Below are 72,089 nucleotides of genomic sequence, written 5' to 3'. Positions count from 1 at the left end.
CGGATGCAGAGAACTGAGTACCCAGGTGGAGATTTTCCTTTCTTATTACAGTGAAGTATTTTGTCATGCTTCTTTACAAAAAGTTTAATACAGTTCTGCCTCCATTATGTGCTTTTGGACATTATTTTGAGAGAGATTATATCACAACTAAGAGCATGTTGCGACAGGACATGGGGGAATGGTTTCACATAGAAAGGTGCAGGTTTGGATTGAATATTGAGAAGAAATTCTTTCCTCTGAATTCTTTCCTCACCACTTCTGGGTGGTGAGGCACAGGAACAAGATGCTCAGAGAAGTTCTGGATGCCCCATCCCTGGAAGCATTCAAGGCCAGGCTGAATAAGGCTTTGAGATACCTGTTCTAGTGGAAGTTGTCCCTGTCCCCACTTACCAAGGGGGTTAGAACTAGATGATCTTTTAAGTCCCTTCCAACTGCAACCATTCTGTTATTCTGTGCTTGTCTTTAAATGTCCACAGCATTTCAAAATACTCTGTAAAACAAAATCCTACCCCCTGATGACTTTAGAGCATCATACGTTACCTCCAGTGCTAAAGGTATGAAGTCATAATCACTGTTGGCATCAACAAAAGAAAACTGACAAAAAACACTGAAAAGCATTTGAAGCAAACACAAACAGGAGAAATCTAGGGAATTGGGAAGATGGCAATGGACATGTGAATATGAGAAGGCAAAAAATCCCATCATATAAAGGATAATTTTCCAATGTGTATAGAAAGAAATCCTGGGGGGAAAAAATGTAGGTAAGATATATCTATTGGTAAAATCCTGTGGATTCTCATGGCAGAGTCACAGCTTGGCTTCCAGTGTACAGCATGACAAAACTCTTGTTGTCATAATAGTAGCTGAAGATGGTGATCTTAGCATTTTGGGCAGACAGAAAGCCGGAGAAGTTACATGTGTGGAAACCAGAAAAGGAAAAATGGTTAAAACTACAGACTTAGCAGAGATAAAGTCTACATTTCAGAAGCACGAATGGCAAACAGCACAGTTTCAGAAACAGGACTCAAAGGGAAACACAGTTTTTATTATAATTTCTTCATGTGACAAAAGAATCTCCTACTTTAATGAAAGGATTTCTAAATCTGCTGAGACCCCAGCAAGTCCTGCTTATATCAATGAGAGTACCTGCACACTACAGACTTTTGAGAATCAGGACACCTTTAATTTGTTCCATCAACACTCAGAGAATAACCATTGACATCTCTTCTGGAAAATCTTGGTCACAAATTTTACCTTAGAATCTGATTAAAAGAAACCAAAAACTTACAGAGAGAAAGAATGGGAGTAATGTAGCACTATTCAGTACGATTCTTATAGATGCTTGTCCTGGGCTTCATTTTTTTTTCCTTGTTTTGTCTCAAAACCAAAGTGAATATTTGAAATATTTTTTAAAGGGAAAAGATTTTTACAACCCAGTAAGGTGGTCAGAGATAAGAAAAATATTCTCTGAGTTCCAAACCCACCAATCTTGTGAGGTTTGAAAAAATGTTAGCATTTTAAAAAATCAGCAATTACAATAAAATATTAACTGGATAGTTAATTTATATTATAAAAATAAACATTATTATAACTATTTAGAGTTGTCTTGTGCCTGAAATATGTTAAATGATTTGGTAATCTGTATTCAGATCATAATATAAAACACACGTATATACTTATGCTTTGTTATTAGAAATCTCACCAAGGAGACCATGAATAGAAAGAAACTATTTCCTATTACTTCTGAAAGATTATCTCCTGATAAAATTTGGCTTGTCTCAATCTCTTACTATACTTACTCTGAGCATTAAAAACTGTCTCTCTTTGCATGAGCTAGAGTTCACTTAATAATTTTTCTTCAGTTTCTTCTACCTTAAAAAGTAAGGTAAACTTACAAGTTTATGGTATGATAAACTGTGGTAAACTATGTTAAACTATGGTAAACTTACAAGTTTACCATAGAATATGGTATGTTTTTTTGTATGGTATGCTATGGTTTTTGTAGTTTGGATCTTGGATTTAAGTGGCTTGAGAAATACCTGGTTATTTTAACAAATTAGCATCTTGATCACAGCTGCATACAGCAGTGAGATTCTCTTGGTGTCGTGTTGGTGTCTTATCCCCATCTCTTACATGAAGAAATAAGAAAAGAAAGGAGGAGAAATTTAATTGATAACATTGTCAGCATCCCACCTTTTTTGCTTAAAAAGGGCTAGTTTTGCTTGACCCTCCATTCACACAGGGAATATTTCTGTTTCTGTGTATTTTTCATTCCTTTCACCAGGTTTAGCTTCACGATATAAATATGTAACATGAAAGCAATGCAACCTGTCAGGGAATATTCTAGTGTTTAATGACAGTTTTCAGAATGTAAGGCTTGAAGACTTCAGATAGCATGCATACCTTGGCCAGTGAAATATATCCGTACTTCCACTGTATCTATTTGAATATTTCAGTATTTTAAACTATTCCCATCCACCCAAGGCTAACCAGAGCCTGAAATCTCAGAGTAAGTCCTGATTACAAATCTTGTCCTGGAGTCACAAAGGAATAAAATCAGAAAAAGAGCTTGTGTAAGAAGTCTTTCCCAAACATCAGCCTTATTCTATTGAGGAGACAATGTTGTCAAACCCAAAAACTGTCCTACTTTTCAAAATGCTTTGGAAAAACAGCACACAAAAAAATACTTACTAAATAAAACATTCCTACATGGTGTAAAATTAAAGCATGTGAACAAAGTCTTTTCTTCGGTGTACAAGATCATAAGGAAAATCAAAGTTTCTTATTGGCTTCTCACATCAGATCAGTCTCTTTAGACAATAAGGGCTCAGAAAGATTAATTGTGCCTACTGTCAAAGTTCTGCCACAAATACAAGGGATTTGTGCTAACTTTAAGACTGAGTGTGGACTGAATTTTTCTGCATCCTTCAACTTCAATTTAATGAAAGATGACAAAATGTTTTAAGTCACTTTCTGAGGAATGGCAGAGAGAAGTAGAAACACACAGCATGATTTTGATGCTGAGTAGTAATCTCTTGAATCGGACCTATGGAGCTTTGTTATGCACTTAGTCTCCATATACTCTAAATGGGGAATGAGATGCTGGAACAAGTTGCCCAGAGAATAATGGATGTTCCATCCCTGGAAGTCTTGAAGGCCAGATTGGATGGGACTTTGACCAACGCAGTCTACTGGAATGTGCCTATCCCGATGGCAGAAGGTTGGAGCTTGGTGGTCTTTAAGGTCCTTTGCAGCCTAAAAGAGTCTATGATATTTTGAAAATTTTTAAAGTATATTTTTCTACTAAATAGCATATCTTCTGAGACTTTTTTTTTTCCCCCCAAGGAGAAACATGCACACTTCTTTACTCTGACATGTATTAAGATTAAATGGTTGAGTTGCTGTACGTTTTAAATCCTAAATCTTCACCTCTATCAGCGTCAGTAGTACCAAATGGAAAAAAAAATGCAGGAAAGAAATGAAGGAGGGTTATTTCATTTGATCATTTTAACAAGGGAAAGAGTCATTATACAACCACTGCAACACCATGCAAATTAAAGTAGTTTCCATGCCCTCAGGGCCACCTTTATGTGGCCCTGGACACATTTGTGGTTTGGTATGGTGATCCACTTCACCTCATCTCTGCCCACTCTGAAAAGTACAGCATGAGAATCTTTGAATTAGGGGAAGGAATGGGCGTGAAGTAAACTGGTTTGGAGTCCACCTGTCTTTGCTCCAAACACATGACAGTATTTATTAGAGATAATTATTGCATTCTTCTGAGACATGAAGAAGTACTTCTATGCACTTTTAACATTGGAAGAAATCTGGACAAGTGCAGTCAGTTAATTTTGGTATTTTTTTAACTACAATGAAAATTTGAAGAATTGTTTCTATAATTAAGAGCATGAATATGGAAGAGATCCTCATTTCATCAAGGATTGTTTGTTGAAATAAAAGGTGAACAAGTTAAGAAAATTATTGCAAATCATCAGGTCAAATAATTTTGTCTTTAGAAGGTACCCACTATTATCTTTACTTCATTACAGTCTACTTTACTAATAGACTACCAATAAAAAATTTCACTGAATGCATAATCTGGCCTGTCAAATCTGAAAGAATTTGTGTCCAAAAATAACTCAGGACTACATATATCAGGAACTAGATACATTATGCAAAACCTAAAACAGATATAGAAATTATGCTTTAGCTTGTAATTTAGCTGCAGAATTAGAGCTAACATGGCAATTGCAATATTCCAAAATTACTAAGAGATACCACACATCTCCTAAACTAAAATATATGTGCATCATTTTGTCTTAAGGACACAAATGACTGGTATAAATACCTGACTTCATTGCTTACCAATTTTATATTTCTTGTGTATAAAAGCTAGACTCATAAGGATATCACAGTAAAACCACTAGATCAGTAAACATAGGGTTAATTGGATATTATTTTACTGGAAACTAATATAATTCTATAGCATAAATAATATTTAAATATTAGATCTTTAGAAGTTTATTAATTTTATTAAATTCTTCAAAATATGCAATACTTTGAAAAACTCTCAAATAATCAGAATATCTAAAAATATTTACAATTATAGCTCTCAATCAAATACCTTTCTATAAAAAGGAAGGAAGGAGATCAGATAGATATAAAGCAATAAATCAAATAATGTTCACGTGGATCTTGGTTTGGATATTATCTGTACAAGCACCTCTATCAAGGGCTGGAATATTTTCTATCTAATGTGGAAGGATTCAAATTACTTTTTTTTTTTTTCTTTTTAAGAAAAAGACAGCAGAAAATATTTTTTTCCCTTTAACAATAACACTGGCAGAGACACTTATGAAGGGCTGGAGAGATGTAGATAAAGGGAATGCTGCAAATTTGTACACACTGATGGTGCACAAATTGCAACCAGAAACCAAATACAAAGCAAATGAATTTTTTAAGTAAATCAGTGGACTATGGAAAGCAGTCTGATAGCTTTCTATAATTATAGGTTAATTGGCAAATAATTTGAAATAATGTCTTAAACATTACTTTCAAACAACAAAAAGAAAAACATTTTCAGAAAATGTTGCATTGAATGTATAGAAAATAACTCAGTAGGAGGTATGAATTTAAAACCAGGCTGTTTTCAGAAGCTGTAAATAATCATTTTAATAATGTAACATATCACATTGTTTATTTCACAAGGGTTTTTTGCAACTTCCTAACAGAATAAATTGCTACTGCAAAAAAAAGGCTTAGGCTTATCATACCCTCACTTGGTACTAAATGATCACAAAATTCCATCCAAGAACATATCTGAATTTTGGGCTCCAGAAATTTATTTCTTAGAAAAACTATAATTATTTCAATACAGGAACTTCTTTGCATTTTTTAATCATGCACAAAGCACAAGTGATCTTTTCATATCTCACGAAGTTCGTGACACATTTTGGATAGTGAAGATGGTGACAGACTGCAGGAGAAACAATACTTGCAATCTGTTTCTTTTCTTCCCTTCTTTCCTTTCTTGCAGTCAGGGATTTCAGAATAAATTATTATTCTGAACAGTTCTTCTGAACAGACTTTATTAGCAGCTTATTAAAATTAACAGAACAGTAGCAGAAAACAGGAACGATTTCACTGAAATTTGTAGCCATTGCAAAAGGGATTGGAACATCTTCTGGAGGAAGTAAGGAAGAAACAAAATCAGAACAGTAGTTAAGGAAGAAACACTAATAAATCCCATGTTATATCATTCCCAGTTTGATAAAATCAAATATGAATAACATTAATTTGTTTTCAATACCATACTGGCTAAATAGGATTATAAATTATTAACTGAGCTGCAGATTTTTTTATTGCGGTATAGAGCCTTCAGTGGAAGACTGGCATATGACTGTCACTGTTGAAGATGATAACGAGTATATTTAGATGACTATTGAACAGTTTATAACACAGCCCTATAGGAGGGACAAGGGCCACTAGATTCTAAATATCTTTGTATCTAAGATGCTGTGCTGAAAATTAGGAGAAAAGTTTGAGAAACCACTGCAAGGGACAAAATTATGTCAAGAGGCTGTGTTCCCCACCGGGAAGCCGCAGATCTGGGGATTGACCTCCCCTCCACCCCGTCCTGTGTGACCCACAGCCTCTCTGTTGCCCAGCGAGCTGGTGGCACACAGGCTGACAGAGCTGGAAGCAGCTCCAGATTCAGTTCATCCCTACTTCCTCTGCTTCCTTACTGCTGCCTAGCTTTCATGCTGGTGATTTACTTCCGTACAGACATCTGTTTCAGGCATCTACATAATCCTGAGTACAGCTGCTCCCACTGACCCACATCAGCCCCTGCACACTCTTCAAGGTCACTCTTAAATCACAACCCCCTACTTTCACGACTGTGAACAAGTTTTGCCAGCCTCTGCACACCCTAATGAATTAGAGGATTTTGGGGTGTAAAACAATTACGGAGGTCAGTGCTGTCATCACCAGCCTACAAATAGAAAAATTAAGGTGTGGGAATGCAGCGAAACTCTCCAGTGGCACTCAAGAGACCAGAGCATAAATGACAATATATATCTAGAAAATGCAAAGAACCCTGCTTCGGTATTCTGACTATCCAAAACTATAGTTTAGTCATGAAGAGGTCTGATACACCACTTTAACTTTAGAATGCTAATTAGGTGTTTTATCTTTCATTAATTAAAAAAGAGGTGTGCTATTAAAAGAAAAAAAAAAAAAAAAAGAAAAAAAAAGAAAAAGATCCTCTGAATTCCTAAGCCTGTGAATTTTGATTTCATATAAATTTCTTCACTGTTCTTTAAGAATGAATAATAATTAAACAATTCTCTCTTTTTTTTTCTGTTTTAAGTACAGTTTCATTTTATAATCAACTGAGATAACACTAGTGAAAGATAAAAGCTTCCATATAACCATTAGTTAATAGAAGTGGAGCATGCTGAAAATCACTACAGTGAAACGGAACATATGGAAAAATAATTTCTTTAACCACTGATTCCCTGATTGTCAATTTCTTGTCCATACATTGTCACAGTACATGTTCTTATATTATGTAAAATTCATCCCTCCTTGTCATTTTAAAGTTATGTTATAAGAAATGCTAATGGCAACACAATGTCACATGTCTTATTTTCCTCAGAGAAAACTCAATTTTGTGCCTCCTTTCTTATCAGTTTTATCTTGGCAAAGACATCACAGAAAGAAACCTACCTTTGAATTCAAGGTATCATCGCATGTAGCAAAAACCAAGTTGTGAACCAATCTCTTTAACAGAATGGAGAATGGAGATATTAGCTGGTGCACTTTCTGAGAGCAGCACACTAAAAAAATACCTGTTGCTGGCTTTTGAGATTTCATGAGATTAAGGTGTGCTTTATCAGCAATGGGTGCAAAATCAGTGTTAATTCAAAACCATTAACAATTTCTGTTCAAAAGTAGAGCCTTGAAACAGAAATACAAGGGAATATTGCATGCATGATATTGAGAAATTATGAAAATTAATTTTCAGTCAAGCGAAAAACAAAGTGTCTTGCTTTTACTACCATAATTCACCATTAAACCAGTCTATGAAAGTAAATGAGATATAAATAATTTGGATTTGGGACAGACAACAGGTATAATTCCAGTAAACTGATGTTTTACAATTGACTAGTTGTTTCTGACCTCTGAGGAGCATGGCCCTTCATGCCATACTTGTTTCGTCCTTTGTTCTCAAACCATTCATTATTATGTTTTTTAGCCGTAATTACATTTCCTTTGAACCTGTGGTATCACCTTCTCTAGAGAATATACTGGAAATTATTGGTATTTGGGGAAAATTACTGATGCTGAAAAAAGTCTTGAAGAAGCTGGCACTGTTTGGGTTTCACCAAGTGTCCGGGCACGGGTACTCTCCTAAACAACTTCTTTCTGTATTCCTTACACGTGGCTGGTTTTAAATATCAAAAACCAGTCACGCCTTTCTTTACTGATATTCAGTCTTATCCTAAACCAGGCCACATTCACTAACTAGATGGGTGTAAAAGGCTTTACATAAAGTAGATTTTATTCAGCATATCTTTGTTTCTTGCTTCTGATGTCCCTGAAGATCCAATAACTACAAAGCAACTGTGAATAACAGGAATGTAGGAACAGATGTTATTTGGGCACTCTCACATCATAAAGACTTCCAAGAATCCCTGATGCCCAATTATCTAAACACTTATTCTTAAGTCTCCATTCAGCTCATGATGAATTTAGTCTATTTTAGCTGAATGCAGAAGGAAAGTATTTAGTGTGAAAGTGATGTCAATCAAAATGGACACATAAATTGACTGGGTAATACTATCTCACAAAGCATATATTACATAATCAAATAGGTAATTTAAATGAGATCAGTTTATCCTGTAATAATTACATAAGTACCATGTGTAAAGAGGGCAATTATTAACTCATTATTTTCAAATTATTTTGGATTATTTCAAACGCTAGAGCATTATCATATGTACTATATTATTATAACAAAAATCCATAGCCACATGGTACTTTTAAAAGATAATACTGGAATAAAAATAAAACCACAGTGACCCAGAATACATGCACTCCATTTTGATACACAAGATATTCAGTTTATCAGCATTAGGTCCTGTGAAGGACTTCAATAGGCTTGGTTTGCACTGTGTCAGAAGTGGCACATCCACCTTCATGGACCCCAACAGAAAATTTTAGGTTCTTCCTTTTCTCATGTCAACTACTTACAGACAACAACTTCTTCAACTGCTCATGGATGGGCAGATTATTCCAAGAGACAGGCTTGCACTGAAGGGAACATCACATAGTTAGACTTATATAGTATATATCTATTTTATACATATTGTATGTATATATATATAGAAGATAACAGATTAATTTGTTCCATGCTTTTCTTTGTAATTTCAGCTTCCCCTACATGATTCCCAAAGATGTAAAGAAAACAAAAAAATCTCTAAATGTAATTGAAACATTTGAGATTCTTATTCTGAAATTAGAGGCAATGAACTGTGTTGTGTCCTTATTTTTTTAGAAAGAAAGCACAGAAAATTCTCTGTTAAGTGATCATAATTAAGCAGAACTCAATTATCACTCAGGACACTGGCTGTTTTTAAAAAGTAGTACTAAAAATCATGGTCACAATGTCTGTGCAAAGGATTGAGAAGGCCTAAGGAAGTTTAAATCACTGTAAACTTGCAGAACTGCTTCTTTAGGTAATTAAAAGCAACCTCTAATTTTTGATTTTAAAAAAAATTAAATATGGTGTTATGAATTAACCATCATTTCCCCTTCTGCTACTTGATGTTGCACAAATTAAAAATGGAGTAGCTATGGAATGAATTGTTAAATTATTATTTTGAGGCTAATTTCATCTGGATTTTTAATTTCCTGTGTTGTTTGGTTGTAACTGACAGATTGTATCAATAGGTCTTGTCTTGACTATAACTTATTAAAAAGCAACATTAAATACTTACCTTTGCCTTCTTCATTAGCATCCTCTTTCTTTAATCAGGATCATTAGAAGCCAAACTCTCTTGGAGGAACCAGAACCATTCTAATGCTGAGATTTGTCTTCTGTCTTAGCTTCTTAATATGCTGCTCTCACAAAGGGTACACTTCTAAGAGGAATTTATACACACAAAATCCTAATGCTATGGGGACTTTCCTTTGTAATATACATGAATCCAGTATAATGCAATATGGATTATTTTCTATACATTTGTATCTGCCAGGCATGTGAAGTCCAAATAAAGACAAAGATGAGGGGGATAAAATCAAACATGAATAAATGATTTTGCATGAATGGAAAAAAAAGAAATTTTTAAACACGGAGCATGTACATTCAAATCACCTTGAAGCAAATCTAATATATGCAACAAGCACTGTTGAGACAGGGGACACACTAAAAAGGTAACATTTTTGTTTGAAGCAACTTTGAAGAATCTGGTCAAGAGTAGCTGTTCACTTGTTTGCACATGAAAACATTCATTTCCAGGCAGTTTGTTTCACCTTGTTCACAAGTTTTTGCTATCTTGTGCATTAACAGACAATGAAAACTTTTTTCTTTTTTATATAAGGTTTGGATTTTATAGGACACTTGGCTCCAAAGTATGTCATAAATATTATTTTAATGATGAAGGCCAGTAGGACAGCCTTAGTAAGATTAAACTTGTCCTCATTAGTGACATCTTTGACCTTTCACTTCAGAGTGGGCAACCCTGCAGCAAAACAGAGAACTAAATCGTGGTTTTAGAAACACGTGCTGAGGAACCTTTGTAGCAATGCAAAACAAAGCAATAAGCTGTTCAATACACACTACTGAGCATAACTTTTTGCAAACCTCTGTAGGAAGTGGTCCAGTTAATCAGACTGGACTTTGGGAAGCAAGTCACTGAGTGATCCAGAATGCTAATGTCCGTGTAACAGCAAAATCTTGAAGCACCTGAGGCAAGCAGTCAGCTCCTTCCTATGGGCTAATATATTTATTTAGTTACCCAGCAGGGCCTGGCTCACAAGGCTGCATGTGCCCCACTCAGACTTGACAAACAGGATTCAGGGAGCTGCTTTGTCATTCAGAGGCAGACAGAGAATTTGTGCTTTCTTCATGAAGGTCATGGTAAACCCTTGAAAGATTATCTTGATAGACTTTGTGTAGCAAAGACTCCAGACACAAGACACAGAGTCCATTTTCCAGACAGAGAATGTCTAGATTTGGGATCTAGCTCTTCTTTCACTCAGATAGGCTTGAGTGATCCCCTCAGGACCTAGCTGTAATCATCACCTTACAGGATGTCACGGGGAGTGAAAGACAGAGGACTTTGCTTCTCATAAAACTGAATCCTTATGCAGAAAAAATAAGGCACAGGATCAGATTATTTTCAGATGTGTTCTTCCACCTTTACAAAACAAATATCTCTATGTTAAATTCTGTAGCTTTTTTACCTGTGATACTATAAAACATAATGAAAGATTTGTGTTACTACTGCATCAGATACATTCATAATAGGTTTCTGCTCAGAGAAGAGTGAAGATTTATACAAGTGCTAACTCTAAAAGCAGAAATTCAAACCGCATAAAAGATTATGAGACTAGCTTTAACTAGCTATGTTTTTTGCAGTGTATTCTTTTCCGTGAGTAGTTTATGATTACATACATTTATAAGAATGTAAATGAGGTCAGAATTACCAAAATATTCACTTTTTCTGAATATTCCACTTGTATAGCAAGTATTAGAATTCAAACACAATGTGTACACATATGACACTATCAGGACTTAGTATATACAATCACTACAACTTAAGTACTAATTATGATTACAAACATGAAAAATAAGAAGATAAATTATACAAGGACTTTCTGCATCCAGCTTCCAGAGAAGCGCATCAATTTAAAGTTCTACATTTAAATTGCAAAAAATGTTTATTGCAAAAATGCTTCATGCTCCAGTCCTTACATTCTTTGTAGAAAAACTTGAGTATGAGAATAAAACTTTGCTAAATTGACAGGCAGATGTAAGGCATATTTCAGGAAGAATGAAATTCAGCAAGTGAATTCTGAAACTGGTGGATGTTAGAAGACTAAATTAGTTTGCAGACAAAGGAAAGAGACAGAGAAAGATAGAGAAAGATGTAAACACTTCATAATAGGCCAGGCCCAGCCACTCCGTTAACAGCACTGTGCTCATCTTGCCTCAGCTGAGAGCCTCTGCACAGGCAGCAGCACTACAGAGAACAGGAGCTTAAGGACAGAAGTATGCTTTCTGAAAAGCTAAAAAACCCAGTTAGCTGGGCATTTTGTATCCAAACCCATCTGGCTATATGTAAAGCACTGCTCAGTACTATATGATCCATTTTTCTCATCCTTACTACCGAAGGTCTAAGCACATTCATGGAAACAATTCCATACAGCTCATTTGTGATATGCTACCAAAAGAAAATGGTATGGTTTTTTAGGACAAACAAATGACATTTTTATCTCACTGAAACAATTGTTTAATGTTCAGACAGGCAGGAAAGGAAAAAAGGAAAGTGTGCAATAGTGAATGCTGCCCTTTTGCCATGCAGGTTAAGGTACAAATGCAGTAGGACCTTCAAAGCATGCATTCCTTGACAGTCAGTCGATAAGTACTTTCTCAACTTGTTGTCTGTCATTTGTGCAATGTGTTTCCTTATTCATGCTTTAGTCAATCTGGAGGCTCCTGGGTTTTATCCAAATCCTTATTTCTTATAAACATATGGGCAACTAGGTGATGACATTGATGGCAGACAGTGAGAAGAACAGTCAGATGTCCAGAAATTCTGCATCTAGGCCAAAAAATTTCCTTTTTTTATGGTCTTGCATTGATATTGAACAATAGGATTGAATAGCATAGTATACTATGTACTTTTTTCTCATGACATGAAGGATTTTAAAAGGCCTTTTAGGAGATTCTGCCCATCACAACTCTCTGACAGCTGTGATGAGAGTGAACAAAGCCAGTTTAAAGTGGTTTTGACAACCCTTTCTGTGTCATGAAGCTGGGCTTGTGGCCAAATGTAGTGGATTATCTACAAAATAACTGAGTAAATTAGTAAATTCCCTTGTCTAATTCTGGGAATATTTATAAATTTCTGCAACCACTGGACAAAGAGAAGCCTAGAACCCTTTTATCAGCTGATACCATGCATGGTTTATTGCCATCCTTTTCTCAATAATATTGCCTGGGAGAAGGGGAGCAAAATTGACTCATTAATGTTATGGCTAGAGTTCAGAAATTTATACTTAGGATATTTATTGTATGTCTCACAGTGTTTGGGACATCAGTTTCACTGAGATTATCCTCCATAGTGGTGGAGAAGTTCATTATTTGCTTGTTGCTTTCCTTGCTAAAATACATGATGCAAGAAAAAAAATTTCAGGAAAATCTCAAAACAAACCTAGTATGATCTGCCTCAAGCAGAGACATTTTTTATTTCCATATTAATGAAGACAAGCTTAAAACCATGGAATATTTGTTGTTGCTATAGGACACGAAACAACACAATGCGAACACGCTGCTGTTCTTGATGTAGAAAAAGGAAGTTTATTTTTTTGCTCTAACATTTATAGATTTCAAAGGTGACAGTGGATTGGAGGGTGAAAGTGCCACCTCTCCAATGACACTGGACAAACCAACAGTCTATTAAATTTTTCATCCTCTATAAAAGAATGCAAAACAATAAGTTGTTTACAGAAAGTGTGTGAGAAAGTTTGCTACAAGAATGCAAACATCAGAAGGCCTAGAAAATCTTAAAAAATCAGAGTGACAATATGTTATTTTAAAATTAGTTCATAATTTTGTATGCAAATTCTAGCTTTAAATAAGTTTCATATTCTGAACCTTGTAAGATTTCATTTAAAACATCATTAATTAAATGTTGAAAAGGAAGAAAGAATTTAAAATTTAAATAATAAATAATGATTTGATTTAATTGAGTGTTTTCTTTGACAAAAGACCACAGTGTAAAATGTGATTCCTGGTGTGACCTCTGCTTATTACTTCTTTCAGGAACAATCTAACCTGGCTATAGTACATCTGTGATGGATATTTTTTTTTTTTTCATTTTGCCTTCTCCTCTTCTGTTTTGTAAAATAAACAGAAAGAAAGAAAGAAAGAAAGAAAGAAAGAAAGAAAGAGAAGGAAAGAGAAGGAAAGAAAGGGAAGGAAAGAGAAGGAAAGAAAATAAATAAACACCAGAGCTTTAATCCTTCCCTGATTGGCAGACTGGAAAGCTCTGAATTATTTAACAAAAGACATAACTTCTAAGAGCATAGAAGTGACACACAGAGACAAAACCTTCAAACAGGTGAGAAAGAACAAAATGAAAAGTGAAAACCAGAGTCAGCTATATGCCCTTCGTCCCAAACAGCACTTGATTTCCTCACTCTTGTGTTCCTTCTGTCACAAAGCTTCACCACTTTGTGGCAATTGTTACAAATGCTAAAGTTTGTTTTTCTCTTCCATAATTTCCAGTGTTAAGAGTGAGAGTGTTTGAAGAAGGTCGACTAGTATCAAATGTGAAATAAATTGATACTGAACCAATTCTTGCAGACTCAAAATTAAGCAACTGAAAGGAATGAAATCATGCCAGACAACATCCTTTTGGAATGCAATACCCCATGACTGGCTAAGAAAGAGAGGACTAATAATAATAATCATCATCATCATAATCTCTAAATCTTTGAAAATTTTTTGTCATCCTGCTTTTCCATTCATAATTGGATTTCTACTGAACTTTTCCTTCACCCCAAAGTAGAAACACCAGGAAACTGCTCACTTTTCCATTGAAGAGTTCTTAAAAAATTAAAAATTTATGGAGGTAGTGTTTTGCTGGTTTGGATCCTGAACCAAGTTTTCTCAGAAAAATACTAATGAAAATATATTTTTTTGTCCTTTTTGCTATGACTTACTGTAGCAAAGCTCATATCAGCCAGAAAAATTTGAACAGGAGCACCATTGACATCCTTCTTCCCCAGCAGAACAAGACAAGTGAGAGGTTTTCAGAGCTCGCTGACTGGAGTTCATAAATGCATCTGGTCAGCTATACAGTCAAAACATTTTTCAAGAAGAGAGTTTTGTTACAAATTTCACTTTGCATTGGATTTGCTATAGCAAAATCCCAAACTAATCACAGAAGTTCCGAACCCCTTCTTTTAGAAGTTTTATCTCAGTGTAGCAGAAAAATTTACTTACAAGACTGTGAGTATTTAAACCATGCTCCTCTTTAACCATGCTCCTGTGAATGTCATGTGCTCCTCTACATAAACACAATCAGAGTCGCTGCTGGTGCTGAGACCTCAGTCTCATACTTCACACCTGTCATTAACCATGGTGTTTGTACTCCCAAGAGGGACAAACAGCCAAGAAGAGCAGAGCATAGCACAGACTGTGCAGAGCTGTGATCTGACAGCCCCCAGAGTTGCCTGCTTTGGGTCTTTACGTCCATGGGGCACAGGATGCCATTGGCATGATCAGCTGCAGTTGCAGAAACACATAAGGGCACACAGCCAGTGCACTCTGTGACTAAATGCCTGCTTCACAGACAGAATCAGACAGGTCTGAAAGCTCATGGGAATAATTAAAAAAAGAAGCTTCAGTAACACAGACATTAAAATCAAATTTACACATGACCTAATCCACAGGTTTACTGAATTTATTGGTGGAACTGAAGTCATTACCCTAATATTTGGAGCCAAATTTGAACTGCCTGCTATTGCATCCACAGTCTAAACTATTTCATTTGTAGAGGGGATAACTTATGCACACACGATGAGGAAACAAGTCAGCTTTTCCCTTCCGCATCTGGACCTACCTCTTTGCTTGAGCATGTGCTTATGCATGACAGCAACCACCACAGGCAAGGCTGAGCCTCAAGATAATGGTGACCTGATGGCTGAGTCGTGATGCAGACACACATGTACATGCTCCTGAACAGAGTGAGGATAGGACTATTCTGCTTTTCTGAGGCTTCTCCCTGAGCCGTCCCCCATGAGTACACACCGTGGATTCTGGCCAAGAGCACAGGCATACAAATCTGAATGGCCCAACATACCCATAACTAACAGCTGTGAGGCAAAGAAAAGCTCTGAAGGACTATGATGTAGATCAAAACAACATTTAGGTGTATTTTATTACCAAAATACGTACAGGTAGAAGTATAGGTAGCCTGAAATTCACACCACAAATTCTTCTTTTCTTTATTGTTCCCTTCATCATTTGTTAAAATGAAGGAGCTGCTCCTCCAAAATATATCTTAAGTCATATCCTGAGTACTGTTTGGTATTATTGCCTGACTAATTCAAATTACATGGTGACCCTGGACATTGTAGATCTTTAATAAAAATTAAGTGGTACTATTAGCCTTAGGTATAATTGTTTATTATTTCTCAAATATTAACCAATTATTTAGGAGTCTTAAAGGGCAGACAGATAGTTCTACCACACAAACACCTTGGGAGGTAATTACTTTTTCATCTTATCAGTTTCTTTCACCTAAATATGGCATTTCTTTTTCCAGTTTAAGCTTAATGAAAAAGCACGACCAACAGAGATGGTGGTCAAAGAACTGCACAAGTTTCCAGGAAGGGGAACATTTATCAAAACATACTGTACGGTTAATGATAGTATGCATGGGTAAAGAAGCCTGTAATATACAAAAACAATAAAGCTGGATTAGTGTATCGAAGGTTGTTTGGACAAGATTCAGTTCCATTTCCAAGAGGCTTCAATTTCCTTTCACATAAACTCTGTGAAATACTTTATGTGACATGTTTATGAATAGCTGATTTTATGAATGTTATAATTGCAGACCCTTATGAAGCCTGAGAATAGAATTGCCCCTTCAGCAAGCAAAAAAGCAAACAGATGAACATGACAATTAATAGTTACAGTCGAAGAAAGAAAATCCACACATCTCAATTACGTTACATCAAATTACAGCACTATGTGGTGTATACCATATTATTTATTAGTGTTATTGCAGTTATTAGGATTTTTGCAATTCCTAATGACTAGCAAAAAAAAAAAAATCCACTTAAGTCCAAGTGTATGCAATAGGTATGAAACTTTAGATTTTCTCTCTGATTTATTAGGTTTACTTTATCAGCACATTACATAGTCTCAGTTCAGAAATCAACCATCAGATTTACAGTTCACATGCTGTAATTTCTGCTTTTTTTTTTTCCTTAGGAAGAACTCATAATATTCCCTAGAAAAATATTATTTTGCTTCCCCTTAAAAGTGACATGGACTTTTATTGAGCAGTCATTGCAAAAAACAGAGCCCAACAAATTTTTTAAGTCAAAATATAAATCAGAATCATTATCTCATAGGAAAATAAAACAAGAAAGTTATGTCATCTCTTTTTACATCCTAGATACAAGTAAATTTAAGATTAAAAGAGTTTATTGCTTTATATATATAAATGTAGCTAAACCACAATTATTAATTTTACAATTATTAAATTAATTGTATTGATTTTTATTTAACTATTAATTGTAGTTATTTAATTCAATTTCAAATTTTTACTCACAGAAACAAAGAGAAGGTTGGTTGTAAGGGCCTCCACAGGCCATCTAATCCAGTCTTCTGGCTGAATCAGAAGGGGCTTCAAGATTAATTGTTCAGGACCTTATTTCAGCTTGTGACTGTTGTGTTCTGGCCTTCCACTGTACATGGCTCTAACCTGAGCAGGGAATGTTCTTGATATTTTCTAACTGCTGCCTGTACCTACTTGTTTCATGCCTCCTGTATATATCACAGATTCAACACTATTTCAGATGTACCTTCTGAATATTTTGTGGAGTTTTTCTCCTCTGGACCTCGTATTGTAAACATAAATTCATTCAAAATAAAAAAAAAAAAATACAAAACCTATTTCTGTGTTCATCTGAAGTTCTTCAAAGATTTTCCTGGGCACAGTAAATAATTTTTAACTCTAGAAGTTGTAGATCTTCAACAGCCTCTTGGACGGCTTTATCCTATATATCTCTCCATTTAGCTCTTCAATAACAAGGAAGAAATTCAGATTTTTGCTTTCTTCAGCTAATTAGTATATAAGCCAGATTTTTTTCAAAAAGAAAAGAAATATAATTCAAACAAGAAAACTGCTGAAAATATATATAAATAAGACAGTAAATTTTTTATGATAGAATTTAATTTCTGTCTCAGTTGCTTATTCACATTTTATGTAGCATTCATTTCTGAGAGAAACATACCTTCTTATCACTTTTTATATCTTTTGTTTAACAGTTAAAAATAGCTGCAATTCACATTCCTCATTCCACCAAAACCTCCTTAGAAAATGCCTAGGAAGAAAGAAATGCATCCATTGAGATAGACAGATATTTATATTTATGGTCCAAGTGGAATTACTATATTTTGTTCACACATGCATTTTTAAATTGTCACTGATCTTTTTGCCACAAATTGTCACAAATATCTAGACGAATTTTACATGCAGAAAAATCACTTTTGCTGCCATTTTATCAAGCAGTTGCATCCTTTTAGTGAAGACTGGGATACAAAATATTTTGTTTATATTTCGCTGAAAGACTCCCCTTCAAGTAAAAGGGTTGCAACTCTAGGTAGTAATAAAAAAAACTACCTAACTTCCTGAGATTGTATTGTGGGGAGAGAATTACTGGTACTGATCACAGAACAATCATTGCAGTGGATTTTTTGGTAACTTTACTGTGTAACCTGTAACATGCCTACTAATTCATCAGCTCTATATTTACTTCTGTCTTTTCAACACTCTCAGTGTATTAATAGTTTCTTATTAAAACAGAAACAAAACATGGCAGAGTGTTTCCCTTTCTCCTCACCTGCATTTTGCAGTAAAAGGTCCAGGGTGAACACTACTGACTATCAGCATTTAAAGGAAAACCTATCAGATTCATCCACTGCAAAACCCTTGAGAAAGGTTTTTTCTGTTCCTGCTGTTCAGGTGAACTGATCATAGTAAGTCAATGGGTTGGAAGACAAAAAAAAACTTCTTTACTTTGTATAAAAAAAATTTCCTTAAAATCCTTAGCCAAAAGCTCACAACTTTCAATAATACTTTATATTAAAATGTGCTATATGTAAAATAAAATCAAAAATATTGCAAGATATTCTTTCTGTCAGGATGGTTTTATTCACCATTCATAAAAAAAAAAAAAAAAAAAAAAGCCAAAAACCTCTTAAATACTTAGTCATGCAGCCTCCACATCCCACCATCATACATAGATAAAAACTACTAAAAACCAATGTAGGATAACATGAAGCTTTAAAAAGCAGATCACTGAAGTCTTGAGGTGTCAGCATTAAAGTTGATGGTAAAATATTAGTTCAGGGCTCTTGTGATGTCTTAAAACAATGTACAGTTAATTCATCACATGCCATTCTCCACAGAAGTTTAGCACTTCATTCAGCATGGAGAATGATTGACACTGAGGTCCTGAAATAGTGTCTAATACTGGGCTGTCTCCAGTGTGTGCCTCTTACAGCTTTTACTTTAGCTCACATTATTAGCTCAAATCCCAATCTAAACACCGATTCTTTACTTGTTCCATGGGTGTTTTTCCATGTTAGTGCAACAAAAGAATTTATTTTCAAAATAACGTGAAGTAGAGAGGTGCAGCTATCTTCACTCTACAAAGTGCTGAACCATACAGACACTGAAGTCAGAAGTTTCCAATATTTTAAGTATCCTGAAATGTCTTATCCAACTGATTTCCAAAAACATACCAGAGGTAGTCTCTAAAATGAAGTTTCAATTGATTTTGCTCATCATTACAGCTTCTCCCAGTACCACAGCATGGGTTGAGCACAGGCACACAAAAAAAAATGAGGTACATACAATTAGAGATCCCTTGTGAAAAATCTGGTGTGAGGAGCTTGCTAATCATGACAGGGCAGTAAAGAATTTGGTTCTCCAGGGTGAAACAATTGCAAGACAGTACGTCTCATCATCAGCTGTAATTAGAAGATATATCCACTCATACCTTCTCGTTCCCTACTAACCTAGGAATGAAGGAGACAACAGCTTTATTAATGACAACATTGGTTCATCCCTGGTTTGTGTCACAAATAAAGACCTTCATTGGAAAAACAGCAAACAGTCACAGAATGAAAGAATGCACCTAAACCTGCCACACTAACACTGCGCTGATTTCAACATGAACAGTCTGGGGTGCTGCCTCCAAAACTACAAATGCTGGGAATACACTGCCAGCTGCCAGCTAATCTTAGTGGTACTTAAGTTTTTGTTATCTTCTCTTTCATAATTTTTAACTTCAGAGCTGCACAGGCACTAAGGCATGCCAAGTCTTTACAGCATGGACAGCTCAGCAACCAGCTTGTGCCGAGGCTCTTGTCTAGTATCTAGAAGCCATGCATCTGTCTGCTTTTCTTCTCCAGGGTTTGGATGTGCTCTCAAAACACATTTAATATGCTCCAGAATTATTGCTTCTCACAAAAAGCAACACTACAGTCAGAAGGAGCTCTGGCTGGTTTTAAAAAATATTGACCCCTTTTTTCTTTAGAAATAATGTATAGTCACCTGCCTTCATGAGTTGGCTCCGAGCTGTACTATCTAAATACATAAAAATACCCCATTTTGCTCATAACAATGTAGATAAATGGCAAGAATTAGGATGCACCCCTGTTCCAATCCATTCCTGCTTCTTAGCTTCAGGCAACAAGATGCTAATTGGGCTGTTCAGCATGCAAACATTTTGAATTTCATTCCAAAGTACATGATGTTCATATAGGGTGATTAATTGGCTCCTTAATGTCAAAGTATCTCCAAAAATAAGTTAACCCAAAGCCACTGCTGTTGTATGACAACCTGTACATATCCAGTTTCCTCTGTGCACTTAATGGACATTGATGCCTTTATGCTAGATACCAATGCAGAGTTCAGGTGCTAAAATATGAACTTATTTTTTAGTTGCCCAACTGCTCTGTTAATTCTTTGTTGTAAGGAATATGGATAAGGACTGAATAAAGATTGCTCCAGCAATCTAACCTCAGTTAGGTGCTTCACAGCCATAATAACATTTTTCAGAGTAGTTTTGACTTCAGTTTTTCAAAATATGTCGTGGTATTGTCCTTCTCCCTTGTTATTCCATGACATCATTTTGAGGCTTGTATTTCATCCCCATATTGCTGATGAGCTGGTCTAGACTGTGTATGGAACACTGCCAAGGGTGCCCACAGATATGCATGGAGACTCTTTTTCCTTCTCCTTGAAAAATAATGAGATGCTTTTCACAGATTTTTGCCAATAGCAGGGAACAGAAAAATTTCATCTTAAAAGAAATTTAAAAGCATGGCCAAATATGAGTACATTTTAGTGGGATCAGCAAAGAATATGTCTACACAAATATGTTCTCTTGCCAAATTTCAAGTCTTTCCTCCAAGGAAAATGGACTCCATATGAAGAAATGACCACAGAGAAGGTCATCATATTCATTTTTTTTTACATTAGAAAAAAACCCACAAACAAACAAACAAACAAACCAATAAAAGAAAACAACGGAAAAAATTAGCTTCACTTTCAGGAGTCACTGAATTCCCATTGCCATATCCACCCTTGCTCCACCTTCATCTCTCACCTCCCATTTGTCCTGCTCTAATGCCAAAACATCAGACAGATTTGAGCACTTTGAATGTAAAAGTGTCAGATTTTATAACAGCACAGGTGTTAAAGCTGTGCTGTTATAAAATCTGGAAACCAAGATCTTACTTAAAGTGCCAAAAAATGTTTATAATTATAAAAAATCCCACTACAGAACAGTAAGATGTCCTGTCATTTAACCTTGACATTAAAAGGAATACAAAATTTCCTAATGATCTGTTCTTGATTCAATCTGCAACAAATAACTGGAGTTCAGATAAGGCTGAATATGCAAAACCTGTGAAGTTACCAATTAACACAACATGCAATGTGTAGCATTTTTCCTATACAGTAGCTCAAGCCTGGCTTTTAATGGTTATGATAATTTTCAGTGATCATAGATTATTTATCTTTGCATTTGAATTTATGCATATATAAAATTTATAAATCTGATAACATATAAAATTTTAAAATCAGATTACTTTATTATACTATTAACACAGAGAATTAAAAAATAGTATAAGATGGATTCCAGTCTTTTCCATTAAGTCCTTTGCAATTCAATACATTTTGTCACATTTTTCAAAACTGAAACAACGTTCTCTCTGGACACCCATGTGCATAATAAGACGGGAATTTTCTCCATAAAAGATATTATTTGGGAGTGTCATTATAACTAATATCTAGTTTACTACTTTGACCTGAGAATTTCCTTTTTGCACCATGGAGAAATACTGCATATATGAGGCCAAACACTTTTTTGATTGCTCTTTCATCTTGACAGATGCAGTGCAGAGACACATAAGCGACACCTACTGAGAACAGTAATGGACTTCTTTCCTGAATTTTAAAACTCAACAGAGCATTTGGAATCTGGAGTCAGATAAAAACCATGAAAAATTCACAAATCCAGACATCTCACTCAGTAAGGTAATAATAATAAAGAAATCACTTTCCAAGTATCTTTCAAATCATTTACCTGCATTTCTCACTCTAAAGAATTAAGAAACATGTTTTAATAATTCTAACTGACTGGGAAAGGGGCCTTCTTATTACTATAGGCTGTGCTTGTTAGACCAATTTCTTGAAACTCCTTTGGGCTGGTGTGTAACCATGAAATATATTGAAACTCACCAATATATAAACACAAAGGCAATGATTTGTAGCTGTCCTGTCTTTGTGTACATGCAGTGATAAACCAATGCCAATGGTTTTGCAATGCAGGTTTTTGTCTGTTTGGATAGCTGTAATGAAAGAAAATTCACCCTCAAGTAATTGACTTGGTAGCAAAGTTCCCAGTGAAAAGCATTCTGCTTTGTTCTGGAGAAAGATTGCCTGGATGAGTTCTAGCATCTGATGAGCTGGAGGCAGACAGTGAGAGGGACCCCCTCATTCACAGACATTCTCTCAGTCCCAAGCTTGAGAGGCTTTGTTTTGGCACAAGAGAATGAGAGGTTCACAGGCTGAGCTGGGTAGTGTGAGATAAATATGTGACATGAGATGAGATAAGGGGAGAACGATGTCTGGCATCAGAGATGGTGGAAAATCTGTTTAAAGATGTCTCCGTAGACAAGCTTGGAGGTCCCTGTACTTATATTTTAGCGTAGCTCTTTTGCAGCTACCTCAGGATGAGTGACAGGAGGGAAAGCAGTTTTTGTGGAGGTGGGAGCAGGTCAAGAGCTCATCCTGGAGGCAGTCATGATCAATGGACACACCGATATGCAGGGGCACATGATAAATCCAGATCTACAACCAGGAGAAGACTTTTAGATTGCACATTAATATTTTCCCCTATTTCCCCACTACTGAATCTGCTATTCAGATTTCTGAGCTAACCTGCCAAGGACACCAAACCTACTGCATTAAGTAAGGGAGTCAGAAAAGCACCATGGTATGATTAGGAGCACAATTACGGAGGGTACTATAACAGAAGGTCAGGAGAATGGGAGCCAAAGCCCTGGAGGTCTCCCAGAAAAATTCTTTACAACCATCACAAAGATGACAGAGCAGAATCATACACCTGGAATACATTGTCTTGGTCTTGAGGGTATCTTCTCAACAGTTCCTCAGTGTCTTGGTACACTCCAATCAGGAATAAAAACGAGGTCCTGGTCATTTAATTTGAACTCATTTAACTTCATTTCATTAAGCTGTGCCCACCTGTAATTAATTTTTAGCATGACAGATGTCATGATCTTTTTCATATGTTAAATTTGACCAAGAAAGAACTTTTAGGTTGGTGCAGAGCCTATCATTCATAATCTAATTTATATCTTGTGCATAAGTAGGATTGAATCAATAAAGCCTGGGTTAGGCAAAACTGTCAGGACTTTTTTGGTGCAACCATCTACTGAAATACTGGATGAAATTTTCCTTCTTCTGTAGGTAACAATGATAGCACCTTTGTGTGTTTAACATCCCTGAAAATTACAGTTATTATTCTATCAATTTTCAAGGTTTCTTTTATAACTAGGAAATTTTCCTGTGTCATTGATCTAAATTCAAGTGAGTAAAGTAGCCTGGGGCTAGTATGGGCAGACACGGAAGGGAAAAAGAATTGAAGCCATGCTTTTGTGATGGTCACAGTTGAAATTTAGTCAGCTGAACTTCTGAAAGATGGCAGACACACTGGCTGAAACTCCAGATGATATATTAGGCTGAACTTCCAAATGATATATTAAACTGAACAACCTCAAATTTTCCCATTGTTAAATTTAGTGATTTTACTAAAACCAAAAGACAAACAAAACAAAAAAGCATATAAATAATGCATGCTCAGAGCACTAGTGGCTCATGTAGCATTAGGAGAATTATATATAATAAATAAATCATAAGATAAATTTTTCCTTTTTCTATTGGCAAATTGTCTTTTGAACAGCTCATAGTTTTCTTAGATTTATTTGAAATTAATCAATTAATGATTTACTTAATGAATTGTCTTTATCTAATTGTAAGAAAATTATTTGGAAATCTGCAATAATAAGGAATTATAGGGCGATGACTGCACATTTCACTTCATTTATTTTTGCTTTAGGTCAGCTGTGCAAAATTTCAGCTTCACTTTCCAAATATTCATGTATGTGAATTTTAAAATCCTTTTACATTGATACTCTTCAATATTTTCCTGTAAGCTTTATATACCAGTGAACATTTCTACAATGAATTTTTCTACTTAAAAGAAATCAAACAAAATACTAGAAAGAAAAGGACTAAGTATTGAAAGAGTATTTTCCAGGAAATAGTTTTGAGCTGGACTTTTAGTAACAGTGAATTTTTTAATAAGCTTTTCTTATTCCTGATACCCACACAACCATGCACTCACTAAATGGCATTAACATTTGGCAAGGCAGCAAATGTGCAGGTTATGCTGTGACTCCTGATGGGAAGAGGAATATTACAGAGCTAAGGGATCGACGGAATGAGACTTCAATTCATTAGTTCTTCAGCAATCATTTCAGATGCTTAGTACCAGAACTCCCTGATTGACATTCAACATTCATTGAAAGACAAGTTGAAGTCAGAAAAGGTAAAAGAAAAGGCAACCAAAATGGCTGCAGGAATAAAGCAGTTGCCTTGAGAGGAAAAATAAAATAAGCCTTTTGAAGAGAAGGCTAATGGAAAATAAAAATGAGGTTTATATAATCATGATGATGATGGCATAAGATCAATTAGAATTGTTATGTAGAAAATTTCTAAAATCTGGTGTTTCAGAGCTCAGAATCTCACAAAAGATCATATATAACATATGGAAAAAAATCTATTTTTTTATTGAATAGGTAATGTACTTTCAAAATGTGTCACCACAGGAGACTGTGCAAAGAGATTTTATCAGTGCTTCAAAATAGATCAGAGTATATGCAGGGATATGTACTTTATCCCATATCCATATGTACCATGTATTCAACAGCTGTGAACCCCAGGAGAGGAAAAAGGCAGGTGGCCAAATTCACATGTTCTGACTAAACACCATCCCCCACTGTCAGGGTTAGAGGCAGGGTGGGGTGTAGGAAACTGGCCTCGCTCAGTAGGATATTTATCACAGTCTTGTAGAATCTGAAACTTTTCTACTATATGCACTTTCTGTTTGTTTACTTCTGCTCAAAATAAACATTGGTTTCCTATGAACTATCAATCATTTTCTTGTGATTAGGTAGCATGAGGCAGAGGTTATAAAAATTTCAACACCTTCACAGAGCAGAGCAAAGCTTTATATCTGTATATGGTCCTTAAAGATCCTTTAGGGATTTACTGGGGCATATTCATTCCACATCCCCTCCCCATATGAACTCTATGGAGTTTCAGAGTCTCACAAGACCAGATCTCTAGATGTTAAGTTTTTTGCTTACGAAAGATGAAGTATTAGTTTTGTTCCATGAGAAATTTCTATCTTAAGGGGTTATCTCATTTTGTGCTTTGTTTGCTGGACATTGGAAGTACACATGAACAAGTCTTAACCAGTGCTGGTGCACTGATGTAGCTCTGCCTGCAGTAGCAATGAATATGATATTGAAATGTACCTTAAAAGCATGGTCAGCTCACCTGGAAGTCCTTTAGAAAAAAAAAACAAAACAAAACAAAACAAAACAAAACAAAAAAAAAAAAAGTGGTCAAAAACAATAGTATAAATAATTTTTTAAGACCAAAAAGGTTACAGCAAGCTCACTGTTACATGGGTGTTTAAAGAAAAAAGTCCTTCCAGACTCCATGGCTGACAGAAAGAAAAGAGACAGTTTTTCTTTCATGCCCAATACTTTCTTCCTCATGACATAAACAGGAAAAAAAAGAGAATAACGGACAATTTTCTGCTACCCATTTCTCTTGTGACAGCAGAGGAATATAAAAGGGACTCTTAAAGTGCCATCCATTCATAAATTTCTTCATTTATAAAAGCAACACAGATTTCACAAAACCACATACTTCTGAACTGAACAGATAAAACATTTTCCACTTTACATAACAGTGAGGAACTGATTATACAGTTTTGTTTATTTGTCTGTAAAAAATACCAATGACTAAGTATTCAGCCTGCAAGAAAAACAAAGTTCCCTTCCCTCCTTAGCTGCGTATGCTATCATCATGTCTTTGTTGGCGAAGCCCTGAATGCAAACCTGCAGCAGCAACACTTCAACACAATTCATGCAGTCACATAAATTCAGTTTCTTGTCAGAGAGATGTTTTCAGTTTAAGGCATGCATTTGGGCTATGAAGCAACTTAGATGATCTCTCCATGTTTATATTTCTTCAGAGTGACATAACAAACTTTCAATACAGAGGTCAAGCATCAAAGGCAGTTACAGGTTGTTGGCATTCATTTGTCTTCTGGGTACAAAAGAGAACACTTATTCACTTTGAACATTGAAGAGCTGAAAGAAGACTTTAAATCACCGTGTGTTAGAGGCTAGTTCAAAGAGCATGGAGTATAACACCATACTACTGGTCTATAAATGGAGGGAAGCACATAGGGACAGAAAAAAGCTTTAATAAAAACCCATGAAAAACGCACAGTGTGTGCAGAGCTGCTGTTACAAGTGTGAGAAAAGAAATTTAACAGGATCAGAACTTATACTGAAATTTTAAGAAAACATATAAAATAGAGATTAAGCTGTGACTTTATGTAAAATATTAGCTGATTTACCCCAAATCTTACTATAATCATGCTAACAGCATGAAGAAGAATTAAGTAATTCTTTGTAATGCTGCTTTCTCTCTGGGCACTCTCCTTACTTGTCACCATTAAGAAGGCTCCAGGCAGAACTAGAGAAGTGGTTATGTGGGAAAGTAGGACTGAAATCTAAATGCCTTCTAGAATCTGGGTGATTTTAGAGTTCAGTGAATATAGAAGAGGCTTTTCAGCACGACTGAACTGAAATTTGGAATTAGAATTCTAAATTCTGATTTAGGTCTTCTCTAACTAGATGCTGAAAGTTTATTTTGGGTCTACAATAAAAGATTTTCAGATGCTTCCTTATTTTCTGAAGTGTTTCTCTGTTCTTCATAATCTGGCATACAAAGTAGTTCTAGAACTAGAAGTTATGGGGTTTTTTTGGAGGTAAACAAAGCGCTTGAATATTTATTTCAATGAAATTTAGATAAATATGTTGTTCTGGCGTTAAAGTCTAGTACTATCTCTATATTCATGACTAGTTGTGCCTGTACATAGCTATTTTTTGAGGCCATAATCAAGTTCTTCTTTCAGAAATAATGCAATTTTCTCCAGAAATATTAAAGTCTGAGCTTTGCCAAGGATATCTTACTGTTAAAAATTTATTCACTGACTCAGAATAAGCCCCATGTAAATTCTTGTGTAGTTCCTGCATTTTCATTATACCTGTTTTGAGAACTAAAGTGTTACTTTGAAGCAATGCATCATGAATATGTGAATAAACCCTTTGGTCATGGCTGAATTCACCTTTGAAGAATATGAAAACTGTTACTATACCAAATAGAATAATAGAATATATAGGGTTGGAAGGGACCTCTAAGAGTTGAACTCTCAGTCTCAGGTCACTCAGCAGAACTCTGCAGTGAGCAGGGACATCTTCAACAAGATGCAAAACTCATTTTTCCTAGTATATTCATACTTATATATTTATTGTTAAAATATATATACATTCTTAACATATCGCTAACAACAGGTATAAATTCAGAGCATCTTTATGTGGGATTTCCACATAGTACAACAGGCATCTTTTGTGTCTGGAAGACAAAAATTGTAATGCATGAATGTCCCCTGTTCTTCCTCCTCGTTCCCTTAGCTTTTATATCTGAGCTGATGCCATGTGGTATGGAATATCCATTTGGTAAATTTGGACTATCTAGCCCAGCTGCATTCCCTCCCAGGATCAGCCATCAGATGGAGGGAGAAGGTTGGAGAGGGCTGTTGCTGTGCCGTCCCTGCTCAGCAGGACCCAAAGCACAGGTGAGTTACCAACACCTTCCCAGCCAGAGCTGAGCTTGCACCAGCCAGCCAGCACAGAGCAGAGCCTGGTGAAAGCTGCTGTGGGGAAATGACCCCCAGCTCAGCCAGAGCCAATACACCAATGGACCAAAAGAGAAAACAAAAGTTGTCTAAGCCAGAAAGTTATCAGCAGCTCAAAGTTGAAGGTCTGAAATCGTAAAACAGAAGTGTTGCATAGTTCAGCTCTACAGCTTTTGAATGTTGGTACCCAGCTCCTGGACTGGAATTTACAAGGCCAAATACTTGGTTGAAACTACTAAACATACAAATTAGTTAGTCAAACTCAGGTTAATGGATTTGAATTCATAGTAAACAGCATGTTGAGCACAAATGTATTTAAACTATCTAATAAGAAACAACAAAAAAAAAACCAAAAAACAATAGAAGGATTTGTCTAAAACACAACCTTCACCATGGAAGCCTGTATCAATGATTTGTCACCCAGCCAACTTTTACATAGCAGGTTACTGTGTCAAGCTCTTGCCTATGAAATGGAAAACTTCCTCCACCACTGAGAGGTTTTTACATATTTATCTACATTATGCACATATACAAGTATAACATGACTAATCTCATGTCATAGATATTTTTTTTTCTATTTAGAGAAATGTTCTTCAGTTTTTAATGCAAAATTAATAAAGGAAGAAGAAATGTGAGACAAAACAAGAATGACTTGGCTAAGTAGGCAATAATTTGGTTTTAAAAACAAATTTTGAAGTTTGAAACTTATAACAAAGTCAATTACCTGTATTAAGAAATGTTAAGTGCTGAAATGCACTTGTACATTGGTTGCTTTGTTCTGTAGTCATATGTGGTAGGACAGTCTCTTCACAAGGGTGCCATCTGCATTCTGCCCAAAACAACTGGAGCACTTTTCTGTGTTAAAACAGAGAGTTCAGCAGCCAACATAGCAGAAACCACAATATACACACTAAAGAAAAGCCACAAGCAGGAATACATATGTTACATATTTGTAACAAAACACCTATGGCAGAAAACTTGCTTGCACAAAGAGAATATGTAAAATGTTTGGGTGAATGGAATTGATCACTGTTTGCCAGGGTGCCAAGGGAAGAATATTTGTGATACATCTCAAGTCCTATAGAGCTAGATCATAACAAATGAAGAAGATTTTAATCTTGTGCTTCAAGGAATAAAAAAGTTAGACCACTTGTCCCAAGATGCATCTCATAGGAAAAACCGTTCCCTCCGATGTTAGAGGATGCAAATCATTTAATAGGTTCACAGATCTGGAAATTGTTGCATGAGGACAGAAACAAAGGGAATAACTATATAACTAGTCACTGTAGGTGAAAAAAACCCAAAATAGATCTCATAGTTAAACATAGGCTATTAAAGAAAATATTAAAGAATAATTAAAGAAGAATTAAAGAAAATAAATTTATGTATTGTTCTAAAGCAGGAAGAGAAAGAAAAACCATTTCTGGGGAGAAATGGTTGACATCACTTTTCTAAGTTTGAGCAACCAGGGAAGTTCAAGTGGAGTGCTTAAAAAATGGGACATCTGTTCACCATTGCTGTGAAAACCACCATTTCTTTAAATTGATTTATATACAACATCAATGACATTTCACAGGAAAATACAACATTTGCTGCTCTAGAACTTATGTTAAGGTCTAAGGAAATGATGTCTTGATTTGAGAAAAGTGGTAGAAGGCTGTGACTGCTTGTTTAAGACAGATTTGCAAAGAGTAAAAGCAGTCAAGAAGTGTGAGTAATAGAAGTAACATTTCAGAAAAAGAAGTGAATAAACTGTATATGCAGTTAGCAGCATAATCTGAGCCAACCCCCAAATCTGTCCTCCAGCAATTATGAAAGGGTCATGCAGACTCATTGGAATGATGAAATACATAGAAAAATATATGTTTAACCTCTTTGAACCAGCAGCCAGAAAAATACAGTACAATGATGCTGGATAGCTTAAAATTCTTAATGAAGTGTTAAAGGACCTGGAGGGATAATGAAATACCCTAACACGGGGTAACATAATAGTAAATGAAAATCCAAACAGCACATATTTAAGGAGAATAGAGACACAGTGCAAGCAAGTTTTCACTATCTTACAATATGGTACTGGATCAAAAGAAGAAACCCACAGAACCCCTGGACTAGCATAGGACACCTGTAGTCCTAATATTTTATTTCTTTGTTTAACACACAGGTTATACATATTCAAAACATTACAGAACCTTAATATGGCGCATAAACTGCTGTTATTTTTTACTTGATTACTAAGAGAAGATGTGAAATACTGGACTTAAAAGAGATTTTAGCAAGAAGTTGGAGCTATTATCTCATGCTGAGACTCCTGCTACATAGCATTGATTGGTTAGAAAAAAAAGACTTGCCAGCCTGTTTTGCTAAGAATGATTTCTGAACAAACACAGTTTTCCCATATGAGGGGATAGCTTAAAAATAAGAATATATCTTACTACATACAGTTTTCTACAAATGAAGTAGGGACACCAAACTCAGTAGTTGTTGGCTTATTTAAAGTTCACTTCTTAACATGGTGTCTCCACTCAGTATGGCAGGACAGCGTTAAGAGCTCAGCAATAAAATTCAAAAATTTGCCATTTATACAGGAAAAAAAAAATAATGGTAGGCTGAATCATTCCCAAAATGAAACTCATAATAATTCTGAGCAAATGACTGCTTTTAACAGTTATTTACTCTATTTTATAGCACAATGTTAACCTAAGCCATAAAACATAATGACTTGGACTGCAGAAGTGGCAGCACTTTTTAATTTTCATTCCAAAAATACTAATACATACTGTTTGTAACTTTTGCTTTAGTGCTTTGTATTTAATGTGCAGGAATTTGTAAATTGCTATAAAAATTGGAATTAATTTCTAAAGCAAAATAAAAGCAAATTATTTCCTTCTGAAGCCCTCAACCATCTCCTGGACCCATAAAATAGTTTCTTTTATTGAACTGCTCATGAAAAATGTAATGTTTTTCCAAAGTAACATTCTCTGCAGTGATGTGCCAAGTGATCTGATCATAATGAGGGAGCTGTGTAACCATGGAGTTTGTTTTCATCTACTTCATAATTGCATTGCTTATAGTTCATGTTCTTAGCCTGCAGCTACCACAAAAACTTTTTCAGCATGTCTGACTGCCAAATCAGTTTTTCTGTCCTTGCTCTCTACAGCAGCCGTGGCTGGTTGTTGCCTTTCTGATGGGTATCTAAGTGGTCTCAGGCATAACACCTTGTGCCTAATTGAAGCTAAAGTACTGTACAAGGTGAAAATCAATGTGTGGAGAGGAGAGAGAGTGATAGAAGCTGTCAAATGCCATTTCTGACAAGCACTTTTGGCTGTAAAGGAAACACAGGCCTGTCATAAGATGGAAAATTGTGGTCCCAAGTCTTTGTTTACTAGGTGTTCTCATTCTCAACCCCCTAAGAAAATTAACTAATTGAGCCACTCTATTTTTTTTTAAATTAACAGAATCACACAAAAAAATTGAGAGTGACAGAAGCCTTTACTCAGAGAACTGCTGAGAAAGAAAGCAAGAACTAAATTTCTCAGAGATTTTTGGAATACAGTGAAGAAAACAAGAAGCAGGGAAAGATGACTTTCTAGATTCACTTCTAACAAACAGGACAACTGGATTAAAATCGGGGGATGAAAGGCACCTCTGATGGACTGCCAACAATATGACAACATTCATTAGTAAAGACGAAAGAGAGTGAAAACAGAATAATAAGACCAAAAAAAAGTGTGAAAAACAGACTCCAATAAACTCAGAGCTTTGTAAGTAAGTGTACTTTTGAGGAAAATAAACTTGATGAGGTAAAAAGCTGGGTTCTGAAAATGTAGCTGTTGCTTTAAAAACTGTATAAAGGGCACAAGTGTAAATTACAGTGGCAGATGAAAGACAGAAAGTGAAATTAGTCATAATGAGTTTTTCAATCAGTTAAAATTTAAGAATTAAGAATAGAGATGTAGAAATCAGGTAATTTATGATGGATATTAAAAGAATAGTTGGAGCATGAGGAAAAGAATAGAAGAGCCAAAGCTCAAAGCAATCACTTCTGGCAAGAGATGTGAACAGAAAGAATACGAGCAAAAGGGCTGGACACCTCCCAAGGGACCAGTAAGCTATCAACACATGATATCAAGAAACTGAAAGTAAATCTAATGTCTTTTTTGCTCGAGTCTTCACTAAAAGGTCAAGTTCAGTCAAATAGGCAATACAGTAAATGCTCATGACAAAGGAATGAGTCAAGCTGTAGAAAGATAAAAACAAGCCTGAGATTGCTAAAAATATTTATACAATTGCAAGTCAGCTGCACATGCCCATTTCCCCTCCAAGGCACGTAAAAAAGTAATTTCACTAATGTCAGAGGCATAAGAAGTCCTTCTGGAAAATTTGTGACAATAAGTGAAATTCCAGAAGACTAATATAGCAAAAATAACATCCACTTTTAAAAGTGCAGGAGAAAAATAAGAATTTCAAGCAGTCGGCTTAACTTCACTGATACAAATTAATTACAAAATTTGTAGAAAGAGGGAAGATAACATGGACACAAAAACCAACATAGTAGTCAAACATGTCTAATTTTCTTCCATAAGATGAGGAGCCTTTGTGTGTGGAAATACAATGTTTTCGTGTCAATAAAATGCAAACACTTTTAAGACAACAAACCAGAGGACAGAGTGTGCTGAAAAGTTTTGGGCAATTTTACTTACACTCGTGAATCAGTTGTTAGAAATTGTCAATTTCCAACAGTCAAGCAGCATTCTGGGAGAAGTAAATAGGTGCCCTTTCCCAGAAGATGGAAGGCCTCAGCCAGCATGGGCTCTTGTTTCCAGTGAGGGGCATTGACCACACAAGGTTCATAAGCAGAAGGCAAGGAAGAACAGCAGCAGGTCTGAGAGAGGGTACTTACAAAGAGCATTTGAAACATAGGGGTAATCTGCTTTGGAGAAGATATACAGAGTGGAGGCATCTGATGTGCAAATGTGATACAAAAGGGGAAATAAGTTGTTCTCCACACTGAGTGTGGGTAAGGAAGAAATTAAGGATTTAAAGTGGGAGATGAAATTAAGCTTCAGACTAGGAATATAACTTCCTAGTGGGAAGACTAGACAAGAGCAGGAATGGATTTTAGAGACATTAGAAATCTTGGGTTTTAAAAGTAGGTGGGGCAGACATTCTCAACACCAACATGAGATGAAGGAAATGGACTGGATTATCTCATTTTCCTTGTATATCTACCTGCCTGACTGCTGAGGGAAGGGCAAGAGAGAAAGACAAAACCAGTTCAAGGTGGAAGAACTTACTGAGAGGACTGGATAAAATTCACCAATGTGCAAAAAGTGAATACCAGGTCTGTGTAACATGAAGGTTTCCCCAAAGTCCCCCAGATTAAGTGGTGCTTAAGTGCTCTCCTGGAATTACATGTAATCACTGATCTTCTGAACAGGAACCTTCCTGTCTCTTCCAAAACAAAGTGAACCCAAACCTCTGAGTTGCTCTTGTTATTTCAATTTAATCTTGTTTACTGTATTATTGCCAGGAACTAACCAAAACCAAAGCCCCACTGTGTTAAATATTATATTAGAACAGAAGAATGAATAGTTCTTTCACCAGACGGCTCACAGTTCAAAGGTAGATGCAATTTATTTTCTTTCCTTTCTTTATCTTTGAGATCTCTAAAGAAATATAAATATGTGGTTTTTGATATAGTTATATTGTATTTGAAATATCAAGGAAAATTACTTTTTCTCACCCTAATTTTCAGGGCTTACAGTTTTCCACAATAAGCATTCTAAAAGTTGAACTGTTTGAGGGTTATTTCAAACAGGTTAGGATTTGAGTGTTTTGAGTTTTGGGGGTATTATTCTTTTAAGTGTTTCTTTATGCAAAATGTCTCTGTAGTTGGAAAAATGTTCTACTAATTTGCAGTTACCAGCATTTGCGAATAGAACTAAGTACAACTGTATCACACGAGAAATTGTTTGTCATTTCTGAATTACATAACCTGTATCTTGTCTTTCCAGTCTGAATCTGATTTTGTAAGCCAACACAGCTTTAATCCAGTCCAAATGTCATTCATGGCTGTTGTCAAACATTCCATATCTTTAATGTGAGCTAAAGAAAACAACAACTCACATGAAGAACATATTGTACGAAGTGACTTTATGGGTTTTGATTCTCTTAAACTTAATTGTTTTATGTCAATGTTTTTCAAAACTATCCACATACTTTCAAATTATTGGAGCGGTTTTGCTATGTGGTTAGCACTTTATATCCTTTTAATATAGTTTTGTTGGAGCATGGAGGGAATGAAAGCAGCATCACAGCATTAGAGAAATGAGGCTCATAGTAAAATGTATTTGCAGTGTGACCGAAACAAATATGCAAATGCAATGTGCCTTTTTCTAGAGAACACATCACAAAACCATATTATGTACATGACTTTTGTCTCATAATATATGAGAAAATGTCTTTAAAAATTTTTAAAGTAGCTATTGCTAAATATGGATTTGTGTTATAAATGCCATTGTACTAATCCAAGGGGCTTTTTCCCTGTGTAGATTGTCTGTTTGAATAACTATGAAGTTATACGATTTCTTCAAAGAAATAATAATTAATGACATCTAAAGTTGGTATTGATCTAACCTCCAAACTATAAAGTTTGTTTTAAAATAATCTTAGCATTTTTCCATTACAGACAGTGATTATCTTAGGCGAATACCAATCAGAAAATTTCTTACGTTTTTGTATTTCACTTACAAATTTGTTCTTTTAACAGTGTGTTGAAGCTGCATTTACTGTATGTATTGATGTCTGAACTTTATGTTGTTTTTCTCCTGTCTTTTTCTCCATCTCCTTTATAATAAGCAAATTTAATTTCTGAAAAATTCTAAATGGCTATTTTCTTTTTGTCAAGCTTTGTTTCTGACTCTTTCTCTAGGTCTTTACACTTTCCTTCAGATCTTTTTTTTTTCTTATAAAAGGGTTAAATTATCAATACATTTATTCTGGGTAAAGTTATTTGGCTTTATGCATCTACATACTCAGCTTTACTAGAACAGTTAATGAAACTAATCCACTGTGCTTATTTTCACCTTCTTTGTTGAGTAAGAATGGACTGAAACATTTGTGTAAACTTTGGCTGTGCACTTTCATTATTTGTTGAAGCAGACTATGTGTGCAAATTTAACCAAATGGGTAAAAGCAGACTATGTGTACAAATTTAACCAAATGGGTAACTGTTTAAAATCTAAGAAATTAGTTTTCCATAGTAACATCTATGCAACTAAATCCATAGCAGTAAATAAAAAAAACCTCACAGTGATATCCAGTGATCCAGTGATATCTGGATTTATGCAGAGCTTGAGTTAAACTGAGTAATACATCAGAGCCATAGAAGCTTCTCCTTCTTGTGTTTAAAGTTATTACTAATAACATGTACCTAAAAATATTAAATGCAGTTTTCATGAATGTTATGTATTTGATGGAATATGAAAATAGGAAGTATCATTAAAAGTATAACCTGAAGAAAAGCTTAGCAATTTTTTTAAAAATGTTCCAAGTGGAATGTCAAATTATAATATTTTATTTTTTTACTTCCACATTCAACACTGCAAAACCAGAAAATATTTTTTAAATTTTCATTGCATTTGATTGATAGCTTAATTTGAAGAACTGTAATTTAGTGGGTTCATTACCTTACAATGAACCTATTAATCCATGTAATTCATTTACAAGGCTGAAAATCTGACCAAAGCTTGTTGTAATAAAAATGAGGTAGCAGTTTTTCCTCATTTGACTTAATAATTTTTAAGATCTCTAAAAATTTTAAAATATATGTATTTTGTATTATATAGTAGAATATCTAATTTTATAGTTTGCAAAAGTTGTAGATTTAAATATACATTTTATTCATTTACAATATTTAAGTTTTCTTTTTAAATTTGGAAAACATATGTGTACAACTTTTCCTTTTGGCTTAGATATTCCTCAAAAATACTACAGTGTAGTGGCATGGTCCCAAATCTGTTTGCACATTATAGCAATTAAAAATGATACAATATTATTGCTTTCTTTATGCAAATGAGAAGTGAAATAGACTTGAGATGATTTAGATACACCCATAAATCAGACAGGCTAAACAAAGTAAGCTTTGCTTTGCACTGATGTGACAGCCAGATGTGGATCTGCTTTTTATTTCATAGCTGTAATCTGTACTGGATTTAAGTTATTTCCTGAAAAATAAGGCATGCACTCAAAGCTGAAACATCACTAGTTGCTTCAGGTTAGTGCTTGTTTTTAGCAGAGGTCATTTTTTTGTTTGGACTCTTTTTCCTCTTGGGAAGAGATGAAACAGGAATTTCTGTTTCAGGTATTCTTTTTAAGAGCTCTTAAGAAAGGCCAGCAAATTTCATGGTATCCAGATAGTGGAATCAGTCCTTAGTTTTCTGCTTGTTTAAAAGATTCATTCAAATTATTAAATAGTTTTTGGCAAGGAGTGCAAAATGTTTTCACTGTAACAGGTTTGTTTCTATACTACATTAAGTTATCGCTCTTTCAAGCCAAAATTAATATATATCCCAGGATGATCATGGTTTAGTGCAGAGACAGGGTATTATTGGCAGGGTTCCTTGGCAGAACAGGAAGCTTTCATGTTTTTTTGTTCTATGCAGTTGCAAATGCCTTCTCTAGAATTAAGATACAAAGGTGTTTCCTTGGCATGCACATCCTTCCAATTAAAGGTAATGGGTGAAATGTTGTCCTCAGTTATGTGGTCATGATCTCCAAAAACTTTGTGCCAATTTTATTGGAAGTGATGAACAAAAAAATCTAAAATCTCCGCTGTGATTGCTGGTATGAGATTCAGGAAAAGTGCTATAATGACTCTGTGCTTTGTTCAGTCATTCCTGTTACCTTGAAAATGAATACTCCACATCTAATGCTTTGCTCTAAATCTAACCTGTGCCAGCTCCAAATTAGTCAAAATCACCTAGGTGCTTTATAGTAGGAACCCAAGATACTGATGCTTTCACAGAAAAAAAAAACAGTAGTCAAACACCCTCCTTTTGCAAATGGATGAAGCTGAAGGATGACCTTAAAATATACAGTGTGTCAACTTTGTTTATGCTTTCCAATTCATCTGCTTTCTGTGGGCTTCCCTCTTTTCAGACACTGATTTTTCTGGATTGTCTGACAGCTCCTAGGCAGTCATGAGCTCTGAACCTCACAGCTCTGCCTTGCTGTAAAGCTGAGTGTTCTGATGCAATGCATAAAGAGCTGTATCAAACGGGGTTATGCTCACCAGGAGTTAGGCATTCTGAAGATACTCTTTCTCTTCTGAGACCAGCACAGCTATGCCTCTGGAGTTAACTGGAAAATATTTGTTCTCGTCCTGCACAGCTATATCTGTGGAGTTAACTGGAAAACAATTGTTCTAGTCCTTTCTCCCGTATGTTCTAAACAAAAGGTCTGCTTGGTACGTTTTTAGACTTTCAAGGTTTCCTTTGAGTGTAGCTAATACAAGTTACATAGGCTGGTAAATTTTGATTCTTTTTAGGGGTTTATGACTCCCACCAATTTATATGGAAGTAATTTGGTAAGTAGGAATAGGATCAGCTCCCTTTGTCCCTTTATAAAGACATATTCTTGAAAGAACATATAGTAATGCTGTCAGCTAGACCAAGGATATAAAGATCTGGTTTGATGCCACTCCATTAGAAAGTAACATGCGCATGAAATATGATCCAGTTGTCTTGGAGTTTTCTGTGCTCAGATTATCTGACTGCAGTTTTAGACATGGCCATGAGTTAAAATGTCATACCTATAATTCAGCTTCTTCAGTTGCAGTTTTAAGGACCAAGGTTCTTCCAGAGAAGACCTCATTTCTCTTTTTTTCCTTTTTTTTTCTATTTTCTTTTCATCATTTGATGAACCTTGATGCAGGTCAGCTATCTACCTGGCATATACTTCATATTTAGTTTTTGTTCAGTATTATTATCTTGGATAATGTGGCTTGTTCCTGCTAATCTGGAAAAGAGAATAAAAATAGGCAGATGTAATTTGCTTATTTGGGCAGACAGGAGGTTAGTGAGTAAAGCAATGAATGTTAGCATGGGAGAGTTCTCAAGTGTCATGACTCAATATTAATTTAAAAACAGACTTAGAGAGTGGTCAGTTTACAATTTATAATCTGTCTGAATAGATTGGCTTGCAAACCTACACTACTTTTGCAGTGTTTTTCCAAAAAGTGGTTTGTCCTGGAACATGGTAAAAGGGCAAATCCTGGCTGTAGCCCATTTAGAATGGTTCTCTGGTAAACAAGTGTCTGTTGTTGTGTCATGACAAGAATTACAGGACTCTTTTTAAAGTCTGTTTATTGAATTTATAATGTTAAGTTCACTTTTAAAAGTTAACTTAGGTCTCACATAAACAAGGTAGCAAAAATGCCATCCTGTTTAGTAATATTGCTTCTTGCTTCAGTCCATCACTTGCATTTATTTGCACCATGATAAACAATCTCCTTAATTTATCACCTCATAAATCAAAAATTTAAAACATTTTTTTTTATTTCAACATCAAATATTCAGGGTAGTTTACAAATGGCAATCCTGGATGACGCTGAATATTTTTATCTTGGGTTTGTGCTCAAAATACAAAATCTCAAAATCCAGACTTCAGAGAAAGATCTGACTGGCTAGAAAAAGGTGTACTTTAAATAGAATATGTGGTTGGTTTAAGTCACAGTATTTTTGAGAAAGACTACATGAGCCCTCTGTAGATGTCTTTATAATGAGCTTCCACATTAATTTTAAGAAATCAGTATGATGTGCTGCTTGCAGATTATAATGTAATTCTGTAATACAAATTAGATCAGCTTTGAATGTCTTTGAAATGTAGTGTGTTAAAAATGGTATGTACAGGTTAAAAGATACAGATTCAGAACACCGGGATTTACATGAAATTATCACACATGCTTTGATAGAGTCCTAGACTGATTCAAAAGAGCAAGTTTCATATGAAGCTGTCTCATTTTCTTTGATAGCCACCTTGATCTTTATGCAGTCATCTATTAATTATATTACAGATAAGGTAAATAAAAGTGCTGAAATATTGAGATCACAGCCTCCTTTTTTCTTGTGAAGACTAAAGGTATGCTTCTATGAAGTCAGTGAGCAACGGGGAATGATAAAGGTATTTTTTAGCTGTCAGACAGTATTTATTTTGACACGTGACTGAAAGATCTAGAGTTCAATAGCTAAGAGCATAACTGAAAGGGTAAAACTTATATGTGATCTAGACCAAAGGTACTATAAGACAGTCTATGAATTTTCCCGGGTCAATGCACTGAATAACACTATGAAGGTTTTCCGGGTGGAATTTTGTATTTCATTTAGTTCTCACAAGACTATGCTGTAAGCCTCATCCTGCCATGTGCTGATCACACCATACAACTGTCACCAGCACCACTCTGCATTCCAGCTTGTTTCCTCTCAGGTTTGGCCTCTCTGATTGTCTCACACAAACAGCTTGAAAGCTTTAACCCTGTTAGTTCTAGAGGAGCCCATCACGCTTAGTACAGACTAAACATAGGAAATTTGCTTATTTTATCAGCATTCAGGATTTAGCAGGGTGGATTTTGAGTGTAAAAATTTTCCAACTTTTTTATTTAAAGGCAGAAACATTTACTAGTAAGCTACAGTATCACTGTTACACAGATGTCACTGCAGAATACTCTGTCTCAAGAAATTTCTTACCTGCTTACTCTTTAATTCAGAATTTTCCAAAAGCAAATTCCTTTGCCCTCAGTAAGTGTTAATAGAAATGTCTAACATATAAAAGGTATCTATCACTGTAGGGATGGAATATTCAGCTAAACTAAATGCATCTGTTCACCTTAATAGTAAATTCCAGCGTCCTGCTCTCTGTAGTTACAGATAAAGGAACTTGACATGAAAAAAAAACAATCAAGCCACATGCATCTCTGTTAGAACAATAGTTTGATAAAAACAAACATACAAGTCCCTATACAAAACCTTTTTGAATGCAATAGGTTGAATTCAATTCTTTGCATTTATAGACATTGGCACTGTCTGAAGACTACTCAAGAGATCTTCTTTATTTTTTTTTTCTTTAGGAGATGTCCACATATATTTAAATTTTAATCTGATATTGCTAACATTGCATGATGTGGATCACTGTGAGATCATCAAAAGTTATTACTACACCTCTGTCTCTACTGATAGACTAAAAATGTGAATTAGCAATATGCTCATAAAGCACTCTAGATTGCTGCATTAATTATTGGTGCATTTCTTCTCTAAGGGATTCTTTTCGTATTTCTGTATGTTTCAGTCATAGTCTTTAAAGGGTTTATTGTTCAAACATGCATATCATTCCTACCTACATTGACGATATTTATGCTATAAATGTATGAAGAGGGAAAACAGTCCCTATGTTTTTAAAAGTAGTTTATATAAATATTGCAAGAGAAAACTATTCAGAACCCTGTCCAGTATTTTTCTGTACTAAAGTTCTTTTGTAAACTCACTTTGTAGTCAAGACAGATGAGTTTTTTGCAAGTTTATTTTTCTCAAACCAAGGAATGCAATTAGGTGACTTTTATCTAAAACATAAATCTGCTGACTTGCTGCTAAATTTTTGTAAAATGAGGAGGTAAGCAATGGTTACAGCAAGAATTTCCTAGACTACAATTGTATAGGTGCTTATTCCTAATTTTGTGTTTTTCTCTACAGAATCATTATGTGCGAAAACCATGTGAAGCATACAGTGGCTACAAACTGAAGAAAGTATGGAGAATGGAAGGAAAGAGATGAACCCAAATCCCCTGGTAAAAAAATGATAGAAAGCTATAAAAACATTATTCTTCTTGTAGGATGACCAAGTGATGTCTTCTGCTGGATAGGTTTTCATCAAAGCCAATGTTATGCTATGTGTATTAAGATCATCTTTGGTACAAGACAAAGAGTGGTAACATCTGTGCATGAAAAAGCAGTGATTTAATGTAGCAATGTACTAATGTAGAGAAGGAAGCTTATTGAATAGATATGTATGTTTTCCATAAAACACAACTGGATTATTGCCAAGAAAGGATGAGCACTTTGGCTATAAGAATGTAGTTTCAGCAGGTTTTCATTCATAAGCTAAATTTACTGCAAAATACATTTTCTACTGGGTATGAATGTTCTTTGCTCTTCTGGCCTTTGGGTGATTAATCTAAAATTGTCAAAACTGAAAAGTGATGTGTGCTTATAAGTCATGTGTATGCTTGATATTTTTGAAAACTACATCCTGAACTATGTATCAGACCACACAAGGTACGCTTTTATGGATAACTTCAAAATATCCAAGACTTTGATATGCAGATTTATCATTTTTGGTTGTTGGGTTTTGTTAAACTTTCTCAGGGGTGAGGAACTGGGAGGGGGATTAAAAAAAACCCAAAAAACAATTGTCATATCTCTCATGTCATGCCAGTGTAAATAATTTTCAGACACTTTACTGTAGTAGAAAAGTAACACATTCTTTTTATTGAATATGTTTATTTAAAAAAAAAAAAAAACTTTAAATCATTAATTTATTTTCCCCTCTGAATAAACTTACATATCTAGTAATTCATATATACATGTCACCTGTTGTTTGAGTGCTTGGGGTTGGGTTATTTTTTTAATTGTTGCTTTTTCTGATTTGGTTTTTAATTGTTAAAAAAAAGTTATCTCTAAGTCATTCATTACAGTATCAAATTCAGAAACAAAGGCTTTCCAGTTTACCCCCAAATGGTTCTGGATTGTCTGACATAGACCAACATCTCATACTAGAATGACCATGATATGGTCAAAGAATAACACAGTGTACAAACTAGCTGGAGACACTGGAGTTGCAGCCAAAATATCTTTTGATGTTCTAAACCAATCCTTGTCCTTGCAGCTGTGAGAGGCATGCTACTTGTTGATGTGCACAGATAGGAAACTTGTGATAACACTGTGAGAGTGATAAGGGGCTGACATCAGGTGACCTCTTCTAGGTGGCAAAGCAATATTCAAGTAGAACATCAGCCTTTAAGAGCAAGTTGCAGATGAGTAGGACAATGAATGTATTTTCCTGATTCATAGTTTGGTTTTGGTTTTTTTTTTACTTCAGTACCTTTTTTATACCTTTTGCAACCAGTTTTTTCATCTTCTATGGCCTATGTTGTATAATAAGAAAAATCCACTGATTTCACTTGGATTGAATGTGGCTGAACCATTTAAAATAGAACGTTGGAGTATTTTTTAGCTTTTATACTGAGATTTTATCTTTAGTACCATTTTCTTCCAATATGGATAGTTTCCATGTTAAGTGTAGGTATGCCACACATTAATATATTGCAGAAAGTTTCTTTAAGGATAAAGATAACAGTTACTCTTTTTTATGCTTGGTTAAAAACTGTCTGCCCCTGTTTGAAAAAAAAAAAAAAATAGGTGTTTTCTTGCAGGAAAATCTATATCCACAAGACTAAAAGACACAGCAAAGGTAGACTATCAGCTGAGGAAATCTGAGACAATGTTGCATTGAAAAATAATTAGAAGAGCTTGATTTATCATCCATTTTGAAAGGTCACTCACCCTGTGATAACAGAGGCTGACACTTCAGACCCTGGCTTCCTCTTCCAGATCCTAAGTGTCTGAGCAAATCCAGCAGTGTAGCACACCAGTGACCACTCAACAGATGTTTGAACCTGGTGACCTCAGACCAAGACTCATCCATTCCCTAGCACACCCTATTCCAAAGCTTCAGTGTATGTAATCATGGATGGTGTGCACCATTACTGTAAATGCTTCTCAATGCAAAAGTAAGCTTCAAAAGGAATTTTAAACCATCTTACAATACATGTATATCTGTAGTGCACAAATAAGACAGGAAACAGTTGCACCACCTTTTCCACTAAATCATATCCATTTAACACAAAACAAAGAACATTACTGCAGCAAGTGCAGGTTCATTCAAAGATTATTAGAAGGAAGAAATTGTACACAGAGGCATCCATAAAAATCATGCCATTTTTACAATTATTCATTCTTGTTCTAATTTTTCTGCAATCTAGTCATGGGATGCCCCTGTAACTCTCACTGATATGTTGACATAAGAAGTTCTGAAAGTTTGTCTTTCTCTAAAAATACACTTGAACTAGCTGAACTTCCTGATCTACTTCTCTCCCCAAAATAAACAATGACTGTGATCTGTTTGCATTTGAGAAGTTGCTCTGAATATCCTTTAAGTGCTTTTGTAGAAGTGCATTTAGCTGCACTTATTATTCTATTTTTTTATTATGCAATATTCCCAATATAACAAATCCAAAGGATTTAACTGGAACATAAAAACCCATTATTCTTAATATGATATGTTAAAAATTAGTAATTATATTTAATATTTTAACATTTACGAAAATCCTGAATTACAATTAATTATTTTGGAAAAGATCCCATGTTATTTGTTCCCTAATAGTCCCAGGGACATTTGACTTTTTCCAAAAGAAATATAAATCTTATTAAAAACTTTAGAATGTTGGTGTGTATATGTCTAGAGAGAGGTTACTTTTCTTTTCATCTTTTCTTCATCTAAATTCTGATTTCTTTCCCTTTGTCAGCTTAAATTAGGCTTTTAATGTTATTTTAGCATTTTTTATTTAATATGTACTGAAAATGGTCTGGGCCTAATGTTAGCACAGCTGTGAAATTTGATTTTTATCCTCTTTACTAAAGGACTTGTGGGAGTATAAAGATTTTTATAACAGTGCTTCCTAAGGAGGTAAAACAATCAATATACTACCACTTAAAAAAAAAAGTAGATAATTTGCACAGTACTCTTGACCACAGCAGTGATTAAATAAACACTAGGCAGAGTCCCCCACTGCTTGTAACGTGGTAAGGATAATTTAGCCACTACCATCCACTCCTGCTTTTTATGTATCCAATTCTGGCACTTGACAACAGCTCCAACATATTTCAGAGAGTTATGTGATGAGTGAGTAGAAAGAACCTCTGAAGGTGATCTGATCCTGCAAGGCCATGTGAAACTGAGCTGCTCAGGGATGTGTCTGGCATAGTTTTGGGTATCTCCACAGAAAATTCAAGAAATTCTTGCAGGTGTTTGAAAACCTTTGTGGAGCAGAGATTCTTCATTATACCTAAAAGTTGTACCTTCCATCTGTTGCTCTCTATCCTGTCACTGTGCAGCTGTGGCTAAAGCCTGGGTCTGGCTTTTGACATCCTCCAGGTTGGATGGAGACAGCAGTAAGATCTCCTTTTCACATGCTCCTCGTACTGATGAACAAAGATCTAAACCTCCCTGCAGGTGTTCTGCACCTCAGTCCCTGCTCAATCTGGTGGCACTCTGACGAGCTCTCTCTGGCAAGTCACTGCCTGACGTAGACTACCTGGGGAGCACAAAATGGACACAGAACTCCAGGTTTTTCTCCTGAAAAGAAGAGCTGAGCAAAGGGGGGCAGAGAATTCCTTTGACCTGAACCTTCCCTGCTCAGCTCACCAACAACCTTTGTTGCAAAATTATCTTCAGTTTTTCTTTACAAATGTTTTTGTTGCAGTGAAGAGTTGGCCACAGTTGGAAGCATGCTGCCTGCTCCTGAGGAGGACAGAAGGATGCACACAGGGCATCCTGTTATTGTGGAGCCAGGCTGATTTCTCTCCAGTTTCTCCTTCTCCCATGTTCCTGCAAAAGTGGCCTTGTTTGGCCTAGCCAAGACAGGTACTCTAAGCTCTCATCTTCTCCAAGATGATGGCTACCACGTCTTAGCCCCCACTGGAAACATGAGCCTTCAGGCTGGAAATAAGCCACCTGCTATCTCATGGCAGCAACAAAGGAGAACCCCAGAGTGCTATGGCATGGTTGCTCCTTGCTATCTGCATTCTTTGCAGCTTTCCGTGGTGTACAACCCACTTTCAAAGCATCCTTCTGCCTATGCCTGTGCTCCCAGATCTTAAGATTTTACATCCCACACTGCTTTCTCTGGAGGCCTGATTACAGCCTGGTCTCTTGAATCAGCCTCTGGGCAGTCTGGGGAAACACCTGACTCCTATATGTTGCAGGACTTTTCAGTCAAGTTTGGTATCATTTTATTTTGGTCAGAAGCTTTCCTGGTCCTGTGTCACACAGAGAAGATGGAGACAAGCACAGAGGAGGCTGGAGATCCGTGTCTGCTGAAGCCAAAGTAATTTTGCAATATTGAAAGTCAGGTCCTCTCCACCCAAATTCTTTGACAGCTGGTATAGAAGAGATCCACTTTTTCACTCTACAGAGGAGGGCAGAAGACTTGCAGGTCGAAAAGAATGTATTACATAAATGGCATTTTTCACCATCAGGAGATGATGTCCAGGCTGGCAAGCTGATGCTTGTGTCCTACCTTCAGGATAGCTCACTGCCCTCCAATCCAGCTATCACTGGCAGGTGTCTAACCCACCTTTCTAAGCCTGCCTCAAGACACTGCGCCCAGGCTAGGCAAGGTTGTGGACTACAGATGCTTTCCAGGTCTGCAGAAGAAAGGAAACAATTAATCTGTCCCTTCTGCAGGAAGTTTGCTGCTTCTTTCTGGAGGGAATCCCATCCAGAGCCATGCACACAGGCAGCGGCTGCACTTCCTGCTGGCCCCTCACCGTCTCCTCTTCAGTGTCATCTCAATCTCCAATGGATCTGGGCCCCTGGTGACCTCAGAGCAAAACTGTTTTGTCACCTCATGCACTCATTTTTTCTCCTCGCACATTCCTTTCTTGCTCTGCCTCACCATATCCTTCATCCTACAGGCTTTCTCCCTTTAGCTTGTCAAGCCTTGGCAGGCAAAGGTGCTGGAATCACTTTTCCAGCAAGGAGTGGATTGTCTACTGCAGATTCCCAGGGGTATGGCTGGTTTGGGTGCTTCTCATCAAGTCTTTGTGGAAAGATTTAGTTGAGAGGGCAGGCTTCTGACAATCTTTTCCAAGCTGGACTGGACTCTGGGGAAATTCCCCTTTCACCAGAAGGTCAATGGAAAGTCCTTCATGCTCCAGTCAGGGCTGGCAACAAGTTCCCTTCTCTTCCTTACACCCCTGGCTACCCCAAGGCCCCACAGTGATCACAGATATGGCACACAGCAACTTGAGGGGACAGTCCTGTGGGTGGATTTCTTTCAAGGGCTTTTAATGTACAACAGGCTACCCAGTATGGTCTGTCAGGTGGCTGGTGACAGCAAGGGGCTGTATGTATTGAGAGATACATACCTCTATTTCCTGACTCCAGGATTTGAAGTCTTCCATCAAAGCCACCCACCAAGGGGCTCCTCCAGAAATGTCTGGAAACGTCTCAGTATGCCAAGGAAACTTTCATCCCAGCTGAGTGGGAAAGCTTGCACATACATTTCTTGTTTATAATCTCTCACACTTGATGAGTTTACAAAGATAAAACAGAAAATGTCAGTAAAGTTTCTTATGTTATTAACATTCAGAATTATTCAATAAGAGTACTTGTTCCAAGTGTATTCCAAGATCTCTGAGCAGGGGTGAAAACTCAACATTAAAGTAAAATATATTTTACAACTATATTTTCAATAATTCTACTTTCAACTCCTATCACCATTTAAAAAATTTACTGTCTACTTTACATGCTTTTTCTTGATAAGACAAATATTGATCACTCATGATCAAGACTTCTGTCCTTTTTTGAGAGGTAATTTATAAAACCTTAATCATTACACAAGCACAAAATTATATGCCATTTTTCTAATATTATGGTATACTCTAACTAATAGTATTATTAAAATCAATATTCTCGAAAATGTGGTCTGGTATCTAAACTATTTTAGATCGATGGCATTACTTCCTTAAAGGAGTGTTGAATAGCTCTTTCATGAAAACTGAATAGCCTGTTTCACGTTCAGTTAAAGGTAATAACAGAAGTTAGTCCAAATAAATTGGAATGAAATTTCATTTCAACAAATGAATAAAAAAAATTTAGATTAATATACCATGTTTACTTAACCACTTAAAACCTGTTATGTACCTGGAGCTGAACTTCAGAAAATACTCAAAGAATTGTGTTTTAAATTATGTAGAGTGTAACACTGTCATTTCCATCATTGCTAAGAAGCAGAAGATTGAAAAATCACTTTCACATAAACCCACAATGAATAATTGATAATAAATTTACCACACTAGCCATAACAGAACTAATAACATAGTTACTATAGTTGTAGTTTTACTTACAGCCATAGATGTTAAATACAGGGATTCAGCAAAAGAAACAGTCATTCTTTTATCTGATCTTTTAGCTAGCGTAGTCAGGCGGTTGTCAGTAGCACTCCATCTTTTTTTTTTTGGGCAGAATTTGGATCTATTTCTTGACTAAAACCATCCTGGATAAGCTTATATCAAGAAGTAGATTTTCCATGTTACTAAGAAAATAAAGGCATTTAGTGTCTACACGAAATTAGTTACAAGTCCGATGTGTAACACCATTGAATGTGTTGCAGCTGGAAACTAGTGTTGTTTAGATGTAATTTTTATATTCACTCATTTTGGTTATATAAAAAGGGTCTCTGTATGTGTGTGAGAGCTGTACACTGTTATATAAAGCAGATTAAAAAACAACTGATAAATTTTTGTACATTTTGTATTTTATGTACTTGAGGGGAAAATTAAAATAAATAAATAAAAACATAACAACAAAATAGCCCACAAAAATTTAAAAATATTTTGGTCCATTTCTCTTAACAAATTTTATCTGAGGGACTAAAAATAGCCTTTACTAGAAGTGTTTATCTGCTATGAGCCACAGGGGTTTTTTGTGAGTGTTTGCACAGATGCATAGTCCTAGAGGGTCAACATAAAAAATTGCCAAAAAGAGACATGGTAAAAGACCTGACAGGAAGACAAAATTTAATTCAAGAAGCATCAAGGACCCAAGTGCTATGATGCATCTTTTTACAACCTGAGTTTTTGCACACAGCTCTTTATAATTATTCCAGATGATTCTACAATGATTGTGAAGGTAGACCTACCAAAAGGTGTGTCATTAACAAAACTAAAGTATGCCGAGCCTTTACTGATTATGATCCGTTCTTACTCTTGTGAAGATGTTGACTCATATGCTAGATGACTTCCTTCTCTGCTTTGAAAAACAGTACAGGGTTGTTAGATTCCACCTAAGGAACCCGTTACAGGACCAGATGAGACACATGCTTAATATCACACTGGGATATGTGGAAGGATTTCTTTACTGTATAAAGAAACACAGTATTCCCTATTCTTCCACTTCATTAGCAGCACTTAGTTGCTTTCTGCTTTGAAATGAGAATTTATTACTTTCCAGCCTAAAGATGAGTGCAATATCGGCAAGCAAAGAAAAATCTACAAAGATACACCTTTGTTTTATGTGCTCAGAAATCTCTGAATAGTCGCACCAGAATTTTAAACAGGGAACACCCTTCCTCCTAAATTAGGTAGCTGCCGTAAAGCTCCATTTGTAAAAGCTTTTAGAATACAAATTTATTTGAAGGGATACTGAAATACATCTATAGAAACAATGTCTCTTTATTTAAACATCCTGAAGTGTAAGAGGAAGAGGACTGTAGTTTATCCCAACAACAAAAGCAAGAAAACTTTAACATGAGGAACATAGGGAAAAAGTAAGAGTTATCAAATGCCATATACACTTATGTGATGCTGCTATTGACATATATTTAGCCAGCTATATGATGTCAGGATAAAACTTCAGGGAAGGTAAACATTCAGGCTTTCATGGACTTGTGAAGCAGTGCTTGAGACCCTATGAATTAAAAGTGCATGAAGTGTGAGTGTCTTTCTCCAGTTATACAGAGATGAAACTTCAATGTTTTCTGGCATTAGAGTATTTCAGAGATAAATCAGACCTCTGTACTTTCTACAAGTCTAACAAAGTTTTCTAAGGCAAATTAAACAAAACAAAACACAGAACAACCTCACCTTCCCCCTTCTCCCCTTCCTGCTCCCCCAAAATCTCCTAGATCCTGGAAAAGCTTTGCAAAGAAATTTTAAATTGACTTATAGTTAATTTATATATTGATTTTTTTTACATGTACCTCTTGAAAATATCATGAAAGTGGAAAAGAAATAAAAGTTGTACTTATTTTGTAGTGACCTGAATTTAGCATCAGATGTTAAAATCAAGACATGAAATTTTGGTAGAGAGATAAAAGTCGGAACAGAGACCTGACCACATGCCGGATGATATTAGTGGCAGATGTGATCGTCAGAAGTGTGATGGCATTTCCTCTGAATAGGCGAATGTACTCTTCAAACTTTGATGTTAACATGATTAGCAATGAAAGTATGCTTTGTTCCTTTGCCTTCACATGGTCTCAATATTGGCAGTTATCGTTTACTTGTATTTTTAAATCAAATATTATCCTGCCCTGTATTCATGTGCAGATGCTTTGCACAATGCTGCTTTTTCTGTTGGACCTAAAAGAAAACTGTGAATCATTGTACTGAACAGAAGCTAATTTTTTTCCTCTCTTTTACTCAATCCATGCATTTGTATTTCCTAGTTTTATACTGGAAGCCACAGTACCATGCTTTCCACACAACACCAATATACCTATTACTTTGTCCATTGCCCCCAGAAAGCCATTAATTGAATGCAAACACAAATTTATTGCAAAATGACTGCAGCTTTATTAAGCAACAGGATTTATGGGCAATAACATAATCAATAGAACATTAATATATCACATAATTAAGCAGTTCTTACAAGTTGTGCCTGTAGCCTTAAATATATGGAACATCATTGTGACTGGTAATAGTTGTTGTCCAAAAACAATTCAAATCATGATTTCTAGAGAGGGAAAATACCTCCCTCAATTTTAGGGAAAATGTCCTGTTTATCCCATACACATCTTCATTAGTCAAGTAAAAATTCTCACATCTGTGTATTAAAAAATGACAGTTATGTAAGATTGTTACTATAACACAAGTTAGAACATCAAGGTATGCTCTTGAGAACATACTGGGATCAATTTTTTAATTTGAACTCCTTTAAGTACACCTGGAAGTCTGATGCTTCCTTTGTTTTCCACATTACTTGCTTAATAAAGATGGCAGAGCAAACAAAATGGATAAAATATTAATTCTTGCACATTAGATTACTGTTGAATGTCTTTCAGCTGCTGCAATAAATCTGGGTGTACTTATGGAGTCCTGTGAACCTAAAATAGAGTTTACTGTTTCAATGAACTTTATTTGTTCTTGAATGAAAGACACTTGAGATGATGGAATCTGTTGAATGGTATCTCTCAAGAGCCAAAATGGTCTTGAACACATAACTTTCCCAAAACTTGCACGCATAGTCTCTGGAGTTCTATGACTTCTTTTGTAGCCAAAATATTAATTATTCTTAGTACATGGAGACATGTAAACCTGGAAAGCCAGGTCTGCACTGCCCTATTGGAATGTGGTTCTGTCGGCAGTCCTGAGGTCAAATTTCCTGACCAAATTCCCTTACTACTTCCATGTACTTTTCAAATGTTCTGTGGTGTATGGTAGGCATGTTGTTGCTTGAACAGGGAAATGTGTGGGACAGAACCATGCAAATATTCAATACCTCCAGGATATACCCCCCATACAGTCTCAATACCAGAGTTCTGTAGTGTGTCTCCTGAGGTACATAAGTCTATCCACTCCCACAAGACTTGTAGATTTAGATCATGAGATCTTCATGCCATAACCTTGCTCCTCCTTTCTGCACTCAGAATGTCTCTCCTCAAAAAACCATGGCACACATACACCTCTCATTTCTAGGTATGGCACCCAAGTGACTGACAGTACAGTACTGCTGAGAAATCATCAAATCAGGAGATAATCTGGACAGAATTAATTTTTTAGAGTACTATCTGGGAAAGTCACATGTAGCAACTCTAATTTTACAGAGACCACTGAAAATTTGGATCAAGTCAACTTAATGCAGAGAGGAAAGCATTGGCATGTGAAGGAAGAAAAGTTGGTGGAGCCTTACAAGCCAAAGGCAGTAACTCAGATTGGAAGGAGGCTGTGTACAAGGAGGTCCATCATAAGACTGCTGTGCAGCTTCTTCTATTCTTGAAATGGAAAATGGTAAGACAGATCTCCAAACTAGTAACTCAAAACACGAAGGAGAAGAGGATGCCCCTAAATTATACTTTAAAGGATACTTTAGGAATGTACCCCTAAAGGATACTTTCTGAGAGAAAGACAGCAAAACATCTGCCATGCACATAAGCCTATGAGTGACCTCTTCATCCCACTTGCTTTGAAGGACCTTCCAAACTAGCAAGGCAAACTCTTTAACTTGTTTGAAATCACTGCCTAGGGGCATTAGAACCATCCCAAAGATATTCACTGCCCAACACCATGCTTCCAGGCTGGCAACTTCTTCCATTATGCATCTACAAATTATTCTTCCATCACAAATGTGTGAGCACTACTCACAAGCCAGAGGTTGGTTATTCTCTGACACTGTGTAGGATATAGTTCTGCCACACCTACAGTCATCTGAAAACCCCATTTGGGATATAAGCAGACTATCCTCCCTACTCCCAATGAGAAGGAACAATTGTCTTTTGCTGATTCCCTACTCAAACAAGCTTCACTTCAGGACTTTCCACGGAAATTACTCAATATTTCTAGGAAGTAGGATGACCAAATCCTTAAGAGAGATTTACAGTAGAAAATACCAGAACAGTGTTCATTCTGCAGAAAAGGAGGCAGAGTAAAGTAGATCACTTTTACACCAGACTTTACACAATTTCACCGTTGCTCAGAGGGACTCTTGATTTACACACAACACACATACTTAACTAGTTCTATCAATGCTGTCTGAACATGAGGATGAACATGGATGTAAGCCCAGAATTCCCTCTGGCAGAGAACTGTGTATTATCAAACACAACAAAAAATAACCAGATCAAAAGCAGTGTCCCAGGAGAATCTCACAATCTTATCCATTCTGGACACTTTCTTATGAATAACTGGGCAAACAGCCCAAAGCCTGATCTGGTTAGAATTGCACATCAGGTTTATACATTTGACAACAATTAAATATTTTTGTACTTTCAAACATGTGTTTATTCTCTGGGCTTAAGGTCCTTTGGGACTGCCCTTAGCTCTACTGCTGTTTTCTTTGTCTTCCTTTTGAGATCAGCATCACATGCTTGGATCTCAGGAGATGGGAGCATGTTGAGGTATGGACTAATGGTCTCTTACATAAGACCTGGGAGTCTCCGATCCCACTCCAAGGAAAGGTTTGAAAAACATGACTGCCAAGTGCAAAAGATATTCTCCCTGGGATCAGGGATATGAGCTAATGTGCTGCTTCTGACCAGGAGGTGCACCGCCAGCATTTTTCCTCCATGCTTTGAAACTAATGCAAGGAAAAACTCTGTCAGACAAAACAGTAGTATTCTTGGATCAAGACTAGCAGAAGACTAGCCAGGACAATGGTCTGTAATGTCTGTGATGATGTCTTGGGAGGAGTAGCCCATTGCTCATCTTCTTCCAAAAGTTCAGGAAAATTACATCCATGTATGCTAGGCAGTGAGTTCAGGAGTATGTTTTCTGATGTAGAATAATGATGGAAGATGGTACTCAGTACAGAATGGGGTTGGGTTTTTTCCTTGTAGTTTTACAGGAATTTTTTTTTCCCAAGTAATAGGGGAGAAAAATGTTTTCAGGTTGAAGAAGGAAGGGAGAGTAGAGTCAGGAAGACACGGAGGTCTGGTCTAGAGAACAGTCAGTCTGTTTGCTGACAGCAGCCTGCTCTTACAGGAACCAAGGAAGATACTCCTAGCTGCTAAAAGAACAAAAAGGAGAAACAAAATGGAGAATATCATTTGATAGGGAGGACAAGGAAAGAGAGAGAAAAGATAAAAGTCTTGAAGCCAGGAAAAGGCCCTGAGAGTAAGTGATGATGATGGCCAATGAACATTTACACAAATGGCCTTCAGCCATGCCTGGTCCATTCCAGGAATAACTGACTGAAGCCACATCCATGGTCAATGAGCCGAGGGCCATAAGTGCTTACTATCAGGAGAAACTGCAGAGATTGTGCCTACAAAGGTAAGAGCCACTCAAAAGAGATGCCTGTGAAAACCCTTTTATATAGATGATTGTTCTCAAGACCAAAAACGCCTGCACTGTGGGCATGGATATTGAGTATTATCAAAGAGTCCTTTCCACAGAGATGTGACAAAATTGAATTAGTTTCTCAGAGCTTGTAATAAGCTACCAAACAAATGTAGATAGGCTCAAGTACCATAAACTCAATATTGTTCTGGGGGCAAGGGGGGAAAAAAGGCAAACCCACCATCCTAGTGAGGCCAAAAACATGCACACACCCCTTGTGATGGAAAAGCTACCAAGAAGGACAAATTTGTTGGGGAATATAGCACTTCCGCTATGCTTCTCTGATCCTGCATATAACTTGCATAAATTGGTAAGGGAGAACCTAGGCAAATTTTAGGACTTGTCTTGCCTAAGAAAGCCATGTGTCTGGGCATGGCTTCTGAGAGCATCCTCATACTCAGATAGCAGCCACACAAAATTTAGCACAAGAAGAGGCTTCATTAGCTTCCTGGTGGATTTACAACAGATCACCAGCAGTATACAAATTTCCTGTGTTCACAATATATGATCTCCTCTTCCCTCTTGTCCACATGTAGTCACTTAGATTCACAGAGTGGGCCTTATGGGCAAGGCCTTGGGGAATAACTCTAACATACACATGCAAACACATATGCAATAATAGAAGGCTATATAATTTTTTTTTAAAGTAGTTGGTGACATGGATTGATTTCTATTTCCTCCTCTGCTCTATTGTTTTCATTTCTTGTAAAGTTAGTAAGAAGATCACAACAGAGAAAAATGTAACTTGAGAATGAATTTATATGTTCTTCAATTTATTATTCTCCAAAGGGAGATGCTGAATAAAGCATCAAAATCTCCTTAAGGTTCTGGAAAGTAAGCCACAGGAAAGACACATGTTTTACACCTCCATATCCAATTCCCTGCATAAGATTATAATCTCTTCTATTAACACACTACTATGTATTTTAATTTTACCAGAAGCACCATCACCACCACTACTCTCTTCATTGTATGAAGGACAAATGGCAGATTATTTTGGTCTCCTTTGTTCTTAAAAACTCTTTCTACTAAAAACTTTAAGCTCCATGATATTTATCAGTATTTGTTAATTCACATTCTCAAACACTTTCTGAACTGCTGAATTTCAGAGCAGCAGTTAGGTATTTTTGCTGTATCCATCCTCATAAGTCTCTTGCTCCCTCACACAACCTAAACTGTGCCTGTGTCAGGTGCAACTTTTTCCTCTCTGTCGATAGGAGAACTACATATATGGACATTTTTATCATAATCTCACTTTGCAAAACAATTTTTGTCAAGGTTTGAAAACTGAATTTCCTTTTTAAAAAATAGCAAATATAGTTTTGCATATGAAGTTGTAAATTATTTATCCTTTTATTAAAAAAAAAAGAAACTTCAGGGATTTGTCTGATGTTTTCAGAAATTTATTCATAAAACCCCTTGTTTATAAATTTTCCCAAAGATTTCACCATTGTTTTTCCAGATATACAAAATATTAGTAAAACTAAAGAGACCAAGAATAGGTCCCTCAATCAATTCTTAACCACGGAAATATATGGAGTAATTTTAAAATATGTTTTGAGTTAAAAACAAACAAACAAAAAGCCCTTGATCTTAAGGCACTTCTTACAATTGTAACACTTTCTAGGGCAAGTTGCTCTGATGACTCCAGTAAGAATAAGCATAGTCTGTAAACACCAGATTGTTTTCACTACATAGCGAAGTTTGGATTTCAGTGTATAAATCCAGACATGACAGCCAGAATGTTCCCAGTGACATCACGGGAGCTGATGACACTGTGGTGAATACATTATGAGTATGTGGATGCAGTTTAACTGCACCAGTTCTGGCTCTACCACTCACCTGCTGTCACTCTGAGTCTTTGAAACATCCCATTACACCTGAATCTCTGTCAAGTGAAAATCCTAATTCAGAGGCTCAGGTTCCCAATTCTGCCGTAAACAAAGCATAACTTGGAGAAGCTCTCCTCTGCCTCTGCATCTCCATCCTCCGCTGGTCTCACAAAGGCAGTGTTTCTTCATCACATTCTCTGCAGATCTCATCTAGTACAGTTTCACCTGTTCCAGGACAGTGGCTTTCTTCAATGTTATACAGAGCCATTTTTAAAAGGATTCCGGGTACTGCTATTGCAAAGCACAGGAAAACAATAATCACTTCCCCTGGGACTGTGAGTCTGAGCTGTTTGCTCTTTAATAGCCTAAAATAATTTTTTTAAAAACTACAATGCATATATATGAGCAAAATGTTACTATCATAGTAGAATCCAAGGCTGATGGATGAGAATTCTAAAAAAAAAATAATAAAAAGCAAGAGTTTGTATAGTCATCTATGCAGTTTATCTTGCCCTTTGCTCTGAAATGTCTGCTAAAAGACCCCATGAAGTGCCTTATGGTAAAATTAACAGTGATCTGAACTGTTTAAATTATTTGCATGTTCCCACTGTTGCTTCCAATTAGTGCATGGATTTTCTTGAAATCAAGATCATCAAAGCCTGTATGTAAATTCAGTGGTCCTGGATACAGAAATTCCACTTACCCTTGACTTTTTCAAGTTGCTTATCTAGGAGAAACATTACTACAACAGTTTTATTATTTCTGCTGCTGTATCATTATCAGATGGGCAAAATCCTGAATTTGGGTCAAATTATTGCTTTCTTTATGTTTTCAATTTTGCAGCACCTACTATATGAATAGATGGAGAAGTCCCCTTCACAATCACATGTGAATGTTCCAAACAGCTATTTCTAACACCACAGCTCACAAATTATGCTATTCTAAATGGGTCTTTCTTTCCTGTAACTGCTGTGAAGCAAATTGTTAATATTTGATTATCAATAGTGATGTCACAAGGAAAATACAATTGTATAAGAGCAATCAGCCCAAAGTCAAAACCTAAGTATACAAGGATTGAGATGAAAGAAATCAATATAAATAATGAGAGGGCAGTGCAAAGAGGCTCTGCAGAGGTGGACTTGCTAACCCTAAACCCTTCCACCTGAATTATAACAAGTAAATCAAAGCACTCATATATCTGGATCAAGGCACTTTGCAGCTTTGCTTTAGTGACAAGGGAATGGGCATTACCCAGAAGCTGTAGGGTGATGTTCAGAGGCAGCTAACAAACCACCAGCTCAGCTTTTCTTTTCCATAGGGCAAGCACTCTGAATGCTCCTCCTCCCCTTAACTTGCTGAAACTTGCAGTTGTGATTCACAACCTGACCAACACTGATAGATAACAAACCACTGACCTTGAGGGCGGCTTTGTATGTCAGCCTTCTTATTGCGTTGAGTCACCGCACTCCTCGTGTGTGTTATTTTAAGTAGCACATTTATCAGCCAGTACCAAATAGAATACGTGGCCATGTGTATTTTATTAGTGGGTTTTGAGTATTAAAAAAGAGAAAAATTGGAAAAAAATAACCACTTTATTTAAAAAAAAAAGGCTTGAAGGCTCTAGCACACTTTAAAAATCACTTGTTTTCAGTTACAACATAAGGAATCTATATGGATGCTAATACGTTTGCATTTGTAGCTTTTCCAGACATTTTTTTCCCCAGCACACTGCAGTATAGCAATGTCAGAAATATACCATTCCCCATAACAGGACACATCTGTGGTGAATCTGCACAGAAGCAATTAATTTCCTTGTGGTATTTTTACACTGGGGTCTTAATGCAATTCCCCACTATACAAACACAAAGCTCTAGACAGCTCCTGCTGCCTGATAAAAAAAAAAAAAAAAATCAGATTGAGAAGGGCTGTTTGGCCTAGGACTGCTACAGGCAATGACTTGTAATGAGGCATCCCAACACTAATTATGAAGCTTATTAAAGAGAATTGTTTAAGTTGTACTAGAGTGCATGCTATAATCACGTTAAGGGAGATATGCATACTGAATTGGGGTTCTCCAATTTTTTTCCTCAGAGAAGTGGACCCACTATTTAACGAAGCCAATTTGGGTCTCCATTTATAGCAGCAATATCATTGTGCTTGGCAGACTGGTCAAGATGAATTTGATGGAGAGGCAGGTGAGAACCCCAGCAGCTTGGTGATAATTCACACATCATAGCCTTCACAACTAACTAACATCTGCAGGAGAGTGGGCCAAGAAACTGTCAAAAACAAATACTTTCAATCCAGGATTTTATTATTAAACTTCTCCCAATTGTTCAGTAAGGTTGAAAAAGCAATATTTCAGTGTACTGTTTCAGGAAAGGAAAAAAAAAAAAAGATTAATAAAGATGTTAGGAGGCTGAACTGCTGTGAGATTTGTTTAATTATTCCCCACAGTACTGCCCCAGCAATCTGCTGACATTTAGCCCCGACCTTGCAAATCCTCAGTAAATATTAATATATCAACTCAAACAGGGACCGTTGTTTTATTGGTTCACGGAGCTCAGAGAGATTCGCCACAGCAGTGAAAAATAATGTGCAGAACTGAGGAAGAACGGCTCCTTTGATATCACCTTCTGCTGCACACATGTGCTGGGAGCATCAACAAAATGGAAATTCTGTTACTTTGCCACAGCTGTAGAGTGACACTTCAGATGCCTTTGCTTCCCTTTGTACAGCCTGCTGGAATAATCCCAAAACCACAGTGGCAAGAGATTAGAAAACACACACACGCACGCGCGCGCGCACATATACACACACACACGGTGGAAGGGAGAGAGAGAGATCACATTTTATTATCTGACACAGTGAATATTTTAATAATGGTGGGCTCCCACCTTAAAACCTAATAAGCTTTGCCAAGAACAATGAATGTGCTAAAAAGCCAAGGAGAGCTGAGTGCAATCTACTGGAATCTGTTTACTATGATGACTTTGCCTCTGTGAGTGCCACATAAACTTCTTTTTTCTCCAAACAGTTGCCCCCACTGACTAATGTATTTTATGTGCCTACAGTCCTCACAAATCCTAACAAAGCACCCTGAGTTTATTTTTCTCCTTTTTATTTGCTTGCCTCAAATGTAAATGTACATTATTAAAATATCTTCTCATAACTATACCTCCATTACTAATAGACGAGTGTTTGATGTGGGTCAATACTGCATCCAAAATTCTTGGATTTAGGGGAAAGGGCTGCTGTGCAACATTTGGCATTCAGATGTATTGAGCTGCAGAGTTAATGCGTGATTAATTTTATTCATAAAAATGTTAATCACTTCATTGTGAGATCTCTTTAACATTCTGTGCACCGAACACCTTTTAACTTCTTTTTCACACAAGCTCACAAATGTATTTAATATTTTCAAACATTCTGTTATTACCAATAACACTGGTAATTAAACATATATTTAAAATGCAATAAAAAGCTGGCAAGAAATGGCATGACACCAAACACAAATGGAAGCCCGTTGCCCACTGCCTCCCCTGTGCCCCCTCCCCCTTGGCAGCAACTGACCAGTTTCTTTAATGTGCACTTGTTTGCAGAGTCCCAGAGGCATTTTTTTCCCTCCAGCCTACTCCAACCCTCATTGACATGGCCGAATACCATGAAAATAATACAGCCATGTAGTAAGCTATAGATGGTTCTAAAAATACTTCTGTTCTCAGGGAGGGGAGGATTACAGTGTTAGGCACATCATGGCAGGCTGGGGGTTCTGACGGGGTTGTTTTGGGTTGTGGTGGGGTTGGGGTTTTTTTGAGACAAGCACTCAAGCCTCATCTGAGAGTGGTGTCAGGCACCGGTGGGTGTGCCGGCTGCACTCACTGACTTCTTGTTTCCAGCTGGGCAAGGCTATTGTGAGTGTATTCAGCCAATGCACTCATGAAACTGGATAAATGGATTAGTGGATCAGAGACACCATCGGCATCTTCAAAAGGAAAACAGCAGCCTGCAAAAAGACTGACATTTGTGTACTGGGGCAGAGGGTGTGTGAATGCTCTGCCTCCTCCAAAGGGACAAGACAGTGATAAACTTTCCACACTGACCACCTCACTTTGTGCTACAATTGACCAACAAAATAAATGGATTGCTTCATTGTTTTTGAACCGTAGGCAGCACAGGGAAAGCGCTCCTTGTGCAGCAACAAAGGACAATGTATTGTGTGGGGCCAACAGCTCAAAATAAAACCTTTAATTATCTACGGGTCAGCCATAAATCTGGAATAAAAATAAATGTTACTTTTTAAACTCGCCTTTAATTCTGCACAGAGTTTACGCCAGCACTTTCTATTCTCTCAGGAGAGGCACTACCAGGACTTGGTGTGCGCCCCACGTTTGCATTTTTGCATCAGCTTGACTCCCAAGGAATGTGTTAGGAAACAAGTTTGGCTATCAGACATGAGGGGTGTCTATAATACTATTTAAAGTAAGCAGAAAAAGATAAAAGATGTAATTTTTTCACTTTTTTTTAAAACACCCATGCATGTATTCTCTTCACATACCCAAAAAAAGAAGCCAAAACTAATATTAATAGTGGTGACGGGACTCAAGTAAATTAATTCCTTACAGAAGTACATTGTTTAGTTTTAAGAGCTCATATTTTCGAAGTCTTAAATTTTGAATACCTATTTCTATGGGGTTTTCAGTCTCCTGGTACCCAGCGATTCCTGTCCACATGGCTGGTTTTATGGGCAAGCTATGAATGGCACTGCATGGGGGCACCTCACAATGGGGAACACCAACCACGCCAGGAGCCGTTTCTGTAACTTTTCACTGGAAAACACGCCACGCAGCCCATGTTTATTGCATGTTCCAGCATTTTACTTGATTTGTTGTTCCCAGGTAAGTTTTACTGCTGAAACCCAGTGACCTGAAGCCTGGAATTAGGCCCCATGTCGCTCCTCACCACAGCCCCCACAGAGCCAGTGGTGGGCTCAGACCCTGCTGGCCATGGTCATGACCCTTCCTGGCAGAGGAGGACCTGTGGTCCTGCATGGTACAGCTCCACAGGGCTGCCACCCGCTTCGCACAGGACAGAGGGGAACTGCCACAGCTTTTCCAACCGTGGTTTCCTGATCCGTGGCTGGCAGCTGGGTTTTGGGACCAGCGGGTGGCTCCCCTCCATCCACCTGGATGCACAGAGATGCCAAGATGGCAGAGGAGCCTTACCCCGGGATTGAGGCAGCAGTTTGTGGATGGAGGGCATGTGCTGAAGCCCACGTTTGATGCTCTCTTTCACAGGGCACTTACAACTCACCAAACCTTTCCCTGTGCTGCTTGTGTGCCTCTGTCAGCCCCGACTATTTTCACATCTCGCCTTTTAAGGACACTGGGGAATTTAAAAAATATAAAAACAAAACAAACAAACAAAAAATTTAAACATACCGCAATAGCATCTCCAGGTGATGGAGACTCCCTTTATCGCCTTCCCTCCCCAGACACAGTACGGTTGCTCAGCCTCAGGGCAGCCTGAGCCCCATTCCCTCCCCGGGGTGCCCATCCCTTGGGGCGGGCACCGATAGCCCGCCTTTGCTCCGGGGCCAGGCGGCCCTGCCTGATGGACTGCTGGGGAAGGGGACGAGGCAGGGCCCCGCAGCCCCTTCCCCGGGGCCGGCCGGCGATGGGCGCGGGCGGGCGGACGGGGGACCCGCGTCAGCGAGTCCTGCCGGGCAGAACTAATGCCGGGCCCGCATTGTCCCCCGCCAGCCGCCGGGTGGTTTCAATACGAGCCTGTTTAACAGGGGGCTGATGGCCGGCCGAGGCGCAGAGCCGCCGCCGCTGCCGGCCCCCGCCTCCCCGCCCCCGCCGCTCCGCGCTCTTTGTAATAGTCTCATCTACAAGGACGATTGAAACTTTATAGTGCATGATTCATAGAGCGGGGCTGGCGCTCGGAGCCGCGGCGTATATTACATTAATCTGTGTCAGGCCACTAAAACAGAGATATGAATATGAATTCTCCATATTGCAGGGGAGATAAATGTGCTTGTGAATAATTGATCGGCGCCCATGGAAAAAAAAAAAAAAAAAAAAAAAAAAGGGTTAAAAAAAAGAAAAAGAAAAAAAAGAAAACGGGCTGGGGGAAACATGGGCATACCATGAAAGTTAGCCGGAGATCGAACGAGCCCCGCGAACACCAGCGCTGGTGCGGGCTGCCCGGGGCGGGGGCAGCCTCAGCCGCACCGCGCCCCCGCCCCGGCTCCGCCGGTCGCTGCTGTCGGCGGCGGCTTCGGGGCCGCTCCGGTTTCGGAGAGCGCATCAAAAACTCAACCAAAGCAGCAAGAAGGGATGACAGGAGCCGGGAACGATAACAATCATAGCCAGTTTGAGTACACACACCGTACTAATTTTCTTCTTCCCTTTCGCTGGGTTTTTTTTTTTTTTTCTTTTACCTTGTTAAAAACAGACCTTTTTCTCAGAATAAAACAACAACAACAACAAAAAAAGAATAAAAAATGAGGCATGCATACCAATCAGCGTGTTTCATAACTACGTCTCTGTGACAAAGCCAAATCCCCGTAAAGCTGCCGTTTGCTTTTAATCTGTTCTGGCAACTGCGAATTTCTGAGTTTGTTGAACTCGAGATTATATCAACTTTTCAGTGTTCTTTCTTCACAGATTTCTGCCATTCTTTTGCTACTGATAAGTAAATAATAATAAAAACAAGACTATTTTTACTGGGGGAGGATGGAGGATTATGCAAACGTATAAAAAAAAGGTGTTTTCTGGCAACCTTTTAAGTAGCACGAAAATGTATCTTGGCACTCGGTTGTCGTGCTAAAAGAAGTATATTACTCCTTGTAGTTCCCATTCGATTCAATGTAAATTTTCCTATTGACTTTATTTATCAGGTTAGGGTAGCATCATCATTGAAAAAAAAAAAAAAAGAAAAAAAAAAAAAAAAAAAAGGTAGAAAGCTAATACTTTCCAATTTACTCTTATCAGCTCGAAGCATTCCTAATTACGGCAAATCGTTTAGCTTAAGCTTCTTTATTATTCTCCCTGCACTCTGGTATTTGCCGGTATACATCTGCTGGGGTGGATGTCAATGAAAACATGACAGAAAAACTACAAATTATTTTCCTGCCAGGGTGACGTAAACGATCATTCCTAGCACGGTTCACGTGACAAGCGAAACCTCGGGATTGTGAAGCTCCCGCTCCTTCCTGACACCGGCGCGGGGCTCCCGGCGGCTCCGGGGCAGCGGGCGGGGCTGGTGTGGCGGCGTCCGGCCCGGCCCGGGGCCCGCACCGCACCCGGGCAGCCTCCGAGGGCTCCGGGCGGTAGCGCAGTGACCACCCGTACACGTCCTCTCTCTGAAACTTCCTGCAGGAGAAATGGCCACCTCGCTGTGGCTTTCCGGGGAGGGAAAGGCGATCGCCCTCCTCCCCCAGGTGCCGAACAGGCTGAGGCAGCGGCCTTCGGGGCGTGCTGGGCGCTGAGGCACGCAGCCACGCCGGAGATTTTCTGGCTTAACACGGCGTTTCTCAGCTGCCCTCAGGAATTCTCGGTTTTCCCCTTCTTAAGGGGAAGCCACTTGAGCTCCTGTCAGAAAACTTCGGCGCAAGCACGCTCCGTCCGAGCAGGCAGCCCGCAGCCCGGGCGCGCTCCTCCAGCACTCGGCATGCGGCTCCCAGGCCGCATGGGAGACCGGAGCCCGGTGCTTCAGCCCATCCCCGGCAAAGGCTCCGGGCGCCGTGGGGAAAGACGGAATGGTGCTGTCCCCGCGGGGCTTCTTTCATCGTCCCCCGCTCCCGGATAACACCCTCAGCTGGTTGGGGAGGGAAGCGCCACAACTGTTAGCGTTACTGGGGGGGAAGAGGTGGGAAATTCAAATAAGCAGATGAGGAAGAAAAAAAAAAAAATCCAGTTCTGCAACAGAGTCAGCTCTAGAGATGCTGAGGCATCCAAAGGAGGAAAACTGCCAACCAGATAACTACTGGGAATTATCACTCTCCGGAGGATAATCAGAGCTGTAAGCGCACTCCGGAGGATGCAGCTGCCTTTCTGGCCGAATTAAAGGCGGGCAGCCTCCGGCTCTCCGCCCCAGCCGAGCGGAGCCGCGGGCCGGGCGCGGGGACGGCGCCGCCCGCCGCCCACAGAGGGCGCTGCAAGCCTGCCCAAAGCGCGGCCCGCGGCTCCGCTCGGAACTGCTCGGGACGGCTCGGAACCGCTCGGGGCCGTTCGGAACCGCTCGGCCCCCGGCGCTCGGGGAGCGGGTTCCCGCTGTGAGGCGGCCGGCCCAGACGCGCCCAGGCTCACGCTGCTCCGCTCCGCACAGCTCCGGTCCCTGCTGGGCTCCCATGCCTCTCAGGAATCCCCGTTCCTGTCCCTGCTGAGGCTCCCGTGCCGCTCAGGAATCCCCGCTCCGCTCCCCCAGGGCAGTTCGGCAGCGCCGCGCTCGCCCCGCCTCGCAGAGCGTCCCGGCGCGCCTTGAAGGTGCCGTCCCCACCTCGGAGGAGCGGAGCTGGTCCCTGACAGCCAAAACAGCGGCACCCCGGACGGCCGGGCCGCTCGAGGACGGCCGCATTTCCCGAGAGGAATTTGGGAACCGGGGCAGCCGGTGCGGGACTGAGGCGATTTCATCTGGATGGATATGAAAGAGACAGCAATTGCATCAGGTTTACACCAGCACTGACCTGACGCACCATTAAGCTCTGCAGGCTTGAAGACATTTTTTCCCTCTCTCTCTCTCTTTTTTTCTTTTCTTTTTTTTTTTAATTTTATTTTGAAATACGTCTTCTTTTTCCCCGAAGGCTAAATTACTCTAGTTTGGTAAAAAGTGCAGTGTTCTCTTTTGTTGGAACAATTACCAACTGTGATTTGAGAAAAGGGGAAAAAAAATACACCGAAACAACTAAGAGCCAAAATACAAACTAATTTATGGTGTGCTAGGAGCTGCAGGATGTCAAAATGAGTCTCTTTCCAGAGGCTCTCCTTCAGATATTCCACACAAAATCTATTTTGCCTGACCTGTTTCTCTATTCCATCAGAAAAACGTAAAATGTAGGAGCTTGCCGCCTCCACCGCTTTGCCAACAGATCTCTAAGCCATAGTTTACGGAGGTTGCTCTTTGACTGACATGATTTTGCAGCTAAATCAAGATCAATATTCTGATCTCTGACAAGAATTTTATTAATATTTTATTTGAAAATCTCATCTTGTTTCCGACAAGTCCTGGTTTGAGGTTGGTTTAGTTTGGATAGGGCGTCACCGCATTATTTCTTAATGACTTTCCCAGCTGCTTCTTTCCATTTTCCACCATCAACAACCATCTGGTATCTTATTAGCACCTCAATGCTCATTTAGTGTTCTCATTTAGGAGGGAAAAAAAGAGAAATAAACACTCAAAATATTACACATTTCAACGGACTGTCTTTGTAAGATTAATGCCTTTATAAAACGATAGATCCTGTCTCTCAGTCTATTTTCAACCAGCAGATCGGAATCGCAAAACTTTCTTCTAAGATGTGCAAGAGCTGCTTTTTATTTTTCTTTCTTTCTTTTTTTTCTTCTACTAAGATTGTATTTAATCTCAGAGGAAAATATCTTTCACTGTTTCATTTCCTCTGTATTTATTCAAAGCGCATATTGCTACAAATAATTATTTTTTCTAAACTATGATTTTTATTTTTTTTATCTTGGGTGAGAATATATACCAAAGCACTAAAGCTCATGATCCATCTTAGCAACCAATTTGGACAGCAAAGTTATACACTAGGGAACTTTAAGAAAACTTGTCCCTTTCAGTTTTAAGAAACTATTTTGTAGCGTAAGTGGAAGTCAGGTCCATTCATGTCTGGAAAATGGATACTACGGAACACATCTGAATCACCGCAAATGAAAAAATAACTTTAATATTACTGAGGCAGGAGCCAGCTTCACTCAACTTCGTAAATTTGCGTGTATAAAAAAGGAAGCTCGCAGCTTGTTTTTGGCAAAATAGCTTGGATTTGCTACTTGAAGTTTCACTTACCCAAAGGAGGAGACTTGACTTTTTTAGAAAACTAATTATAAACGTTTGAATAGATTCGTAATATATGTATAAGATCTGTGGCAACAGAATACATACCTGAAGAGAGCTCATAATTTCATTTAGTTTATTAGACAAAAATATATGATTTAGACAAGTTTTGCTGACGTGTTATTTACAATCTGAAATCACTCTATATACAGAAAAAAGAAAACCACAAACACATGGGAAACATTTACCAAACAAATAATCCAAGAATGGTTAGAATAACACGATCTGAAATGGTACAATGAGGAAGGGGATCCATCTACAGATTTGTGTAATGCTTTTATGGATTTGCACCACCTTATTGCAAAAAGAGATTGATGGGAGTCGTTTGTACCGTTTCCTTTTTTTTCACTCTCTCTGTCCTTAATACCAGTCTCTGTAATATTTTTTCACCAAATCATTTAATCAAGCAGAAGGGAGAGCTGTTAAAATTCTCGGTGTTCCCTCTTGCTGAGCCAAAGAGCTGCAGGGGGGGAAGGGAGGAAGGAAAAAAAAAAAAAAAAAAAAAAAAAAGACATAATCTTTCAGAAAAAAGTTATCTTTTTTTTTTTTTTTAATTGCGTGTCTACTTCTATAGCATCTTAGTAATAGATAATCGCACAAAAATCATTGTCTCTGGTGTAATTAACACAGGATCTTTGAGATCTGTTAAGTTTTAGAAAAGTTACAGTCTGACTATGTACCATTGCAATTTAGCCTATGTTTGAAAAGATTAGAGAAACTCCTGTGCTGTTCTCATTGTCGGTATGTATTATTATGGCGATGATTAGGTGTTATAATTAGTCTTTATTATTCAAACACTCTGTTTCACATAAGTAACATTCCTACAGTGAAAACAAACAAACAAACTCACTTGTCACGGACAGGCTGGAAGGGCGATTTTAGCGGCTGGGGTGGGGAGTCAGTTCTTGGTACATTTTCTCTTTCTAGAAGGAGACAAAAAAAAAAAAAAAAAAAAAAAAAAAAAAAAAAAAAGATAAACCAAAAAAAAGAAAAGAAAAAAAAAAAAAGCCAAACAAAAACAGAAGAACCATTTTAGAATAACAAGAGTAAGAATCTGGACACTGCAGAGAACACGCTTCCCTCTCACCCTCCTGTTCAGACAAGAACAGATACATGTGTATGTGTGTGCAGTGCTATACCCTACTTTCAGTATTTAAGTAGTCTGCAAGCTTTTCTTGACACATTTCTTACTGTCATTGAAGTTATTGGGAGATGAAGGTCGTGAAAGAGGGAAGGAAAGCTCAAACCTATACATTTCACTGCGCTCTTCCTGAATTTTCATCTTACTTGATGGGCATATAGGGTGAGAATGTAACAGGCCACGTGAAATGTGCATAATGTATGTGACCAACACGCTGGGTGGGGGGCCGGAAATCAGCGCTAGAGTAAACTGTAGCTCCATTAAAAGCAATCAGTTACACCAGTGTGACACCATTCCTCAAGGAGAAGTTCACGTGCACGTGTTGGGGGTGGAGGGAGAGGTGAAAGCCTGATACATTAATTACCTATGTGTTTGGGACTGGTCCTCTCTGAAGGTTTGTCGCTGCTTAGCGCTCCCAGGGTTGCTGTTAAAACAGAAGATTGTTGCTGGGCCTGGAGGTGGTGATTGTGATGAGCAGCATGGTGGTGATTTACTCCCAAAAAGGACCTCACATTTAGAAGGGAACTCTGGGTGAGGAAAGCCCCATTTGTCCAGTTGTGAAATTTGCCAATCTGGCATGTGTAGAGTCCATGGCTAGGGAGAAAAGCAGGGTGCTGAATCTGAGAAGTGTGGTTAACCTGGGGAGGAGGTGGTGGAGGAGGAGAAGATTTCAGGGCACCATCAGGACTGGTTGCCGTCTCTGCCAAAGACCAAATCTTGGGTTTGCTGTGAGATGGCATCTGTAAATTGTTTGGTCCCCCAGGACTGATGATTCTCGTGCTATTGTCAGAGGCCTCCTTCACTATAGCCAGTGCATCTTTGGGTTTCAGCCCTTCAGACCCTGACAGTGCCAAATCCTTTTCCTTTTCCAAGTGCTCCTCTTCACTGCTTTGTCTCAGGAGCTCGGGCTTCTCCTCCTCCTCCTCATTGCTCTGCTCCCCATCATTCTCATCGATTTTATCTATATCTATGCTCTCCAGGTCAATTTCCTCATCATCTTCATTCTTCTCGGGGTCCCCCTCATTGTCACTCCCGAAGAGGTTTGCATCTTCTTGGTCCTTACTCCTGGAGCCCCAGGTCACCTTGTTCTCCTTCTTGAGCCGCCGGCGGGCGTTGGCGAACCAGGTGGAGACCTGGGTGAGGGTCATCTTGGTGATGATGGCCAGCATGATCTTCTCGCCCTTGGTGGGGTAGGGATTTTTCCGGTGCTCGTTGAGCCAGGCCTTGAGGGTGCTGGTGCTCTCCCGGGTGGCATTTTTGGGCCGCCCCGGGTCCCCGTATTGGAATTGTCCGTAGGGATAATAGGCGGGGGCAGTGTGGGCAGCAAAGGTAGCAGGGTGGACACCCGGATTATCTTTCAGCTCGTACTGGGAGCCCTGCAACACATTCAGACAAGCGGAGAGGAAAAAGCACATCAATTATCTCGTTAGCGTCTCTAACGGACCTGAATAGGCTACTCCGGGAGCCGGAATACGCCTTTCAGCGGTGCAAAGTGTCTTCACAGCCAAATTCGGCCCTGCCCGTTCCAGGCTCTTCACATTTAGGTCATACAGAGAGGTGTTCCCAAATGATTCCCCCTTCTTGCAGGGAAAGGAAAGAAAGGTGCTAAGCGGGGCTCTGACAGACATTATGAGTATTTTCTCCGGAAACCAAACCAAACCAAACCAAACGATGGAAACGCAGCAACTTCGCCTTCACCTCGGCGAGACAATTTACTGTGCCCTTGAAATTATCAGGCACATAGAACAGGTACTACACCGCAGTTACAAACTAATGCCCGCGCACAGCGCCGCATTTATCTGCAAAGTATCCAGGAGGATGTTAGAAATGCATGCAGAGCATTCTTTATTTTTGCTCCTAATGAGATGAGGCTGGGGTCATGCACAACTTCAGTATGAAGAGGCTTATAATGTGAAAGACTTTCCACACAAATGCCAACACCACCATCTCCTCTCCCCAAATCATACACCAAGATTCTGGAGTAAAACATTAACTTCTAACTGTTAGAAGAGCTTTTAAACTCTGGAATGAAAACTGATCCACGCATTGTAGAATATGGATATGTAGACACTTTATCTCATAAGTTTTACTTTGATCCGGCCAAAGCAAACACAAGTTGTTTACAAGCATTTAGAGACGGTGATTTATTTGCAATCAATATTCTTTTTATCATCAGTAGTAAAACACAGCAAGTCAAATTAACCCATCAGGTGTTTTGGTAAATAACATTTTATCTTTCTAGCAACCTCATTAGGCCTCATTATTACCGCAAATTGCCCAGATATTAACTTAATATTTTAGTTCTTAATTTACAAATGTTCAGAAATTTAGACTTTATTTCAAAATATCACCGTCATGGTTAATCACTGTAATAAAATACCAGGATACTTTGCGAGTAGGAACGGGACCTATTCCAAAATAGCTAACATTTCAAACAGTTTTCTTTCTTTATTTCTTCTATTACAATCTCGCCTTTTTCTTGTTTTGTTTTTGTTTTTGTTTTTTGCCTAGTCCAGAAATACATTCTTCATACTACTATGTCATAATTTATGTCAGCCTTAGAAATCGACCTCTTCAATGATGTTTGTGAAGAAACTAATTTAACTTTGTCAAACAGTTAAGAAGGATCATGTATTTTAATTTCAGAGACACCGCTTATACACAAAGACTAGCCCGATGTAATTTTTGTAATGTGTTACAGAGTAGGCTTTCTGCACTCCCTTTATTCTGCTGTCTTTTGTTATTGTTGCTGAAATTATATTTTTTTGTGTAAACTCTGTTGGGAATTCTTTTGAAGAAGCCACTTGTGAATCACTCATTGCTTCTGTCTCAACTTTTACTGCATTTCCAAAATCAAGGTTTAAAAAAGAGTAGGAAATGCATGCTGTTTAAATTGACTTTATAGGAAATATTTGCTGTGGAAAAATTATCGGTTTCCAGATGCTGTCTCTTGTTCAACAGCGTATTTTCCTATTTGCCTACATATATTTATTAAAAACTGTAACAAGTTATGCAATGCATGCATTCAGTTATAAATATTCACACTTTTCTGTGTCAAGGGGAGAGAAAGAGGGACATTTAGAAAATTAAGTGGAACCTATGCGTAGCACCGCCGACAATTTTGGTGATACCAGCAACTGAAACGTTTCAACTACACCGGATATAAAAACAGTTAGTTTAAAAAAAATTGTTTCACTTTCTAACTATTACGTTTTTAAGAAAATGTCGAATTAATCCCGAGAACAGTCTGGGTGGCGACAATTTATCTTAGAATTAACGCCGATATGCGTTCCTGCCTCGATGCCTATAATGGGATGTAGATGCCCTCTTTCGCTTCATGCAAACCCCATCTATGATACCCTCCATAATCAGAGTACGAAAAGTTTCAAGGAACGGAACGGGACATTTTCAAGGTTTAAGGAAAATGCCTTGAAATACACGGGAGCCCCAAGTACCGACACTTTGGCCTTTCGGACGGAACCTGTTTATTGCTCAGCGGCAAAGAAAAGTACCAAGCGAAAAGAGGAGCGCGCTGGAAAGCCCAGTGAAACAGCAGGACCGACAATATCACCCGTCAACAACAACACCAATAACAACAAAGAAAGAAAAGAAAACAAAAAATAACCGAGTTGCTAGGGAAAGCCGACAATACGGAGGCAGGAGCCCTGCTTAGGGGTTCCACCGCCAAGAAAAACTCGGAGGAGTTTTGCCCGGCTGGAAGACGAAGAGGATTGGGGGCTTCCCGTGCAGACGGAGCCCGCGACCCCCAGCCCCTATCTGCCCCGCAGACCCGTCGACAGCCACGCTTCCCTCTCCACGGCGGACCCCGCGCCGGGTGTGAGCCGCCGCCGCGGCCACCCCGCCGCCCCCGCGCTGGCTCCGCAGCCTCCGCCCGCCCCCGGCTCCTCCGGCTCCCCCGGCCTCCGCGGCCGCGCTCGGCGGGCCCGGGCAGGCGCGGGGGGCAGCGCGGTGCTCACTCACCATTTGGGAGAAGAGGCCGAGGTCGGCGGTGTAGGGCAGGAAGGCGCTGTAGTTGGGGGCGCTGTAGGGGCTGGCGTACATGCCCAGCACCGAGGTCGGCGGCGGCGGCTGCGGCGGCGGCGGCCAGCACCCCGGGCCGGTCGCTCCCGTACACCGCCTGGCTGGCGCTGAGATACTGCGGGTAGCCCAGCTGGGGGAAGGACATCTCCGGGGCGCGGGCACAGAGGCGGCGGCAGCAGCACTGGCGGCAGCAGCAGAAGCGGCAGAGATATTAAAAAAAAAAAAAAAAAAAAAAAAAAAAAAAAAAAAAAAAAGAAAGGGGGAGGAGGGAGCCTGCTGAAGAGCCGGGGAGGGGAGCGGAACAAACCCGGGCTTCTCTGGATCTCTCTCTCTCTCTTTCTTTTTTCCTCCCCCCCGCTCTTTACTGGAGTCAGGCAGGGCGAGAGAAAAGAAATCGAGCCGATAATTTTCTTTTTTCGTTCTGATTTCTTTCTGTCAGATATATATTGCACCCTAGGTATGGAGGAGGAGGAGGAGGAGTGTGGCAGGATTCAGTGGGGTGTCTTTCCTCAAATCTCGGCTCTTCTGTGCTCCTAAATCCCTTAGATGTGATCTGATCAACAATTGAGCTCCAACTGATGTGTCTGCCCTTAGGTCCTAGGCTGATCTTTCAGATACAATTTGAAGTTGATGTTTTGATTGGCACCCACTTGAGCTGGAAGCGCCGCCCCGCGCCCCCCGCCCGCCCCGCGCCCCCCTCGGCGCAGCACGTGGTGCGCAGCCCAGCCCGGGCCGCTCGGCTCGGAGCTGCGTGTGCGTGTGTGTGTGCGTGTGTCCGCGCAGCTGCTGTGCTCTGCTCCGGGTGTATTTAATGTTTAGCAATGGGCTCCTTTCAGAAAAGCCCCCACTGCTGTATGACAACCTGTCTACACGATTTTACAGCTGTCCAACATTGGGGTTTTGCTGTTTCGCAGCCTTAGTGTGTCCCCTTTTAACAAAAACAACTGTGTTGCTGGGGTTTTTTTTCCACCTTTAACATTGAGTCCCCCTTGTCGTCGTTGGACTCAGGAACAAACTAGAGTGGCCGTGAGAGGAAAAGGGGGCTTTGCAGCCAGGCAACTTGTAACAATTTACCAATACCAAAAAAAAAAAAAATAAATAAATAAATAAATGCAATCTCTCTACAGCAACCCACAAACGCCACTCGTACACAAACACATATGCGCAACTTTGCTGAAAGTCAAAAGGCTCCTAGCAGCACTTCCCATAAGAATCTTTACTAAAAGGAAAGAAAAAGAAAAAGAAGAAAAAAAAAAAAAGAAAAGAAAAGAGGGAAAAAGAAAGAAAAAGAAAAATGGAGGAAAAAAAAAAAAAAGAAAAAGACCCGCAGCGATTCGATCCTCCCCGCCGCCCTTTCTCCTCCTCATGCCCTGCCGACGGATTGACACTCAGGGACAATTATCATAGGCATTGCGACAGTTCTCGGAATACTGGAAATAAATAATCCCACGAATCAACAACCTCGACATGTATGCCGAGGGGCACAGAGGAACCCCAACCCTTGCCCCCGAGCGGGGGTGGGGGTTAGGGGGAAACAGAGTGTCTTGTTGGTTGTCAAACTTCCATCCTCCCGTTTCAGTGGGGACCGAAGGAAACACATCGAGGGGTAAACAGAGGGAGAGAGACGAGGCGGGGAGACACAAGGGGTGACACACACGAAAGGACCAAAACGAGCTCTTGCCATTATGATCATTAACAACAACG

General features: G+C 38.2%; 1 protein-coding gene across 1 annotated transcript; it reads right to left on the bottom strand.

Annotated features, from left to right (window-relative positions):
* Positions 1–65,605: 65,605 nt before the first annotated feature.
* Positions 65,606–70,530, bottom strand: IRX1 (iroquois homeobox 1). The gene is given in 5 exon segments (XM_041408121.1): positions 65,606–65,663; positions 66,054–66,126; positions 66,709–67,720; positions 70,326–70,422; positions 70,424–70,530. Coding segments are annotated over 5 exon segments (1,347 nt in total).
* Between the last annotated feature and the right edge of the window lie 1,559 nt (positions 70,531–72,089).

Source organism: Onychostruthus taczanowskii, unplaced genomic scaffold (genome assembly GCF_017590055.1).
Source record: "Onychostruthus taczanowskii isolate IOZ18803 unplaced genomic scaffold, ASM1759005v1 scaffold29, whole genome shotgun sequence".
In the NCBI taxonomy this organism is placed as follows: domain Eukaryota; kingdom Metazoa; phylum Chordata; class Aves; order Passeriformes; family Passeridae; genus Onychostruthus; species Onychostruthus taczanowskii.
This window is presented reverse-complemented; position numbering and strand designations above follow the sequence as displayed.